We start from the raw sequence: 72,089 nt of genomic DNA on the forward strand, positions 1-72,089 counted from the left end.
GAAGAAGCCACTTAGGAGGATTATCAGTTCCTCAAAGCTAAATTTCCAGACTTCGACTCTAATCCCTGAGGACAAGGATCCTTTGAAGAGGTGGGGTATGTAATGATCCAATATTAATCACAATATTAGTGTTATCAGCTAGACTCGATGATAGGAAGCTTAGGTTAAGGAGTAACAAGAGTAACAGAATCAGTGAAGAGGAATAATAGAAATTTAAATTAACGGCTAGGATTAGTTTCGAATAAATGAGCTACAAGGGGTAGGATTTTGCCATGTTAGCTGAGGTTTTTATAACTAACACTCAATAGAAATTGGAAGGCGACGGATCCAGGGTCATTTTTCACTCTTATCTCACCTTCTCGCTTGATCCCTATTTCTTCTCTTTCCTTCAAACTCTGATCATTTTCTCTCTTCATTTCTGCAGATCTCAGTCAACTATGGAGCTTACTAGTAGTAGTTAGTTGTTTCATTTTGTTATTTGTATTCCGTTCTTTTCCAGTTATAGATAAAATAAAAAATTATCCCAAAATCTTTCTTTAATTCACAATATAGTTGATTAAATTCTCAGATCCTTAGCGAGATAACTACATGAAAGTGCCTGACCTTCTCTCTTAATTCATTCCAATGAGCTACTAAGATTGTTCCAAGCTCATTCATTAGGCTATTGAGAATAATCTATTCGCCTACTTTGTGACCACTCCAAAGAAGTTTAATAACCTTAGGGGTTGTTTGATTACCGTGATAAGAAGTACTAATTCGAAAATATAGTATGAGATTGTATTTATCTCATGTTTGATTATATATATTAGTGATGGTATAAATTTTATACTAATATGATAAAATTAGCTATCTGTTATAAAATAAAAGCAATGCAGTAAAATGTAAATAAAAAGATATCGAAAGAAGGAAGAAGTGTTTTCTTCTTTCACTTTGGTGTATCTTTCCATTGCAATTACATGGCCTTTTATAGGCATAAAAAGTAAGATGATGGACATAAAGTTGGAGATTTAATCTTTAAGTTATTCACAACATGGACATTCAATGTAGCATCCAATGTACAAACTATTCATAACACTCCCCCTTGGATGTCCATGTAAGATAATATGCCTCATTAAGAACTTACAAAAAAAAATTTGGATGTACATAGTTATTTATAATATGCATTGCTTGCTGCCTCATTAAAAACCTTACCAGGAAAATCCGGTGGGACAAAACCTTGGTTAAGGAAAAGAGTCCAGCGTGTAGTTACTCCCCCTGATGAAAAATCACTTAATGTCTCGAAGACGATGCATTCCAATCTTATATATCAGTTTTTCAAATATTGAGGTTGGTAATGCCTTAGTGAATAGATCAGCCAAATTATCACTTGAACGAACTTGTTGTACATCTATTTCACCATTCTTCTGAAGATCATGAGTGAAAAGAAATTTCGGTGAAATGTGTTTTATTCTATCTCCTTTGATATATCCTCCTTTCAATTGAGCTATGCATGCATCATTGTCTTCGTACAATATTGTTGGAATATTCTCTTTCGAAGAAAGACCACATGTTTGATGAATGTGTTGAGTTATAGATCTGAACCAAATACATTCTCGACTTGCTTCGTGAATGGCTATTATCTCTGCATGATTTGAAGAAGTAGCAACCATAGTTTGTTTTGTCAAACGCCATGATATGGTTGTACCTCCACTTGTAAATAAATAGTCTGTCTGAGATTGACCTTTGTGTGGAACAGACAAATATCATGCATCTGCATAACCAATATGATGGCTTGGATTCATTTGAATAAAATAAACCCATATCAATGGTCCCTTGGAGGTATCTGAATATATGTTTAATACCATTCCAGTGTCTTTGTGTTGGTGAAGAACTAAATCTTGTCAATAAGCTTACTGAGAAAGCTATATCTGGTCGGGAATTATTAGCAAGATTTGCACTAAGATATGGTACTTTGGAACCAAGAAGCTCTTCATCATTTTCATGAGGTCGGAATGGATCTTTCTTTATATCAAGTGATCTCACAACCATCGGGGTACTCAATGGATGTGTTTTATCCATATAAAATCACTTTAAAATCTTTTTGGTGTATGTTGATTGATGGACAAATATTCCATCTTTCATATACTCAATTTGTAGACCAAGACAAAATTTTGTCTTTCCAAGATCTTTCATTTCAAATTCTTTCTTCAAACAGTCTACTGTTTTTGGAAGCTCCCCAGGAGTTCAAATGATATTTAAATCATCAACATACACGACAATTATAACAAATTCAGATCCAGACCTTTTTATAAAGACACAAGGACAAATTGGATCATTCTTGTACCCTTCTTTCAACAGGTATTTACTCAAGTGATTGTACCACATACGACCTGATTGTTTCAATCCGTATAAAGATTTCTGAAGCATTATTGAACAAGTTTCTCGAAAACTTTTATATGCTTCAGGCACTTTAAATATCTCAGGTACTTTCATAAAAATTTCGTTGTCTAATGATCCATACAAATAGGCTGTAACAACATCCATTAGATGCATATCAAGTTTTCTGGCACTGCCATATTTAAGAGATACCTGAAGGTGATAGCATCTACTACAGGAGAATATGTCTCCATATAATCAATTCCATGCTTTGGAAAAACCCTTGTGCTACAAGTCGCGCTTTATATCCAACGACTTCATTTTTATCATTTCGTTTTCGCACAAAAACCCATTTATACCCTACTGGTTTTATGCCTTCAGGTGTTCGAACTATGGGTCCGAAGACTTTACGCTTTCCAAGTGAAGTTAACTCTGCCTGGATAGCGTCTTTCCATTTTGGCCAATCATTTCTCTGTCTACATTCATTGATAGATTTTGTTTCAAGAACCTCATCTTATTTCATTATTTCAACAACAACATTATAAGCAAAAATGTTATCGATAACAATATTATTTCGGATCCATCTTTTCCCGGTTGAGACGTAACTTATTGATATCTCTTCATTCTCATTATTTTCAGGTACATGGACCTCCCCTAAGGTCTTATCATTTGTTACATCTTGGGGCTCTTCTTGAGCCACTACCTCTGTGTTATGTTCACTTTGATCACTTGCTCCTTTTCTTCTTCAGGATTTTTATCTTTAGAACCGATTGGTATACCACATTTCAAGCATGTCTTAGACTCATTTGCTTTAATTAATTGTCCTGCGGGGATATCAACTCGAATTGGAGCATTAGCAGCTGGAATATGTGACTTAGTCACCCTTGGTAGGTCAGTGAATGCATCTGGCAATTGATTTGCAATATTTTGTAAATGAATAATCTTTTGAACCTCTTGTTCACATTGATTTGTTCGAGGATCTAAATGAGACAGTGATAATGCATTCCAATCTATCTTCTTTTTCAGCTGCTTATTTTCTCCCCCTAATGTTGGATATACTGATTCATCAAAATGGCAATCAGAAAATCTTGCCGTAAATAAATCTCCAGTCATCGGCTCTAGATATTTTATAATAGAAGGAGATTCATATCCAACATATATCCCCAACCTTCTTTGAGGACCCATCTTTGTGCGTTGTGGTGGAGCAATTGGAACATATATCGCACAACCAAAGATCCTAAGATGGGAAATATTTGGCTCCTGACCAAAAGCCAATTGCAATGGGGAGACTTTATGATAACTTGTGGGCCTTATCCGCACAAGTGTTGCTGCGTGCAAAATAGCATGACCCTATATTGAAATGGGAAGTTTTGTTCTCATAAGCATTGGTCTAGCAATTAATTGGAGACATTTGATCAATGATTCTGGTAGACCATTTTGTGTATGAACATGAGTAACCGGATGCTCAATTGTTATCCTAGTTGATATACAATAATCATTAAAGGCTTGGGATGTAAACTCACCAGCATTATCAAGACGAATTGTCTTAATTGCATAATCTGAAAATTGTGCTCTTAGCTTTATTATTTGAGCCAACAATCTCGCAAATGCCATATTACGAGTTGATAATAAGCACACATGTGACCATCTTGTAGATGCATCTACCAAAACCATATAATATTTGAATGGTCCACATGGAGGGCGAATGGGCCCACATATATCACCCTGTATACGTTCCAGAAATGCAGGGGATTCCATCCTAACTTTAATAAGTGATGGTCTAATAATTAATTTTCCTTGAGAACATGCAGCACAAGAGAATTCCTTAAATTGAAGAATCTTTTGATTCTTCATTGCATGTCCATGTGAATTCTCAATTATTTTACGCATCATATCAGAACCAGGATGGCCCAACCGGTCATGCCAAATAATAAAATTATCTTGATTAGTAAATTTCTCATTTACTACGGCATGTGTTTTCAATCCTGCTAATACTTGTGTAGTATAAGCCGGAGGAAAGAGTAGGTAACATTTCAAGCACATATTTCTTACCGGACATTATTGTAGTAATATAAAAATATTCAATATTTTCATCATTTGTAGTCTTAATATGATAGCCATTTTGGCAAATATCTTTGAAACTTAATAAGTTTCTTTGAGATTTACTACAATATAGTGCTTCATCAATAGCCAAATTTGTTCCTCCTGGTAGTAATAAATCGGCTCTTCTAGAACCTTCAATTAATCTTGTACTACCGGATATTGTATTAACATTCGCTTCTTTCATTACCAAATAAGAGAAATATTTCTTATCTTTTAAAATAGTGTATGTTGTAGCACTATCCAGAAGACATATATTATCTTTATTAATCTTGAGTCCAATTGAAGTCTGGGGAATTTTCATATTCTTCATAAAAAAAAGACAAATAATACATCATAAAAAATATGAAAGACAAGCATTAAAAAAACATTAAGAAATACATTAGGAATGTAGAAACTAGCAACACGTGATGCATTAGGAAAATACACTCAAGAAAAATAAACTAGTTGCAAACATAAAAATAACAATTTTTATAGCTCTATTCCCCAGTAAGATGATTAGTTCTTCAGTCAATATCCTCAAAGGAGTCTCCAGCTTCTAAATGAGTAATATTTGTTAGGCCTTCAAAATCATCATCTTTATATGCAAGATGTGTCTTAAAATCATATTTGTTTGAGGGACCTGCTTCATCATCATTATTTTGAAAGGTCAAGTGTGCCTCCACCTTATTTTCTTTTTTTTCTGAGGGAGGCTTGATAAAGTTTGACAAAATGTTCTGGCGTACGATAAATGCGTGTCCAATGACCTCTCATACCACATCGATGAAACATACTAGTTTTACCCTTTGAATGATTAATTTGAGAAGCCTTATTGTTCTCCAATTTATTTTCACCATAATGACGATAATTGTTTCGTCCGCTGCCACGTCCACGTTTACGACCATGTCCACGACCACAGTAATTATTTTATTTTCTTTCAAACTTATCATATGCCTGCTACAACATTCACTTCCGGAAATGGAGCTGACCCAGTAGGACAGGCTTCATGATTTTTCATTAATAGAGTATTATTCTGCTCTGTCACAAGTAGGCATGTGATTAACTTAGAATATTTCTTAAAACCTTTTTCACGGTATTGTTGTTGTAGCACCACATTTGAAGCGTGAAAAGTAGAAAATATTTTTTCCAATAAGTCCTCATCTGTGATAGTGTCTCCACATAATTTTAATAGAGAACTTACTTTAAAGATAGCAGAATTATACTCACTTACGGTTTTAAAGTCTTGCAACCTTAAATGTATCCACTCATACCGAGCTTTCGGTAATACCGTAAGTTTTAGGTGGTCATACCGATCCTTCAAATTAATCCATAATTCAAGTGGATCTTTTACGGTTAAATATTCAGTTTTTAACCCTTCATGTAGATGATGACGAAGGAAAATCATGGCATTCGCTTTATCCTGATTTGATGCTTCATTTCCTTGTATAATAGTATTTCCAAGACCTTTAGCGTCAAGGTGAATTTCAGCATCAAGAACCCATGATAAATAGTTCCTCCCGGTGATGTCAAGTGCCACAAATTCAAGTTTTGATAAATTTGACATAGTGAAAACTATCATAAAAGATGAATAAGTTAGAGAAATAATTATAATAATAAACAATTAATGAAAACAAAACGATTAAAGTAAAAGAAATGAAAATAGAGTTATATCATGTTAACAATCTACTATTTCATTTTATTCTTGCCATAAAGTAGAAATTACATGCTTGTTTCATTTCACTTTATATTATTGAGATATATGTGTTAATAGAATTGATCGTGACTAACATTATTTATATGTTCCAATAAATATAAAGTAATTAAACTATAAAATTATTGCTTGTCAATTCATTTCTCACAGTTCTTCAAAATGCATTAAAGATATGTTTTGATCCAGGGAGTCCAGAAATATTATAAGTATGACATTAGTGCATAGCTAGTTTGATGACTTTGAGGTCCTCTAAGAGTTGAGCACGGAAGGAAATAGTTATTTTATTACTGCAATGTACTTAAACTATTTAAGATGCCCAAGAGCACAAGTAATCTGCAAACAGTGAGCATATGATATGTACTGACATAAATAAAATGATTATAATGTTACATACCTTAATAAAATATGGCTCAACTTAGCGGGAGTTAAGAATAAAATTAGAGCTTCGTGCTGATAACGTGTTATAAAATAAAAGCAATGCAGTAAAATGTAAATAAGAAGAGATAGAAAGAAGGGAGAAGTGTTTTCTTCTTTCACGTTGGTGTATCTTTTCATTGCAATTACATGGCCTTTTATAGGCATAAAAAGTAAAGATGATAGACATAAAGTATGAAATTTAATCTTTAAGTTATTCACAATATGGACATCTAATATAGCATCCAATGTAGTATCCAATATAACATCCAATGTACAAACTATTCATAATACTATCACATATAAAATATGAGATAACTAATTGCATGAGATATTCCTGCTCATAAGATATCTTTGTCAATCTCACCTAGTAACCAAATGATCCTTTAATATTTTGCTAATTCCAATGTCTCGTTAAGTTGATTAACGTACGGTAGAATGCAGCAAAGTTGTACCTTGAAGTTGTTGATTATTTCAAAGTGCAAACTTTGGAAGGCAATGGTTTTGACACGTCGTTGTGCATAAACAGCAGAAGCCGGGGTATTATCACTTCTAATCCGCGTCAGAAACTATTTATATTTAGTAGATTAAAAAATACATAAAATTTGTATAATTTTTATATATAACATACAGATATATATATATATATATATATATATATATATAAAATATACAAAAGAAATATTTTTTTTAAAATATTATTTTAAGAGCGGCTATATAGCGTTACTTTCCCAAGAAGCAACATGCCAGTTTCGAGACAATGCATAGATTCTCAGTTAAAATAGCACGGTATAGCCAGTTTTCGAACTGATCATTCAAAAATAACCAGTGTTTATCAAGTCAATGAAAAATAACTACTATTTTGCTGCAACAGAGACCGGTCCAACATAATATACTAGAGTTCGGTGCACCTATGTATGAACTACAACATATTACGCTGGACCGGTATACTTTGCTGGCTCCAGTATAATATATTAGAGACTGGAGCACCGGTGCTCCAAACTCCAGTATATTATGCTGGATAGATATACTTGCTGGAACTCCAGTATATTATGTTGGAGTTCTAGTGTACTTATGTTTGAACTTCATCATATTATGCTGGAGTTTCAGCATACTTATCCTGGAACTCCAGTATAATATGTTGGAGTTCAAATATACTTATGCTGGAACTCCAACACAATATTCTGGCGTATTTTCCGAGTTTTGAACAGTATTTTCGCTCAGATTTATCTTTACAAAAGTGGCTAAATTGCGATTACTTTTGAAATTAAGTTGTGATTATAAATCTGGCTATTTTTGAATTATTCCCAGATTCTCATTTAGATAACACTGTTAAACAGTGGAGTACAAAATTTTTAAAAGGAGCTTATTCAATGACGAGAATTTTTTTTGCCCAACTTATATGTATATTCTAAAATCTCTTACCTACAATATCAAGTTATTTAAACTAATATAAAAATTAGCTGTAGGCACTCTGCCTAGTAAATTTACTCCCCCGCCCCCCAAAAAAAATGTAAAACAATTATAGAAAGGTTCTCAGGTAACACTATTTCCCTCTCCCATTCAAATTCAAGGTTTAGGCAGATTCATCAAGAAAATTATTTAATAGCATTAATATAAGAGTTTTAATTGAGTTATACTTTATATCTTCTCAAATTACATTTTCTATACCTCATTTTTTTTTAGATTGTTTATTGGATTAAAGATAGATTTGAAAAAAAACTAACTAATGCTTTCTTGGTTTCTCAAAGAAACTTACAATATATTGATATAGCTTCTATAATACTAAACTAAATCGATTAAATTTAGTAAATGAGTTAAAACTAAAATGGACAATGTGGTCGAGGAAATGCAGGTAGGTCAAATTTTGCCCTATGTGTGGCTCTTCATTACTTACTCTATTTCGAATTAAATTCTCATTAATCAAGTATACTTGATTATATATATACCTACCTCTGTTTTAAAAGGTAAAATTGGGACTCGCTCGGGGTTCGCCCCAGGATGGAGCACTCGTAAATTGCCCCTGGACTTATGTGTGGGGCTTAGTTCCGTGAGACTTACACCTTGGCCATTGGGACTTACGCCCCGGACACACTCAACGCCCAGCATACTGGGCTCGCCTAATAGAATTTTATGCAATTGTATATAACTAACTTTGTAAATCCTCAAATTTTCTTAATAAATCATTGACTATTCAAAATTACTTTTTTCTTAATCATAAATCATTAAATTGAAAGTATTTTATGTCATAATTAAAATAAAAATTATTACACATTATCCACTAAGACTACTATGATGGTTAATTTTAAATAAATCTTTCATTTAAAAAATATTTATTTATTAACTTTTGTTATGTCTTTACTATATAATAGTTCATAATTATTTTTATAATTATTTTTCTAAATATTATTTTTTTCACGTTTACGAGATACAATACTTATTAATTTAATATCTCAGTATTAGCTAGTAAGTATTTACAAATAAGTAGTTGTCATGGTATTGCATGGTGAATTATGTGTCACTTTATTAACTTAATGAAACTTAAAAATAAATTATGCTAGAGAATCATATTTAAATTGTGAATTATGTTTTTATATAAATTCTCTTTCAAATAAAAGCATATTAAATAAAAGGAGTATTTTAAGAAAAATATCAAGTTATAATATCGAAATTCTTTCAAGATTCATTACTCCTTAAGAGATACATATAAGATTTCGTACTGAATACATTATTTTTGATGTTTGAGTTGTAACAGCGTTGCAGCTAATTTGCATATTATGATATATGTCATACTTTTCATATTATTCATAGTTGAATTATAATTTATAAATATTTTAAATAAATTATTTGTTATAATTTTGTGATTTTAATGTAATTTTAATAATTATGTTTTATTTTATACTATTTAAAATTTTTGAAATTAGTAAAATTTAAAAATCCGTGGAACTTACGCTCCATGTCCTAGGGCTTACGTCTTGCCTCGTCAGAGGTAAAACGCCTCGCGTCATGCCCCCGCAGGTGTCTGATTATACTCTAATTTCAAGTAAGCATACTTGATTGATCTCTTTATTTCAACTATATCTGTTTATCGGGCCGGGCTGACCCGTTTTCAGCCCGCTTCATCCCGAGTCAGCCCGCTACTGTTCACGTTGGGACGGGGGCTGGGTTGTGTACGTTCACGTTTAGACTAACGGTGCCCCGAACCCGTTAAGCCCGACTTTCCTTAACGGGCTGAACACGGGCTGCAGCCCGTTAACAGCCCGGTTTCCGTTTGAATTTTTTTTTTTAAATTAAATTGGACCGTTCCCAACGGACAAATTCAGAAATGACCGTTGGGGAACGGCCAGAAATTGCAGAAATGGCCAATTTCGGCCCCCTCATTAATAATATAGCCCTCCCACCCCCAAAATCTATAAATAGCCCCCATTCTTCTTCATTTTTTCTCACAAATTCACTCTCTTACTACTCTAATTCTCTCTCAAGTATCAAACTCTCAATTCTCTCTTGATATTATAGTTCTTAAATTCTCAAATCTCAAATTCTCAATTATTTATTATTTCAAGTTTCATCAATTATTTAGTTTAGCCATTACAAAATTATTATTATCAAATATCAATTATTCAAGTGAAGTGTGGTATCAATTATCAAGTATTCAAGTATTATCAACTATCAAGTTTCGGTCTATCAATTGAAGTTTGAATTTTGATATCAAAAATTCAAAATTAGTGCGGCATAAGGAATCCTGGTACACTCGTTCCATCTCTTTCTCTTATTTGGTGTACACTTATTTTATTAATTAGTTTCTTAATTTAGTTTCTTAATTTAATTTCTTACTTGAATTTCTTAATTTAATTTCTTAATTTAATTTCTTACTTTAATTTGTTACTTTAATTTATATAATGGATTTACTTAGAGCGGCCAAAAAAGCGTGCACTAGAGGTGGTAGTAAGAAAACTTCAAAAAGAACAAGAGGTGGTGTTGGTTCTTCTAGTAGCTTTACACATATTTCTTAAAGTTCACCTGAAAATTTAAATGTAGATTATGAGCGAATGCAAGAAAATTATGGTGTAGATGATGATTTAGATGCTTTGTTAGATGATATTCAATCACACGATAATCTTGACACACCACCACCTACACCTGGTAATGCTAGTCAAACTCAAAATGTTAGGGGTGCAGGTGCAACAAGTAGGTCTCCTCTCCCTATTAAGAAGAATCGACGATTAAGAAGTAAGTGTTGGATGTTTTTTGAAAGACTAGAAGATCAAAAAAAATATGTAAAATGTAAAATTTGTAGTGAACATTATAAACATGAGCCCGGTAAAGGAGGGGGAACGGGTCAACTTCGTAGGCATATGGAAGAGAAACACCCTCTTGAATGGGGAGTAGATGAGTTATCTGGGCAACAAAGACTTAACCCGAGTACTGGTGGGTTATTTGGGAAATACGATATTAAGAAAGATCGGGAAGAATTAGCTAAAATGATTGTTTTAGGTTGTTTACCTTTTAGTTTTGCTTCTTCACCGTATCTTGTTACTTATATTCAAAGAATTTATAACCCTATGTTTAAAGGTATTCCTAGAAGTACTTGTAGAGCTGATATCTTTAGGCTTTTTGGACAATATCAGACATATATACGTTATTTGTTCGCAAGTCTTCCTTGTAAAGTTTCTCTTACTTCTGATATTGGTCGTGCTGTGAATGGAAATGATTATTTGACTGTTACATGCCATTGGATAGATGATAATTTTTGTATGCAAAAACGTATTATTGCTTTTAAATATGATGAAGATCAAAGTCATACTGGTGCATTTATAAGTAATACTATACATGAAGTTGCTATATTTTATAATCTTGCAGAAAAAGTTTTGTGTATGTCATTTGATAATGCTTCTAACAACACTGCTGCTATTACAATATTAAAATTGCATCTACACCCACCAATTCCTGAAATATTTCATGTTAGATGTGCATGTCATATTTATAACTTGATTGTGAAGAGTGGCCTTGAATTATTTAGAGATGAAATTACTTTAATTAGGAGAGCTGTTGGTGTAATTCAAGGAAATAATAGAAGTGCTAGATTAAATGCATTTAAAGAAAAATGTGTACACTATGGACTAAAACCAAGACTCATGCCTAGAAATAGTTACTAGGTGGAATTATACTTATTTGTTTTTAAGATGTTGTTATAAATATAAAATGCCTATAACTGAAGTTGCTAATTCTCATTGTACCGATCCTAACCGTTTGTTAACATCTAGAACTTGGGAAGTCATTCATGATGTTATACAATTTTTACAAAAATTTTATGTGGCTACACTTGAGTTTTCTGGAGCTTATTATCCTACCATTTCAAATGGTTTAGTTCATATTGCTGAAATTTCTCTTTTACTACATAATTTGAAGCAGAAAGAAGGATATGCTACTGTTGTTGAATCTATGCTAGATAGGTTTAAAAGGCATTTCTACCCAATTCCCTATATTTACCTAATTGGTGCTATTTTAAATCCTACTGTCAAAATGATAAAGTGTCGCCAATTAATTAGAGCTTTATATACTTATATGGATGTTGGCCCAACTGAAACTCCTGATATTGACACTTGTATTTCTGAGCTACACACACATTTACAAACTTTATATAATTATTATGCTAACATTGTTGATGCTTCTTCGGTTGTAGATGCAAATATTCCTTCAACTAATCCTTCAACATCTGGAACAACTATGGATGATGATGATTGTGTTCAAGATTATCAGATTTGGTCTACACTAGGAGAGCATCAACAAACCAGTAGCAGAAATATTGATGAACTACAATTCTACTTGCAAAAGTCACCAGAGCCCCTCACAAAGGATTTTCTACCGCTGAGTTGGTGGAGGAGCAACTCAAATCAATTTCCTATTCTTTCGGCCATGGCTCGAGACGTGCTAAATGTGCCGATTTCAACAGTCGCATCAGAGAGCGCATTTAGCCAAGCAAGGCAGCAGCTAGGAGATACCCGTCATTCATTGGGCAGCAACGCTTTGGAAATTCTAGTGTGCTTCAGAGATTGGATAAGATCAGAATGGCGAAATCAAGGGCGTGACGAGGTAGACGAAGAGGAGGACCAAGAAATTGGAAATATAATGGTTTATGGTTCCCATTCAACCAATCCCGAAAACCAAGAACCTCATGTTGACATGGAAGAACTTACAAAAATGATGCAAAGCATGTAATGTACTATTTCTTATTTTTTATAATTATTGTAAACTTTTAAGTTTTAATTTGCAAGTTCAAAAATAAAAAAATAAAAAAGAACTTGCAAATTAATTTGAAATATTAAAAATATAAATGAAAGCCTTCGGAGTTTGTTCCTTACATTTGCCTATTGGTCTTATACTCTTATTAAATAATTTTTTGTAGCCACTTACTTTCCAATTTAAATTTTATAATTAAAAAAATACAAATTTCAAATTTAAAACTTTAAACTTTAAACTTCAAAGTTTAATTCTAACTCTTAAAAGTTTGCAAATACTTAACTATCAATAACATTGAATAAGAAAAATAAAATTTAAATTAAAAAATAAAAAATAAATTGAGCCCGGCCCGCCCGAGCCCGTGTGAGCCCTAACCCGTACAGGCCCACAAAAACCCGAAAAATTCCATCCCTATAACAGCCAGTTAACCCCAGCCCGCTAACAACCCGCCCGCTAACTGAACGGGCTGGGATTTTTCCCGTTCAGCCCGTCCCAGCCCGCCCGATAAACACCCTTAATTTCAACCCCAACTTTCATAACAAATGCATTATCGCGCATTAATATTTACTTGATTTGAGCTCTGCAACTTTGAAGTTAGCAACTGTTAGAAATTAAATATGTGATGAAAATATGTTAGTTAGTTTGATGGCTGGGAAGAATTTAATTCTATCTTGTTAAAGTTTAGAGTTTGAAAAGTCTCCAACTTTCCCAGCACTTTAGTTACTCACTCCGGTCCACTTTATTTGATTTTTTTGGTTGTGTGTAAAAAATTCATCTTTTAATATTAATTAATAATAAAATTAACTATATTAGTCTTAATTTATTTATTAGAAATACAAATATATATTTCTAAGTTCTTCCATTAAAGGGCAAATTTAGAAGAAAAAAATTTAATTCTTTTTTGATATCTTAAAAATTAAATATTGCGAACAAAAAAACAAAAAGTCAGTTAAAGTGAAATGGAGGGAGTAGTTTGTTATTTTTAAAACGTAAAATATTAGCGTAAAAGACAAAAGCAAGAAGAGAGATATGAAAACACGTGTTTCAAGGATTTCCTCTGAAAGCTATGTGTGTAGTTACTAAAGAGAGAAAAATTGGACATTGAGAGAGGACCACGTTTCGCCCACAGTAGCTCATAACTGAGCAGTCATGCCAAAATTAGCCAATGAAATGACAAAAGCACCCTCAATTTACATTATAATTTCATGAAACACACATATAACATATTTGACTTTGAGATGCCTGTAGAGTAATTCGTGCACTTTGTACACCTAGCCAGGTTTTTCTCCTACTTTCAATCAATTTGTAATTACTCTTTTATTTGTGGATATATATTGTTCTACAAATAATCTAAATATAAAATATCTTCTTTGTAAAGGGACCAAAAACAGGCATTTTACTTAATTCAAGCTCAAATATACTTAACGAAATATCACAAGGGGATAAAAATCAAATTTGATCAATAAATGAGAGCGACCTAAGAAGTATTTGGGAGAGGTGATCAGACAGGACATGACGCGACTTAGGATTACTGAAGACATGACCCTTGACAGAGAATTATGGAGGTCGAGCATTAAGGTTTTAGGTTAGGGGAAAGTTGCGAATATTTCTACAGCACAATAGAGTGAGACTAGCTAGTTAGGAGTTAGACTAAGAATGTCATTGGTCGTCTATTGATGCAGGGCTTTACCTGCTAGTTTTTACTATACCAACCATTTATTTCGTATTTCGTATTCTGTATTTCATATCTCTTACATTGCTGTTATTGTATTATGCATTTTTTATGGTACTAATATATCGGCTCCTGTTGCTTTTTTTTGAGCCGAGGGTCTCCTGGAAACAACCTCTCTACCCTTCGCAGTAGGGGTAAGGTCTGCGTACATATTACCCTCCCCAAATCCCACTCGTGGGATTATACTAGATCGTTGTTGTTGTTGTTGTTGATCAATAAATGAGAGATCAAAAGTGCAATTATAAGAGAATATATATTTTCAGAATCTATTGCTATGTAATCATTTTGACCCTCTACTCAAGAAAGTGAAATGGAAAAGGGCAAAAATCATCACTTTGTGCTAGTTCATGGAGCTTGTCACGGTGCATGGTGTTGGTATAAAGTGGTGACAATTCTTAGAGCTGAAGGTCAAAGTTAGTGTTCTTGACATGGCTGCTTCTGGAATTCATCCAAAACATATTGAAGAGCTCAATTCCATGGCTGAGTACAACGAGCCTTTGATAGAATTCATGGCTAATTTGCCACAAGAAGAAAGAGTTGTCTTAGTAGGTCATAGTATGGGTGGCATCAACATTTCTCTTGCCATGGAAATGTTCCCTCAGAAGATTTGTGTTGCTGTTTTTGTCACTGCTTTCATGCCTGGTCCTAACCTTGACATTGTTGCCGTTAGCCAACAGGTTTGACAACGAAATTAACTTCTATACAGTTGACAACTCAAATTTTTTTATGCTATCAGTGTATTTAACCTGTTATAGTAGATAAATTACTTTATTTTTTCCACGTTACTAATATTTTCTAAAGACATTTATATGTAATTATTTTCTTATATGACATGATATTTTTTTGTTCCACCTATTATAGCAGATAACCTATCTAATATTTTAGGTTACTAATATATAATTCATTTCTGTAGAAAATTATATATAGTACTAATATTACCATAGTGTAAACTTATTAGTATCTTTATGCTATCAGATCGCACAAAAAAAAAACTATTAAAATGCATAGAAAGTAAATTAGTAACCTGATAAAGTAAAGTAGTTTATCTATAGAACACTACATATTGATTATACTTAGGGATGATAATTTGAGCTCAAGTCCATTTGACTAGTCCAACCCATCCAAAATTGGGCTGGTTATTGACCCGTTCGTTCGTTAAACTCAATCCATATTGACCCAACTCATTTCAACCTATTTAAAGTTGGGATATTTTTTAGCCCAAATTGATTCATGAGTAATTTAGCTAAAATATATTTAAAATAACTTTTTTTTTTAATTTGATATGTTATATATGACCATAACAATAGGAAAAAAAGTCTTAATTGATAATTAAACAATTCATAAGAAAACAATACACATAATTAAAGTTTGGAAAGAGTTGGCGGGTTGAGCTATGACCCAAATTTTAGCCTAACTTGACCCAACTGATCTCAGCCCAAGTTACTATTGGCCGAGTCACTTGACCGCCCATTTATTAACTTAGTCCATTTTAACCCACCCAAAATTAGCAACCCACCCACTTGACACCCCTAATTATACGTAATAGTGTTATAATCTTTTACACTATCAAGATGTCTGTGTTATATTCTTGTTCAATTGGTCCGAACCGAGTCCTTGTATTCAGGGGCGGCTCAACAGTATGTGGGACCTAAAGCCAAACTTTAATAAAGGCCCCTAAGTTTTTTCATATTTAAAAACTCATTTAATAAAATTTTATTTTGAAGTTTATTTTTCTAGCTTTTTGAGATGTAAGTTTTTTAATAATTTATTTATAATCGATTTCTTAACTATGATTATATATATCTACTTTCTAAAGTTATTATTGAATTCTTTTAGGATTTCCAGCTTTTCTAAAACGTCTTTGTTAAACTCTCACCAACTTCTTCTTCTTCTTGGATTTCATTCTCTTCTATCTCAATTATATTAGTAATTTGTTTATCTACTATAAATTCTTCCTATTTTTGGGGATTGTATTAAAGTTTCAATTCTTCTCTCTTTTTTGGTATTTTTAATATGCGAATTCATATTTCTTTGTTGACATATTAAAATTCTAATAAATTAAAAAAGATAATACATATACTTACAAAAAAAGATATTTAAAAAAATTTAGATCAAAGTAATAAAAAAAGTATAGAACAATTGAACCCAGTTTAACAAATATTCATAGATAACTTGATATTACTTTTGCTTTTTCAATATTTTTGGTGCAATGCTGAGAAAGCTTGACAAAAAAAGAGTTCAAAATTTCATTTTGCTATCATATTTGGCAGAATATTTTATGAGACAGTGGACTTATAAATCTAGAAAGGCTAAAGGAATATAAAAGATTAAGTAAAAACTAGTTTAAAGAGAAAGTAATAAAAGTAACGCGTCCCAAATTATTTTTATCGGTCCCATAATTTCCTTATTTATGAAAGATATACTTTTTTTTATATATACACTAAATAATTTTAAAAAAGATCATCAAATACAAATACAACTATTTAATACAGTACCAGAAAAGTTTGGGCCCCTCTAGATATGGGGCCTCAAGCAATTACTTGAGTGGCTTTACCCTTGAGCCGCCCTTGCTTGTATTTCTGCATTACTTGTAGGTAGTATGTACTACTATTATCTTGCTGATACTAAGTTATAATTAAGCATTATTTTTGTTTGCAAATTGCCAGTATAATCAACAAATGGAATCACATATGGATACTGAATTTGTGTACAACAATGGACAGGAGAAAGGTCCAACCTCCTCCTCTTTGGCCCTGAAGCTTTAGCAACCAACTTTTATCAATTGTCCCCTGCTGAGGTGAGCATGTATCAATTATAGACTGATTTTTCCTAATTTTCACAATTTTTAGTTTTACATATGATCACCAAATGTTACCCACTATAACAATAAAATTATGCAAACTTTTCTTTTTTTGTATTAGAGAAACTAAATTTTAGTCATGACCTTTTTAAACACATTAAATAATTGCACTATATGTGAACTTTTCAGAAAATACAAATGACTGAAACGTCAAATTGTGACCCTGAGTAACTGTTTTTTTCTTGGTGGGCATAGCCAAATAGTTGACTTTTTGACATTTTTTTTGAGCCAGAAAATTGATATTTTGATCATTGTATTTATTTTCTGAACACATCGCACCATATTCATCTACTTTAATGTGACATAAAATAATTTTATAATTTTATTGTTACAGTAAGTAAAGTAATTCTATGACTTTAATGTTATAGTGAAGTTAACCTTTTTTTTTGGCTATGACACTATTGATGATGCAATTGAAACAGAATCTTACTCTTGCAACTTATTTGGTGAGACCAGCACCATTGTTTGACGAGTCAAGCTTATTGAAGAACTCCACACTCACAAATGAGAAATATGGTTTGGTTCGTCGTGTGTACGTTGTATGCGACAAGGATAACGTGCTTAAGAAAGAACAACTACAGAGGTGGTTGATCAAGAATAATCCACCGGATGCTGTAGAGTTGATTCGTGATACAGATCACATGGCGATGTTCTCCAAACCTCGGGAGTTATGTTCTTGTCTACTTATGATTTCACAAAAATATCATTGATTTTCTTGCCTTGCTACTATTAGACGGGAAACATGAGGAATATTTAAACAAAAGGAATAGATTTTCCTTTGTTTTTAAGGCATGTCTTTGTTTATGTATGTATCGTGGTAAAAAACTGCACAATCAGCAATTAAATATATTTTTTCCCCAATTTATATGATATTTTTCTTTTCTAAATTTATCTCAAAATAATATATATATTTTATATTTAAAAATAATTTAACTTTAAACTTCTGATCAGACTTATTTTGGACCATATATTCAAATTCATGTCCAGAATACCCTCACATAAATGAGACAAATACACAATAATCTATATATAATTATAAAGCAGAGCTTTTAACAGCTTACGTGGCATATCTTATTGAACAGGAAATACATTTATCTAATTTCTGAATTTTTTGAGCTTTTCTCCTTGCTTTAAGTCTTATTTAGGGTTCAGTTACACGGAAAGACGGCTTTTAAAATTTTTCGAAACATTTCAAACAAAAAGGTTCACCGCTTCAATTCCGAGATACCAAAAGCAGAGAATGAAACAACAAAACAGATTTAATTCGATTGGCGCTTCATTGTTTTGGAACCTTCTTAATTAGCAACTCTAACTCTTTTTTTTTGAAATCTTTCTCTCTCTCTAAAAGTTTTCTCTCCCTTCTCTCTATATGTCAAACACCAAGACAAACCCCACCCGTCCACCTGAACCACCTGACCAAACAAAGGAGACATCGACAACTCAGCTAACTACCCCCCCCCCCAAAAAAAACTCCCTCTAACCAGGTAACGGCTAGCCCAACGCTAATAACCCCAAGGCCACCGTCGGAACCACCACCGGAATCCCAACTACAGTTATAACACCACCAGAAAACACCCAACATAATTCTTCTGATACCAACTAAACACCCAATTCCTCTGATAACATCACCCAGATTACTAACCACTCTGTTTACCCAAAAATCTCTACTAATTTCGATCAACCCCAACCCAAAATCAGTCACACAAACGACCTTACTAAAGGAGCCCAACAAATCATGCAAATACAAAATAGCAAACAAATACCTAATCCCATCCTTCCTAAACAACAAACTGAGGGATTTCAAGGGAGTATTTCCACCAAAAGTAAACAATTGGTTTCTAAACCAACTTTTGCAGCCACTTCCAAACCAACCTCAAATCTACTGACAATGACACCATGGTTGAGATTCAACATGGCACACATCTTGGTAAACCGGCGATTTTCTTCAAGGCGGAGGATTACTTTGTTAATTTAGCAAAAGAATGCAGATTCACCATCATTGGTAAGTTCTATTGAGGTAAACCATCCATGGAGGAAATTAGGAAGACTTTCATTAGGCAATTCTAACTCTCTGCCTCGATCAAGATAGCATATTTCGACCCTATGCATGTTTACCTTAATTTTGCTAATGAAGTTGATTAAAATCATGTCTTTTCTAAGGACTATATAGACATTGGCGATGCCCCTATGAAAATTCTCAAGTGGACTTCGGATTTCAAATCAAAGGAGGAAACGCCCATTGTTCCTGTTTGGATCCTAATTCACAAACTCCCCTGACACCTATTTAAATGGAATATTGTTTCTAGACTAGTGCAAGATGTTGGTGTGGAAGTGGCTCTGGACCTGGCACCCTATTCTAAATCTAGAGGCAATGTTGCAAAGGTTAAAGTCGAGATTGATCTTTTAAAGCCTAGACTTGATAAAATATGGCTAGGCTATAAAAGATTAGATGGAACTGATGATGGAAAGTGGCTTGATATTGAATATGAAAAGGTTCCAAGCTATTGTATGTATTGCAAAATGCAAGGTCACTATGAGAGCTAATGCAGAAACAAGATCCGTGATGAAAGAATAAAATCTCAAAAGGAAGCTCAACTCAACAAGGAAAACGATCAAAAAAGAGATAAGCCAAAAGAAGATGAATTTCAAACGGTTTCTAAGAAGAAGAGTGCCAAAGTGAGGTTTTAGAACAATAGTTATATGAAGATGGCCAACAAACCTAATGAGCATAACAGGAAGATCAAAGATCGAATGAAAGGCAAAGAGAGAATCATCAATCAGTGAACCAAGATGTGAGAGGTAAGGCAAAAAATGGAATTGTTATCAATGAGCCTACCGCGATGCAGAAGCCTCCCATGAAGGAAGATGTACTTGGTAAAGGTAAAAACAAAATGGAGGAAAAAACAAACAAAACAACATTTAGAGGAGTGAGCAAAATATTAACAAAAAGAAGAGGGTCGGAGTGAAAAAGAAGAACCAAATCATCAATAGCAATGAAGCTCAACTCCAAAACACAACATTGGAAAAAGGCCAACCAAGCAGCAAGAAAACTGATACAACAACCAAACCATCAGAGCATAATACTAGCAACAAAGAAGACAACAACAATCCCATTGACAATGATCAAAACAGTAGACATTTGTTCCAGGAGAATAATACCAATGGTGAGAACAACACCAATCTCATTGAGGAGGAAGGCAACAATAAACGCGGACCAGAACAAAACAACAACAAAAACAACCATGTAATTGATCTAGGAGATGCCCATAACACATATCTTAAACTTATTAGTGGTACCATCTTAGAAGAGGATAAAGAGAGTGAAAATATGTACATCTCCAATAATACTCAAATGGCAGAATCATCCTTTGAGGATGATGGGGAAGAGGACAACGAAGAAGATGGTGACTATGAGGATGATATGAGCATTGAAGAAACTGATGATTTTGAAAGTGTTGACAGTGAAAGCTTTCAGAATGAGGATCAACCTGTGAACCATACAACTGATGATCATGCGGCATAACTAATTGAAACTTCAATTCCAATGCTTTAGTGGAGATAAATGTAAGCTCTGAAATTGATAAGATTGTTGAAAGAGCTCACCTATCACCTAGAGGTAGAGGAAGAGGCAGAAATAACATCAAGAGAGGCAGCCACAAACCAAGAGGAAGAGGAGGAAGATTCACCTATCAACAAGTTGTTGTTATACCATAGGAACAAAACCTCTTCAACTGATTCATGATGTTTAAATACTTATATTGGAATATTAGAAGCATCAACTCTAGTGGTGCTTTTGATAGACTAAAGCAAATTATCCGACTTCAAATTCTTCCTTTCATTGCTATTAGTGAACCTTTTCACAAGGTAGATCATCTTGATAAGTTCAGATCTATGCTAGGTTATGATAATGCTCGTACCAATATCAATAGTCAAATATGGATCTTCTGGAATAATGATCTGAACTACAATGTGGTGGAGAAATTAGATCAACAGGTTACTTGTATAATTGAATGGATAGGAACAAACATCCTTGTTACTTCTGTTTATGCAAAATGTGATGCTGGTTTGAGAGAACATCTCTGGAATAACCTAAGGGATATCTCCCATAATTATAAGCTCCCTTGGTACACTGCACAAGATTTCAATTGTATTATTGATCCAAGTGAGAAATAGGGTGGTAACCTCCACAGAATATCCAAAAGCATGCCTTATTGACCCAGGCTTCTCAGGTTCACAATTTCCTGGTGCAATGGGTGGTCTCCTAACAGAAGAGTATGGAAAAGGCTAGATAGGGTGCTGGTTAACCAAGAATGGATGAATAAATATGACTCTACTAATGTCAATCATTTAGTTAGAACATGCTCTGATCACTCACCCGTCCTCACTATTGCTAAGAATACTTCACAGCCTACTATCAAATATTTCAGATTCTTAGATTTCTGGACTAATGAAAATGGTTTCAAAGAGGTGGTGAAACAGGCTTGGGATATATAGGTTCATGGTTCCCCTATGTGGAAATTCCACTTGAAACTAAAAAACACATGCAGATGCCTATCCCATTGGTCTAAGACATCTATTGGTAATATTTTTGACAATGTCAAGGATCTGGAAAAGAAGATGGATGATCTTGAATAAAAGACCATTACAAACAACATTGATATCAACAGAGCTGAGCTTAACTGCATAAATGCTCTTCTTATCAGGGCCTATAAAACTGAAGAATATATATGGAAGCAAAAATCTGGGATCAAGTGGTTTGTGGAGGGGAAGTGAATATTAAATTCTTCCACTCCATTGTCAAGGGTATAAGAAAGAGGTTAGCTCTTAAAAAGATCAAGCTAAGTGATGGCACCTAGATTGAAGGAGATGGGCGTATTGCAAATGAAGCTATATCCTTCTTTCAAAAGCAATTCACTAGAGAACATACAGACTCCAATTTTTCCATCCTTAATTGTATTCCTAAAGTTATCAATGAAATGGATAATGCTGGCCTTACAGCCATACCTTCAATGGAGGAACTGAAAACTGTCGTTTTTTCCATGAGCCCATCCAGTGCACCTGGACCAGATGGTCTTTCTGGAAAATTTTATCATTCCTGTTGGGATATTATTAAGGATGATCTTTTACTAATGATCAATGATTTCTTTGCAGGTAACCAAATTTCAAAGTTCATGACCCACACCTGCCTAATCCTCATCCCTAAAGAGGATAATCCTCAAGCCTTCAATGAACTAAGGCCTATCAGCCTTGGCAATTTCTCCTGCAAAATCATATCGAGTCTAATGAACCAGAGATTAAGACCCCTTATGGACAAACTTATTTCTCCTTACCAAACAGGCTTTATCAAAGGAAGCTACATAACTGAAAATATCATGATGACTCAGAATATGGTCCATAATATTACAAAACCTTCCACCAATGGGAATGTAGTATTAAAAGTGGACATGCCTAAAGCATATGATCGAGTCCCATGGGAATATCTCTGTAATATTATGAGGCATTTTGGTTTTAATGAAACTTGGATTGCTATGATTTGGAGACTTATGTCTAATATTTGGTATTCTGTAAATGTCAATGGGAATAGACAGGGGTTTTTCAATTCCTCTAGGTGATTAAGATAAGGGGATCTTTTATCTCCCTCTATAGATAGTAATGGTCCTGTTATATCTCATTTATGTTATGCTGACGATACAATTTTGTTTTCTTCAGCTGAACCTGAATCCTTGAAGATCATGATGGAAAAGATGGAGACTTATGAGAAAACCTCAGGACAACTAGTGAACAAAGCCAAATCTGGTTTTTATGTCAACTTCCAAGATGATGATATAAGAATCAACCGAATCAAACAGATTACTAGATACAATCACTGCCACTTTTCAGTGCAATATCTTGGATGTCCTATCTATATAGGAAGGAAAAAAGTTGTTTATTTAACAACATGGTGGCTAACATAGCCAAAAAACTCCAAGGATGGCAAGGTAAATTTCTAACCTATGGTGGCAAAGTTGTTCTTGTTAAATCTATTTTGCAGGCTATTCCACTTCACACTCTATCAGTGTTACATCCTCCCAAGGCAACTTTCTCTCAGATTAAAAAGATCATCTCTAACTTCTTTTGGGGAATGGATGACAACAAAAATAAGAAGCACTGGATGGTTTGGAAAGACATGTGCTTCCCAATCGAGGAAGGGGGAGCTGGCTTCAGATCTCTTAAAGACACATGTAATGCCTTCTCTGCTAAAATATGGTGGAAATTTAGAACTAAAAAATCCCTTATCAAAGATTTTCTCGAAGCTAAGTATTGTAAAAGGTTTCATCCTGTTGCAATAAGAAAAGCTCAATGCCAATCTCAGTTTTGGAGAAGAATGATGGACATCAAAGAAAAGGTGGAACCTTATATCTCATGGAGTCTTGTAAGAGGGGAGATCTCCTTCTAGTGGGATTCTTGGACAGAACTTGGGCCCTTGGCTCACCTGGCAATTAACACCAAGACTCCTAAAAGAACTATGGTGAGGGATTTCTATCATCAAAATACTTGGAATCAAAGTAAATTGAGGAGAATCCTCCCTTTGCATGTGGTCAACTATATCAAAGACATCACCTTCAATATTGATAAAGAAGATAGACCCATATGGACCCCGGATCCTTCAAGGGATTTCTCTTACAAATCTGCATGGCACATTCCGAGATCAAAGAAAGGAACTACTCTAACAGGTATGACTATTTGGCATAAAAAGCTTCATTTTAAAATTTCCGTTTTTATGATGAGAGTGTTAATGGATAAAGTAGCAACTGATGTTGCTATTAAAAGATTTGGGGTGAATATTGCTTCTATATGTAACTGCTGCTTTAATAACCATTCTGAGGAATCTACTAACCATCTACTCAGTGATAGTCATATTGCCAATCTAGTATGGTCCTTCTCTTGTAACTCCTGTGATATCATATTGGTCAAAGGCCAGGTAAGACACAGAATTATGAGGTGGTGGTTGACTAAATCCAAAAATGAAGTTCAGAAGACAGTTCTTCAGTGCCTGCCCTCAATCATTTGCTGGCAAATTTGGAAGAATAGATGCTCTGCTAGGTTTGATGAAAAGTGCATGTCCCATCATTTCATCATCCAACAAGTGATAAAAATGACAAATATGCTTATCTAGACGAGGTTCACAGATCTTCAGCTCCAGCACCTATGGCAGGACACGTACAGTAGAATTGAGAAGCTTTCCCCTGCTATTCATTGTCAGATTGTTTATTGGCAAAAACCTCATGTGGGCTGGGTTAAACTTAATGTTGATGGCTGTAGCAAAGGTAACCCTAGTCCGGCAGGTGGTGGTGGTCTTATCAGAGATCACCATGGCATTTTAATTGAAGCTTTTGCAGAATTCTATAGAGATTGTAGCTGTAATATTGCGGAAGCTAAAGCCATGATGCGAGGCATCAAAATGTGTATTTCAAAGGGCTTTACAAATGTTATAGTTGAATCGGACTCGTTGATTCTTCTTAACTTGATCAAAAGGATAAGGAATCCTCCCTGGAGATTCACAGATACTATTGAATAAATCCACAACATGACCAAGGATGCTAACTTTCTATTTTGTCACACCTTGAGAGAAGGAAACAACTCTGCTGACAAGCTTGCTAACCTGGGCGAAGAATCCAAAATTGATTCTATCTTCAATAAGGCTGTATCATTACCTTCGAGTGTTAGAGCTTCAATGAAGTTAGAAGTTGACGGGGTCCCTAACATCAGATTCAGACAGAAGAAAAACAAGTTTGTTATCAATGACAATACCTAGCAGCAAGTTTCTTTCTCACACCTTTTTGTACATAGCATCCTTGAGTGTTACTACAAATTACCCTAGGATGCACAACTTCCTTCCCATACAAGCAAAATACTTTTGTTCAACTGTGTATCATAGGATGAATGTTGTCACCTATCACACTCAGGGGCGGAGCTAGAGTGTAGCCAGTGGGTTCGGCCGAACCCAGTTGCTTTGGTTCAAACCCTGTATTTGTCTTAAAAATTCATTGAATATGTATAAATTATTAATTTAGAATTCAGTAACTTAAAACGATTAGAATTCCGAACCCATAAGCTTGAAATCATGATTCCGCCTCTGATCACACTGTCTTGGAGGCCAAGGCCTATGCTTTCCTCCGTATAATTATTATTTCTGATATATATACAAGTTGGAGTCACGCCTTAACTCCTCCATCAGGATGATGGAACTATAATTTTTTTTTAAAAAAGTCTGATTTTTGATAAAGCCCATATATCTCAAGCTCGAGCACACATCGACATCAATGTGCTTCGGGGAGGGGGGGTAATTTTTCCCGTACCTAATACTAATCCCCTCTAATTTTGTTTTCTATTTTATATCTTTGGTTTATATTGACAATGATCCTTGAAATTCATGAATTAAGTGTTCTTAGCTACTCTTTAGATTGTGGAGTATCGCAATTACATCCGCTTACAGCATCCAAGAAATTTTTTGGATTTTCTTCTCTCATTTTGCATTGGTAAAGGAATCATGGAAAAAAAGAAATTGAGAACAGAATTATTTAATTTGGTGGGAGCAATTTTCGAACATTTCTAGTATTTCAAAAAAAGAACAGATATTATTATAATTGAGTTTGTTTTGCATATATCATTTGAATGGTAGAAGCCTATTCTGATATTATTCTCTTCAGACGCTTATGGTGTTGCTAAGCGGAGTAGTCTCTTTCATTATTCCAATTATTAATGCAGAAGATGGTCCTGCACAACATCAAAATCAGGCTTGTACCTCCTGGAAAATATATTGGTTGTCCCTATTTTTGTGTTACAGTAGGATTCCATGAAACTTTTTTTTCCTTCATTTTTCTTCCGTTCGACATCCTTCACATTGTTTATTTTGAGAGTTGGTTAGTGTTTGTAATTGGTATTTGCAGCATTAGTAGGTTCTATTATTATATTGAAAGTATCCTTAGTTTTGATATAACTTTTCAGCTTATATGCATTTTCACGTTCAACGGAGACTGAAAATATATATAGTCAGCCTGTATTACAAAACATAACACATGTGAATTTTTCTGTTTATTATTTTTAATTACATTTGAGGGGTTTAGAGCTTGTATCTTGGTAATATAGATTTACCTTGATTTTTACAAGCTATTTGTTATATATATTCCACGGAGAGTTGGAGACTAATTGCCAGCCTTGATTAGTTTTTGTGTTAGTGCTTAATCCTGATAAATAAAGAATGCAATAGATATTGTTTTGTGAAATGGACATAATTGTTATATTTCATATTGGTGTATGCCTCCACTTTGGTCCATACAATAGGAACGAAAGCAGGTTTAGAAAAAGGTGACCAACTATATTTTGATGAATTGATAATACAAATAATATTTTCTTGCATCACTGATTGCATGCTAATTTAGAATTTAATCTTCCCGGATTATGGTTCAATTTAATTAAATGAAGATAATAAGGAGTCATATTTGTTATTTTTAACATACGGCAATATAATTAAGAAAATCATGACTGCTCAGACCAAACTATAGGAGTATCCAATAAGAAGATGGAGTTTAAAAAAAAAATGAGTTGCCCGTGAAAATTTATAGACCTATTTGAACATATTACTTGCTTTTCTTTTGTGTGGTACAATCAAGTTATTCATCACAAAGATTATTTTTGTTGCATATATGGATGAAACAATCCTATTTATCTTTTTTTCCATCTCATTTCCCCCCCTTATTATTTATCATGATCCAAAAACTACCCGGTCGTGATGGGCCTAACGTGGTACTAGGCAAGCCGATAAATTACCAAAACAAATCGATATTCTCATTTCAAAAATAATTCCAAAGCTATTTAATATAAAATATTCATAAATGAGTTTAAATTAAATCAAAACAAAAGTGCGGAAAAGAAAGCTCGACATTGGGGTGTCACTAATCATGAGCATCTACTACAACCGTCTGACAATATCAAGACTAACATAGTCTGGAAACAACTAAATACAACTAAGGGAAGATAAAGAGGGAGGAAAGGAGGGTTGCGATCACCAGACAGCTACCTTGCTAACTCTGATGGATCTACAACTGAATAATCAACACCTGCTACCGTATTCAGAAATGCCTGGATCTGCACATAAGGTGCAGGGAGTAACGTGAGTATGCCAACTCAGTAAGTAACAACAGTAAATAAAGACTGAGAAGTAGTGACGAGCAATAATGCAAGTAAAGTTCATATCAGAGAAACTAAGTAAAATATGACACGCTTTTAAAATCATAGTTTGAATCAAATCAGCTTGTTAAAAATCCAGTTCCAGTAAAATTATTTAAAAACATCTTCCAATAATTTTCAAACAAAGGCTCAATGCAAAGGTGAGCAAAAATGATGAAATCATAAATAGCCCATCGGGCAAACATCACTCGTATACAGTCCCTCGGGCAAACATCACTCATATATAGCCCCTCGGGCAAACCTCACCATCACTCATATACATCCCCTCGGGCAAACCTCACCAACACTCATGCCTCCTAGTCATTCAGCACTCGTACTCAGTAGGTACCTGCGCTCACTAGGGGTGTGTACAGACTCCGGAGGGGCTCCTTCAGTCCAAGCACTATATCAAGCCAATCATGGCATAAATAAATGAGGCCCTCAGCCTATATCAAACATACTGCAGCGTGCAGCCCGATCCCATAAATATCCTCACAAAACAGTACCTCGGCCTCACTAAGTCATAAACCTCTCCAGCCTCTCGGGTTCTCAGAAAAACAAAGTATCCAACCCAAACAATATTTATATGATGCGTCAAAATAGAGCAATAGAGACTGAGTTATGTAGTAGATAAATATAAACATGATTGAGTATAGATTTCCAATCGAAAACAATAAGAAGATAGCAAGAAAGGACCTTTAAGGGTCCAAACAATACTAGAATAAGGCCTAAACATGTCATCCTGCCTGATTTGCAGAAATTCTTTCTAAAACACATAAGAAGTATGTAGTTTCAACAAAATATTCAACTTTACAATTGATATGGGATGGACCAAGTTAAAATCCCCAACGGTGCACGCCCAAACGCCCGTCACCTAGCATGTGCGCCACCTCTAATTAGTCAAATAATACAAAAATCCGGGGTTTCATACCCTCAGGACCAAATTTACAATCGTCACTTACCTCAAACCGATCAAAATCCTACTATGTAATGCCTTTGCCTCTCGAATCGGCCTCCAAATGCTCCGAATCTATTCACAACCAGTACAATACCATCAATATATCTAAAGGAATGAATTCCACAAGAAAACTACTAAATTAGACCAAGAACCTGAAATTGGTTCAAACCCGCCCCCAGGCCCATGTCACGAAATTCGACAAAAGTCACAAAACTAGAAAACTCATTCACTCACGAGTCCATATATACGATATTTATAAAAATTCGACTCAATTTGGTCCCTTAAATCTTCAAATCAAACTCTCCAAAATCCCAAGACCTAACCCCTCATTTTTATCCTTAATTTCCACTAATTAATTGATAAAACAACGGGAAAACACCATAGATAGGAGTATTAGAGCTCAAGCAACTTAACTAACTGAAAATCCTTAAATCTCCCTTCAAAATCACTCCTAAAGCTCCAAAAACCGACTTGAAAATGGTGGAAATGACCCAAACTTCGCGAAGTGTTCTATTTATACTTTCTGCCAAGGCCTTTCGCATCTGCTGCTAAATATGCGCACCTGCGGTGCGGCATCTGCACAAGAACCTCTGCACCTGCACTCCATATCCGTATCTGCGACTATGCAAGTGTGTAAAAGACCTCGCACCTGTGGCCACTGCCTGACCTCCTCACTTCAGCTTTTGGGGGCACCTATCCGCATTTGCGGGCTCGCAGATGCGATCTCTCCTACGCACCTGCAGACCCAGCCTATCTCAACTCCGTTCGCACATTCGGACTCCCTATGCACGCCTGCGACCACGCACCTGCGGCTCCCCTTCCGCAGGTGCGGAAAGCACCAGCAACTTTAGAAACCAGCAAAACCACCTATCTCCCAACACCAATAATTGATCCGTTAACCACCCGAAAGACACTCGAGGCCCTCGAGGCCTCAACCAATCATACCAACAAGTCATGTATCAACATACTAGTTTAGTCGAACCTTCAGACCACTCAAAACAACATCAAAATACCAATTTACCCTCGAATTCAAGCCTAAGAACTTCTAAACTTCCAAATTCTGCATACGACGCCGAAACCTACCAAACCACATCCGAATGACCTCAAATTTTACACACACGTCATAGATTACACTACAAACCCACTCCAACTTCCGGAATTCCATTCCGACCCCGGTATCGAATTTTCCACTACCGACCAAAATCGCCAAATTTCCAATTTTTTCCAATTCAAGCCTAATTCTACCATGGACCTTCAAATCACATTCTTGACATGCTCCTAAGTCCAAAATCACTCAACGGAGCCAACAGAACTTTCAGGAATCCAATTCGAGGGCAAATACTAAAAAGTCAAACTTGGTCAACCCTTTCAAATTTAAAACTTCTAGCTGAGAATCATTCTTTTAACTTGAATTCCGAATAACCTGAAAATTAAAACTGATGATCCACATAAGTCATACTACTTCATACATTGCTACTTATGCCCACAAACAACCGAGTGAAGTGAAAATGCTCAAAATGACCAGTCGGGTTGTTACATCCTCCCCTACTTAAATACACGTTCGTCCTCGAATGTGCTAAGAGTTGTTCCAAAAGCCATCAAATCGCAGTGTAACCTCATTATGCACATACCTAGGGGTGATCCCACGTCACCCTATTCCATATAGGTCTGGTAACATAACATGACTGAAATTTCTTAATCCAACCTAGCCCATAAATCTTAGAGCCCAATTTCCAACATCCGAAATTTTTCTATAAGATCAGAATCTCGCATCTACACATTGTATAAATCTAAACAAACTGTATCAAACCATATCCGTAACCCAAGATGTAATCACATGATATACCACATAACTCAAACACTCATAGCGATAACTTATAATCACAATAAATGCTCAAAATAACCCAATATCGGTAATAGACCTCTTATCAAACAAAGCCTCATTCTAACACTTTCATACACTGCCGATGATGAAAGTAACACGCAGAAACTCACAACCATTCGCCAAATCATCAAGACTTGGAGCTCCCTCTTCTTCGATAGGAATGATAGCCGATTTCTAAGCCGACTTCCGATATTATCCTTCCAACCATCATGTTGCCAATTATGATAGTATTCATTCTAGATCTATTGACCTCATCTTATCCAACACGACTACTCTCACAATATATAATCCAAAGCCATAACCTATGTAATTCGTGCACCCAATAGCAACATCTCAAATGTACTCAAATCATAGAAAATGATTCAAATGAGAGGACTGTCCCGCCAGCTCAACAAGCACCATCACAACACCATGCTAAGAGCCTAGCACAAATCGTAGAACCAAAACACACAAATTTGACACCAAGGATCATACCTCTACATAACTCCGCTACAATGCGTGACCCCATCCAAACACTGGTCTGCATTATATACCTCGAGCCACCCTGCTCAAAATCCATAACCATTCAAAATTCGACATTAAGAACCCAAAGTGCATTACCACAACAACGGAGAGCAAATAACACAATGCCCCCATCCGAAAAGAACATAGCCAACCACAATCAATCACGAAATACCCGAATACTCATCTTGCTCAAATTCCCACTATAAGTCCAAATAGAATCGCACCATGTGTGCATATAAACAATGATTCACAAATCCTCGTAACATATCACAGATCATTTCTGAACACGAATAAGCTAAACAACTACTGAATGGCACCTCCCTCAACATTAGCTGTTCGGAGTCAACAAATTCGACTGGATTTAGAACACACATCCATATTGGGCATACTAATAAACCCCAAATCAGCTCTGGTCCCCCACAATAGATAAATAACCCTCTGAAAGTCCACAATGACTGAATCACAATACATACTAACCTCTAAATAACCTTGGCTACATTTTTACAGTCCACAACCACAAAATAATCTACTCACGAGAACTCCCAGTCTCCAAATCCATAGAACATACGAATCACCATCTCTTATCTTAACTCCACCGCCTGAATGTCCACGCTTCTCCAATTACACGGTCATCCTCCGAGGAATACTTCTAAAATTCTACTTTGCCATAAAGAAAAATTTGAACTCCAACAGTCAATCAAACAAGAGAGTGCTGACCAATAAAGTAAACACCAACTCATCGCCCTTTCTGAAATGTATACTCTCATCAAGCCATATCAATTAGTAATATCATTTACCTAATCATCTGAAACTGCCCATGCTACCTAAGGATACACTGTGACCTTGCTCATGCAAATCTCAATCCCACACAACACATCGCATGTACCACGCCATCTTATAAAAAGTATAAAAATCTCATAATCCACTTTGAGTCACAATAAACTACATACTCAACTAGTTAGAAACCTTCCATTTGATCTCATCCAGGAGAAAATTCCTATTCCAACATGTTCCACACACCGGTAGGAAATATACACCTCGAACCATGGTAGAAACCATTGAGAAATCTCTGAATCTCATTTGCACAAAACCCAACCGTCAGGATTGAATCCATCTAACTCAACCAAGCTACGCAGGTCACCAAAACCCAAGAGCATTGCCACGAAACATATGTAGAAACTCACTGCCTCATAAGAACCCAAGGAACTAATCATACCTATTATCATGCCGATCCAACCTACTACCAAGATGTCCTATTTATCCGAGTTCCTTCTGAATTGCCTTCACATTGATACTTCTTCTCGCCATAATACCATAGTCCTCAACCCAGACTCACCACACAAGACCCTAACATAAAACCAGAGCGCCCTAAGGCTCATAAGCCGCTGAATGCTCTCCTAAGCACCCTAAAAGTACAAAACCGAGATACCAACTCTAAAGAGACCTTCTGTAAATATCAAGTTGTTCATCTTACCTTCTTGATACTGAAATTTAGAATCCACCACGATGTAGAAATGCTGCGAGCCTCGACACATCCAATGTAGCTCTCAGCTTCTAGCCACATACAGTTCCGCAAAAATTCTCAATTGCCACATATAAATCTTGAATTCATTAGAACCAATCTCGAGAGTTATCCACTCTGCTCAAATCTTAATTAGATTGATCAAACGGGCCGATCGACCTGTACCCCATCAGCACTCCAACACCCAAGGAAGTAATCCCACCTTAATGCAACCAGATAAGTTTCTGTTTCACGCACTTTACATCCTTCACCAATACTCATATCCAAAAATCCCCTTTACTCTAGTCATCCTTGATCTCAACCTCTGCAAGTCATAACTGATTCGCCAGTATACCTCAAACTGAAACTAATACGATACTTAGCTGTGCAATCAAATTATCAATAGCAGACTCCCCCACTTGTCTCAAAGACATGGATCAAAATACACAAAAACTCATAATGCCCATAATTTATTACTTCCATAATACTATAATGAGATTCAACTATATCCTTTATAATATCATGCAACACAAACCATCTAGTAATTCAAATCATCTAGAAATCTCGCATTCACCCTCGTAACAGTCAAGCCACTCTCATAAGCGATACAAACTCAAATTGCAATACATATATTTCACTGGTAAAAGAGGACTCCCAACAAAAAACATGGGGACCACACAAACCCCAAAACACCCCGCAGGAGATAACCCACCTGCTTTTCCCCAAGCCAACCTCTCTTAATACCCTTCCACAGTCATAAATATTACGCAATCACTTAATCTTCATGAGTCTAAACTCATATCACAACATGAAAAGTCTACTTCACTCCTAAACTAAACAAAATGAAAAGATCCTTCAACACACCCATACCTCGAGACTATACGTCAAATCAAGATGGAAATCAAGCACCAAATAGTTCTTTATACACCTTAAGCAGACCCTTCTCACCACATTCAAATCATATGAACACATCTCGCAATCACATCATACTCATCACGTAGCCATCCTGTTCATCGCAAATGCGAAAGGTCCATCGCAAATGCGAAGTAGACCAGATTTCCTTCAGTGTCGCAAATGCGACAAAATCTTCGCATTTGCGAAGTTAGCAGGTTCATTGCGAATCCTGGTCGCAATTGCGACATCTACGACCTGCAAATTCATGACTTAGCCAAAAATCTTTCATTTTTCAAACTCTTTCAAAACATAAACTCTCTTCGGCGATTTTCCAAAGAAATTTCTTCTCCAAATCGAATGTAAGTCATCTCTAACTTGTTTTCTTCAATCTTTAACATCTTTTCACATGATTTCAACTCAAAATCAAGGGTTTTCATGGGGGATTGGGTGTTTTGGGTAGAACCTAGGTTTTTCAAACTTTGGGGATTTGAACCTCGATTCGAGGTCCAATTTCAAAACAAATTATATTTTTTGGGTTCTTAGGGGAATGGGTAAACGAGTTTTTGTTCAAAACTCAGGTTTTGACTGTGTGAGCCCGGGGTCGATTTTTCACTTTTTGGGAAAAACTTTAGAAAACCTATTTTCATGCATTGGAATGGATTCATTTAGCATTTATTGATTTAGTTAAGTAACTTGTGGATAGATACGAGCAAATTGGTGGTGGAATCAAGAGGTTAAGCGATAGTTGAGGCTTGAATTGTGTTCGCGGCATCGAGATAAGTGTTTGGTCTAACCTTAACTTGAGGGATTAGGAGTTGTGTCCTATTTGCTATGTGGTAGTTATTGAGTACGACGTATAGGCATGGTGACAAGTATCTATATGTTGGTGTCAAGCATGCCCGTGAGTCTTATGTTATGATTAATGTGACACTGTCTGTATTGTTCATGCTTTATGTGATGATTTCTATTGTTGAGCAAGGCTTGTGGAAGTAATATTTGTATTTGAACATTGAAGAGAATTGGCTCAAGTTTTAAAGTGAATTGTGGACGTATAATTGGCAATTGAACCTTATAGAGTATTGGCTCAAATTGTGAATTGAGTTGTGAAGTAAATGTGAAAAAGAAAAGAGGATTATAATATTGTCTCCCTTGCCGGGATATTGTTGTTTAATCTTGTCTCCCTGCCAGGATGTTATTGTTGATATTGTTTCACTTGCCGGAATATGACTATTGTACTATTGTTCCCTTGCCGGAATTTAATTATAAATTTGTTGATTTCCTTGCCCTTATTGCTTTGTGATTGTTGTTTGGGTGAGGAAGAGTGTTAAAGCATGAAGGGTGATACCGTGCATTGTTTTGGTGAGAGAGTGTTAAAGCACGAAAGGTGATGCCGTGTATGATATTTATGAGAGATTGTTAAAGCACGAAGGGTGGTGCCGTGCATGTTATTTGTGAGAGAGTGTTAAAGTACGGAGGATGATGCCGTGCACTTGTATTTGATTTCCTGATTTTTATTGATAACTGAGTTATGGTTTCTCTACATTTAATTGTTCGTTTTCTGTTGATACTTGTTGTACCCACCAACATGATCCCCCCTTCGTATGTTGAATTGAACTGTGGTGATCCTTATATTTACTTGTTATTCTTCTGTTATTATTCGATGTCCCCGCAGCATGTTTCTCCCTCCCATCCTTAATTGTAGATTTTTGCTTTTATTTTTTGTTGTATATGATTTAATTGCACAGGTTTATTTGGTAGTCTGGTCCTAGCCTCGTCACTACTTCACCGAGGTTATGCTAGGCACCTACCAGCATATGGGTTCGGTTGTGCTGATACTACACTCTGCACTATATGCAGATCCCAATGTTGTAGCTTTTGGACCGCTATGAGATTGTTGCCTTCAGTCCAACTAGCAACTCGAGGTAGTCCTGCAGGCGTCCGCAGGCCTTAGCGTCTCCTTCTATCCTTTAATTCTGTTTCTTTTATGTATTTCAGAGACAGTGTTGTAATAAATCTTTCGGACCTTTATTTGTAGCATTGCTAGACAGTCTGTGAAATTATGACACCAGTTTTGGATAGTTTGTGTATGGATTGGTATTGGCATCTTTATTAAAATATTATATTTTAGTCTTCCGCTTATTAAATTCCGTTGTTTATCTAATGTTGGTTATTATTGGTTAAAGAATTAAAATGGGAAAAAGGTAAATGATGTAGATGGTCGGCTTTCCTAGCTTTCACTAGTAGGCGCTATCACGATCGAGGCTGGGGAAAATCTGGGTCGTGACAAGTTGGTATCAGAGCCTTAGGTTACTTAGGTCTCACAATTCACGGAAAAGCTTAGTAGAGTTTGAGGAATTGGTATGGAGACGACTGTATTTATCTCTAGAGGATATAGAGTTAGGAAAAGTTTCACTTCTATTCTTCTTCGTCGTGCGATTTGTTCTATCACTGCTAAATTGAAACCTCTACTCTTGTCCTTTCACGAATGGTGATGTCACGTACCGCTTCTTTAGCTGAGCAGTAGAATAGACCGTTGATAGGTCAACTACTTCTTCGAAGGCTTTGTAGAGGTTGGATAGGTTTCACCAAGCTATTCACTACCATATTTAGCGGTGCATCTTCTGAGGAACCCCAGGATTATTAAGATGGCTATCATGAGGTTCTCAGGAATATGAGGATAGTGGAGACCAATGGGGTTGACTTTGCTGCTCTTCATTTGTCTGGATCCACCAAGACTTGGTGGAGAGATTATTGTTTGGCTAGATCAACTGGGTCACCAGCTTTGACTTGGGATCAGTTTCTTCAGCTATTTCTGGAGAAGTTTCTTCCTATCCCTCAAAGGGAGATCTATCAGAGGCAGTTTGAGCGTCTCCAGCAGGGTTCCATGACTGTTACTCAGTCTTAGACCAGTTTTATTGATTTGGCCCGTCATGCTCTTCTTATACTTCCCACTGAGAGAGAGAGAGAGTGAGGAGGTTCATTGAGGGACTCGTTCCACCCGCTCAGCCAGCTAGAGGTAGAGGTATTAGAGGCGGAGGTCAGGCTGCTAGAGGTGGAGGCCAGCCAGCAGTAGGCCATCCCAAAAATATAGTTCAGAGTGGTGGGGCCCAGCCCCGATGTTATGCTCTTCCAGCTAGGCCTAAAGCTAAGGCTTCCGATGCAGTTATCACAGGTACTGTTCTGGTTTGTAGTAGAGATGCTCCAGTTTTATTTGATCCAGGATCTACATACTCCTATGTGTAGTCTTATTTTGCACCGTATCTGGTCATGCTTAGTGATTCCTTGTGTGCTTCTGTATATGTATCTACACCGTTTGGTGATTCTATTATTGTAGATCGTGTCCATCGTTCATGTATAGTTGTGATTGGAGGTCTTGCGACTCGTATAGATTTGTTACCTTTGGACATGGTTGATTTTGATATCATATTGGGGATGGACTGGTTATCACCTTACCATGCTATCTTGGAGTGTCATGCCAAAACTGTGACCTTAGCCTTGTCGGAGTTGCCTCGTTTAGAGTGGAGAGGGACTCCTGGTCATTCTACACATAGTGTTATCTCATATATGAAGGCTCGGCGTATGGTCGAGAAGGGGTGTTTGGCCTATTTGGCATATGTTCATGATTCTAGTGCTGAGGTTCCTTCTATGGATTCTGTGCCTGTTGTTCGTGAGTTTCCTAAGGTTTTTCCTTCAGACCTGTCGGGTATGCCACCCGATAGGGATATAGACTTTTGCATTGACTTGACTTCGGGAACTCAGCGCATTTCTATTCCGCCTTATCGTATGGCCCCACATAAGTTGAAAGAGTTGAAGGAGCAGTTCCAAGAATTGCTTGATAAAGGCTTCATTAGACCTCGTGTCTCACATTGGTATGCGTCGGTGTTGTTTGTTAAGAAGAAGGACAGATCGATGAGGATGTGTATAGATTACCGATAGTTGAACAAGGTTACAATCAAGAATAAGTATCCATTGCCAAAGATTGATGATTTGTTTGATCAGCTTTAGGGTGCCAAGATATTTTCGAAGATTGACTTGAGATCTGGCTACTATCAGTTGAGGATTAGGGCATTCGATGTCCCTAAGACAACTTTCCGCACTCGGTACGGGCATTATGAGTTCTTGGTGTTGTCATTTGAGTTGACCAATACCCCAGCAGCTTTCATGGATCCGATGAACCGAGTGTTCAAGCCTTACTTGGATTCATTCGTGATAGTCTTCATTGATGATATTTTGATATTTTCCCGCATCCTGGAGGAACATGAGCAACATCTGAGAGTGGTTCTTCAGACTTTGAGAGATAGTCAGTTGTATGCTAAGTTTTGAAGTGTGAGTTCTGGTTGAGTTCGGTTGCATTCTTGGGTCATGTTGTATCAGCAGAGGGTATTCAGGTAGATTCCAAGAAGAGGGAGGTAGTCAAAAACTGGCCTAGACCCGTATCAGCTACAGAGATCCAGAGTTTCTTGGGTTTGGCAGGCTATTACCGTCGGTTTGTGGAGGGGTTTTTATCTATTGCGGTCCCGATGACCAGGGTGACCCAGAAGGGTGCCCAGTTCAGGTGTTCAGACGAGTGTGAGGTGAGCTTTCAGAAGCTCAAGACAGCTTTGACTACGACACCGGTGTTGGTTTTGCCCACAGGTTCAGGGACATATACAGTTTATTGTGATGCATCTCGTATTGGACTCGGTAAGATGTTGATGCAGGATGGCAAGGTTATTACATATGCTTCGCATGAGTTGAAAATTCATGAGAAGAATTATCCAGTTCATGATTTGGATTTAGCAACCATTGTTCACGCGTTGAAGATTTGGAGGCATTATCTATATGGCGTGTCATGTGAGGTGTTCACGGATCACAAGAGTCTGCAGTATTTGTTCAAGAAGAAGGAGCTAAATTTGAGGCAGAGAAGGTGATTGGAGCTATCAAAGGACTATATATCACCATCTTATATCATCCGAAAAGGCCAATGGTGGCCGATGCTTTGAGTAGGAAGTCAGCCAGTATGGGCAGTCTTGCTTATATTCCGGTCGGTGAGAGACCGCTTGCTTTGGATGTTCAGGCTTTGGCCAATCAGTTCGTGATGTTGGACGTTTCAGAGCCTATCCGTATGTTAGCTTGCACAGTTGCTCGTTCTTCTTTATTGGAGCATGATAAAGCCAAACTATGCCTTATACAAAGACATACACGGACGTAGCAAATATAATCTGAGTAATTCTGCCCAGAGTCGAACCACAGAGAATTAACCTATCAATTACTTTTGACGGATTTACTAAATTCACAGAATCAATTTCCCCAAACTTGTAATTCACAATTGATGATATTTCTAACAACTAAAGTCTGAAAATAATTAACAGCTGAAAATTAACTATGCTTAATGTGTAAACAGTTGGAATAAGGTCTAAGGTAATGGTTTCCCCCGTTGGTGATTTCCTTGGTTGTACATTTTTTATAGCGATGCCTTAGTTGTCTTTATCAATCAAGAACTCTCCAGCTATCATAAATCTCTCTCAAGCAACTATGATAATTTACTAGACACACTCTCTCAAGCCACGCTAGCTAGATTCACATTACCATTCTTTTAGATTGCATCCGAGGTATCGTTATCTCTAATCCAATCTCTAAACCCTCGGTTATGACTCTCGTCTATACTCTGGGAGTGATGTTGTTCAAACAACTACCTAAATATGCACTCTCTCTCAAGAAGATACATAATAAATAGGAACGGATAATTGAGGGCCCTTTCAACTAACCACAATCAAAACGTAGATGAACAAATAAAGATTAACAACCAATTCAAACTCTATTAATATAACAGCCAAATCATCCCCAACGGGTTTTACCAAAACCTTAGCTTAAAGTATTTAGCTACTCATGACAACGTAAGAATAAACTACGAAAATATTCATAATGAAAAATTGCAAGATAAATAGAAGAGAATAAGAACTATGATATTTTGGGTGATCTCTCACACTTGTTCTTCTTGCAAAAGTAATCTCAAAATAAGCCTCCTTTTTTCTTGGGCGAGTTTCCTACATCTTATAAGGGTTTTACAAAAGCTTTCCTGAATTGACACTTTGGCCCCTTAAATTTCTGGACTGTTAATATGCCGCCGCGGCCGTGGCGTCGACCGCGGCACTGACCGCAGAGAACACTGACTCCAAGCGCAGTGCGGACCGCGGTGGCAACCGCGGTGAGTATGCTGGGCCTTTTTGTCTCCGCGTTCCTTATCTTTTTGCTCTTTTGTGTTTGGGTACTTCTTGAGTGGGTGTTTTCTTCACGTTATTGCCTCTAAACACTTCATGTTGCTTCCTCATATCTTATATTCCCTGCAAAACCAAATAGCATTAATTGAAGCATTTTATTGGCAACTTACATTATAAAACAACAATAAATCATGGACAATTATGGTGTAAATAACAACTATATAGCCTATTATCAACACCCCACACTTAAATCATTGCTAGTCCTCGAGCAATTCACCACACTCCATAAAAATTCATTCCCTATGTTTTTCCCTCAACGACTCATGCCATGATCATTTCACAAGAGTTACACCTAGTAGTGAACAACTTTTACCTCAAGAATCAAGTTTTTCGTACCCTGTAACATTTGCACTTACTCAAACCACTCTACACAATAGTCAAGATGCACCTTTCCTTTGTGAATCACATGCCCTCACATCACACAAGAGAGTAGTTCTATATATATAATGATAGTTATAACAATTAGGAACTCAAATAGACAGAATTTGCTCACTCTCCAAAAAGAACATTCACATGCCACAAAGATGCACCATAGGCTTGCCCCTAGTGTAGTACTCGACTAATCGAGCCCCACTCAGTCTAAGATCAATAGGACTTTATTTGGTTGTAATGTAGGCTAAGGGATGGGTAGGATACATTTGGATATAGTGACTAACCTCCCTAAGCACTTTTAATACAATTACGTTGAATTTAAAAATTATCATTTTGTAAGCCAACACTCCACCACATTTAATTAAACATCCCCATACATTAGGTGCAATTTGTACAAGCTACGACTTATTTATCACTACAAGATATATGAACTTTTTTTTTTCGTGGTGCTTTTCTTTTTACGCTTCACATTCTGCACCTTTTCTCTATTTCCATGGTTCCACTTCAAAAACCAAACCACCACCCCACACTTTTGTTTTTTACATAATCTCAATACCAATCTAGTCCTTAGTGAGAGGGAGGAAAATTGGTTCAAACAGCAGGCTATTCAAACAAGTGGTTAAGGTTCACATTGTGGTTGCCAAAGAAACAGACTTATAGGTTTAACGGGGTTAACTAAGATGTAATGCATTCAGGTGGGTTCACTTTATATGTCTGGCTCAACAAAGAAATGCCTATATCACTTCTAAAATCGAATGAAGCTACTATTTCGCTTTGCAAACACACAGCGCAAGTTCTAGGCATCAAATGTACAGAATGGAATACAATGATACTCACACCCACATGGCACATGACTCACTCCGGATTAGTTTATCAAAACATTCTCTTTTGAGTGTTCAAGTTAGGTACAAACATACAATTTTTAAGGCACTTAAACAAGATTCAACCCTTGAAGCTAAGCGCTACACTCTAGCATCTATCGTGTTCGGGTGTAAGAACGCTAAGGGTTTTTCTTCTTCAATTTTAAGCTCGTCACCCATTAATCCTAACCTAAAACAAAAAAATCTACCTATACCCGGTTCAAGCTAAACCCTTGGAAAAGAACCATGGCCCAAAGAAAAACCAAGGGGGAGTTACTACATTACCTAAGAAATAAAAAAATCTTTTTGGTATTTTCTATAGACTAGCTTCCCTCAAGAAAATTGTCTAAAGAATCCGTCATTAGGAAGAGTCTTTATATTTCAAATTTTTTTTTCACTTAGTCCCTTAAGAACCCCGCCGAAAGAGATCCATCGTCGGGATAAGTCGCTTCTATTTTCACTTCCTAAAAAAAAACTATTACTCTATTTCTAAAGTCACTAATGCAAAGCAAAACCAAGAACAACAAATATATAATATTCACAAGTACAACATACAACGAAGTCCCCTACCCCACACTTAAAATTAAGACATGTCCCCATGGCTTGACAATATAAAAAGCAGTGAGGTAAAGAAACTTCCCTGAAGGGTCACTCTTGATCTGAAACTGTGTCTGGGTTCACGTTGCAGGCGCGACCCAGTGCTCTCAACCAACCCATGAATTTCTTTTCCGACGTCACCTGTCGGTCAGATACAGCATCCATGCGGGACCCCAAGTCAGTGATGGAGGTCCGCTGTCCAGTCATTTCCCGCTCCAAAGCATCCATCCGAGTGCTCCGGCGTGGCTGTGACGATCCTGCCTTGTCCCCTCTAGGAGGGGCTATGATCTCAGTAGCTTCAGCAGCATCAGAATCATCCTCAGACTCAGACTCATCAGACGATTCATCATTGCGTCGTACTGGCTCTCGTCCCTCTTGCCCAATTTTTCTCGCCCGGAAAGGGGTTTTTATAGGTAATTTCCCATAATCTAGGGAGTTCTCAGGAACATTAGCAAGGCGGCATATACGGGTGACAAGCGAAGGGAAGTAGTGGCCTTTGCTTAGTTCGGGCGATCGGATGAACATTTCTTCAGAGAGGACTCGGGCGACATCAAACCCTTGGTGAGTCATGAAGCAGTAGATCATAGCGGCCCGTGGCCCATTTACATCGGTGGTATTGCTGGATGGTAGCAACCGAGTGGTGATGACAGTGATCCAACATTTGGCCTCCTAAGTAAGAGACTTGGAATGCAGAGTCGTCGGTTGTGCTACCCATTTGGGCTGTCTGCCAGGTATACATATGACCTCCAGAATTATGTCCCAGTCAACCATCGGGAGACTAGACATGCTGTAATGATCATCACCCGTGAATGCGGGGAGGTGATACACTCTGCAGATGACCTCTATAGCAGCATTAGCCGGGGTGTTGCACACAGCCACAACCTTGTCCTTGTGTTCTGGCAGGTTTGCATAGAACTCCCTCACTAGCTGAATATTGGCTTCCTCGGGAGCCTCAAAGAAGATGACCAGCTGACACCTCCGTAGCTCATCACACATATTGGGGCATTCCTTCACTAAAGCCTTCCTGTCGATATGGACCTCATGGAGTAACTTCTTGGCAAGTTTCTGATTGTACTGTGCCTCTGCTTCTGCGGAGGCGAACCGAGTGCTATCAAACCATGGTGCACTGGTTTGGCCCCTAGCTCGTGAGGAGCCGCCTGGGCCACTAGCAGAGGACCCAGTGTTTCGTCTCTTACGGGCTGAACTCATAATACCTGTCAAAATAGAGAAACGCGTATTAGGATGAGCCTAAAATGTGTGACTATGTGTGGTTACTCAGACTTCACCACAACCATGTCACAACATCTCCTTATATCACCATTGAGGCAAATTCTCAAACACATTGTGGGCAAGGCATTTTCTTCATGTTCATGGCCCCAAGGGAATCAAAAAAACTTCCCCAATTCAACTATCTACTACACCCACACATTCCACACTTTTTGTTAACCATCACCCACCAACAACCCCATTCCAAACATTCAAAACACATCCCCTTCACCAAACATATGCTAAAAACGAAATTACACTAAAAAGAAGAAGAAGAACTAAGCAAAACAAAATCCTATCACTAACACTACATTAGAACAATATTAACTAGCATAATGCAACAAAAACAAGGAAAAAATAGAAATAAAAGAGAAGGGGGTCGGAATCATACCTTAGGGAAAAAAATGGGAGTGATTGTGAAGGAGGAAGAAGAAGAAGAGAGTATGGAGGCGAGGGTTAGGGTTTAGAGAGAGAGAGGGATTAGGGGACTTTAGGGGGGGGGGAAATTACGTTTGATTTAGGGGAAGAGGGGTGGGGGTGTGTTTTTATTTTCAATTTGAAGGGAAGAAGAAAAAAAAATATTGAAGAAAAACTAAAAGAAAAAAAAAATATATAAATACCGTCTGGTACCCGACCGCGGTCGTGTCTGCGGTGCGCGCCACGGTTTGGGACAGAGTCTCCCGTGGTTGACACCGTGGTCGCGGAGGAACTGCAATGCTTCAGTGATTTCCGCGATCAGCACCGCGGTCGACGCCGCGGCCGATGCCGCGGCAACTTTACGTCGCCAGGCAGTGTCTCCCGCGGTTCTGAAAACTTTTTTTTTTAAAAACAAAGTTACATACAACACTTACAACACATTCGTGGGTTGCCTCCCACGCAACGCTTGGTTTAACGTCGCGGCACGATGCAAGTAGTTGAGCCTTCACTCCTCATTCGCGTACTGTGGTTCTTTCAAATTGATCACCACTGTATTCCCTTTTTCTTCAGCTATTCAAGGTAATGTTTCAACCTTTGCCCATTTACTGAGAACTTGTTTGTCCCATCTTCTGACTCAATCTCAACAACTCCACTTGCAAACATTTGCACCACTCTAAATGGTCCTGACCATCGGGACTTTAACTTACTCGGAAACAATCTCAGCCTTGAATTATACAATAATACCTTGTCACCGGGTTTGAAATTTCTGTCCACAATGTGCTTATTATGCTTCTTCTTCATTCTTTCCTTGTAGAGCGTCATGATTTTAAAGTCTTGATATCTAAATTCTTCTAGCTCATGCAACTCTGTCAGTCGATTTTGTCAAGCTGCTTCGGGATCCATGTTCAATTGTTTCAGTGCCCACCAAGCTCGATGTTCTAGCTCCACAGGCAGGTGACAGGCCTTCCCAAATACCAACTTGTACCGTGACATACCTATTGGTGTTTTAAACGTAGTCCTATCGGCCCAGAGTGCATCATCAAGCTTCTTTGCCCAATCAGTTCGTGTGGCATTCACCGTCTTGGTTAGTACACTTTTTATCTCCCTGTTGGACACTTCAACCTGCCCACTGGTTTGCGGATGGTAAGAGGTAGCCACCTAGTGGCATACATCATACTTTGCAAGCAATTTCTCGAAGGCTCTGTTACAGAAGTGAGTGCTTCCATCACCGATGATCGCTCTTGGTATCCCAAATCGGGTGAATATATTCTTTTTCACAAAACCTATCACCACTCTTGCATCATTAGTTGGCAACGCTGCAACTTCCACCCATTTAGACACGTAATCCACAGCAACAAGTATGTATTTAATGCCAAATAAGCTGACGAAGGGGCCCATGAAGTCAATCCCCCAAACATCAAACACCTTTACCTCTTGAATCGGGTTCATGGGCATCTCATGGAGATGGGAAATGTTCCCAGTTCGCTGGCATTCGTCATAGCCCTTCACCCATAGGTGTGCATCTCTAAACACTGTTGGCCAAAAGAACCCGGCCTCTAGCACTTTCGCAACTGTCCTGGCTCCTCCAAAATGTCCTCCATATGCTGATATGTGACAAGCCTGCAAAACAGAAGATTATTCTATCTCGGGGACACACCTCCGAATCATATTATCAACATAGATTCTAAATAAATAAGGCTCGTCCCAATAATACATGCGGCAATCACGATAAAACGTTTTCTTTTGGACAGATGAAAGGTCATAGGGAACAATACCACATGCCAGGTAGTTTGCAAAATCTGCATACCATGGCACATCCTCAAGACTGGCTACGAGTAGCTACTCGTCTGGAAAGGTTTCCAGGATCTCTTCGACCTCGACTGATTTTTTAGCTCCTTCAAGTCGCGATAGATGATCAGCGACTTGATTTTTTGTGCCCTTACGGTCACGAATTTCGAGGTCGAATTCTTGCAACAATAGCACCCAACAAATCAGGCACGACTTAGACTCCTTTTTCTCAATTAGGTACTTGAGTGCTGCATGGTCAGTGTATACAATTACCTTGGAACCAATCAGATATGATCGGAACTTGTCAAACGCAAACACCACCACCAACATCTCCTTCTCCATCACTGTGTAATTGAGCTGTGCACCGCTTAGCGTTCTGCTTGCATAGTAAATCGGGTGCATCAACTTATCTTTTCGCTGCCCCAAGACTGCTCCTATAGCATAGTCGCTGGCATCACACATGAGCTCAAATGGTTGCTCCCAGTTGGGTTCAACAATGATGGCTGCAGTGATCAACCTCTTCTTCAGTTCCTCAAATACCAACCTGCAATCATTAGAAAACACAAAGGACTGATCCTTTTCAAGGAGTTTGCATAATGGGTTAGCAATTTTGAAAAAATCTTTTATGAAACGCTGGTAGAACCCAGCGTGTCCAAGAAAACTTCTCACCGCCTTGACTGAAGTGGGCATTAGTAGCTTCTCAATCACGTCAACCTTAGCATGGTTGACCTCAATTCCTTTACTGGACACTCGATGCCCCAAGACTGTACCTTCTTGTACCATAAAATGGCACTTCTCCCAGTTTAGCACTAAGTTTGTCTCCACACATCATTTAAGCACTCTCCTTAAGTTGTGAAGACAGTTTTCGAATGAATCTCCCACCACGGAGAAATCATCCATAAAAACCTCCATAATATCCTCCACCATGTCTGTAAAGATGGCTAACATGCACCGTTGAAAAGTCGCGGGTGCATTGCAAAGCCCAAAAATCATTCTCCGAAAGGAAAAGATGCCATACAAACATGTGAAGGACATTTTCTCTCTATCTTTGGGGGCTATTAATATCTGATTGTACCCCGAATATACATCCAAGAAATAGAAGTGCAATTGCCCAGCCAGCCTGTCCAACATTTGGTCAATGAAAGGTAATGGGAAATGGTCCTTCTGGGTGGCTGTGTTCAATTTCCTGTAATCCATGCAGATATGCCACCTTGTGACCGTACGAGTTGATATCAACTCATTGTTCTCATTTTTTACAACAGTCATTCCCCCCTTGTTCGACACACATTGGACAAGGCTGACCCAATTACTATCAGAGATGGGGAAGATGATTCCCGCATCTAACCATTTGATTACTTATTTCTTTACAACCTCTTTCATGTTTGGGTTCAGCCTTCGCTGGTGTTCCCTGGAAGGTCTATACCCCTCTTCCAGGAGAATCTTATGCATACAGAAGGCTGGGCTGATACCCTTTATGTCTGCCATGGTCCAGCCAATGGCAGTCTTGTTTTCCTACAGTACCTGTATGAGCCGTTCTACCTGCACATCTAACAAACCGGATGATATGATAACAGACAAGGTCGAATCAGGGCCAAAGAACACATACCTGAGGTGATCTGGGAGTGGCTTCAGTTCCAACTTGGGTGGTTCCTCTATTGATGGCTTTGCTGGAGGACTGGCCCTTTTTTCTAGCTCAAGGGACTCGAACTGAGGTTCCCTTGACCAAAATCTTTGGCCTTCTAGTGCTATGACCCATTCATCTAACCCTTCACCATCCATTTCTTCTAAATTCGTCAAACATGCCTCCAATGGATCTTTTACAGTTAGGGTCAAATCATCTTCTTGCAGGATTACATCCACTGCTTCCACTAGAGAGCAATTAGCATATTCACTAGGTCTCCTCATAGATTGCTGAACATTGAATATGACTTCTTCATCGTTCAATCTCATTTTTAATTCCCTAGTTTCACAGTCGATCAGTACTCTCCCCGTGGCTAAAAATGGTCTCCCTAAAATAAGGGGTATCTCCTCATCCACCTGACAATCAAAGATAACAAAGTCTATAGGGAACATGAATTTCCCCACTTGTACCAACACATCATCAAGAATACCAGTGGACCTCTTCACTGTGCGGTCAGCCAGCTGTAGCAGCATCGAAGTTGTCCTAGCTCTACCAATGCCCAGTTTGGTGTACACAGCCAGCTACATCAGATTTATGCTGGCTCCCAAATTACACAACGCCTTTGCAAAGGCATAATTTCCAATTGTGCATGGAATAGTGAAGCTACCTGGGTCTAACATCTTTTGAGCTATCGGTTTTGCCACCACTGCGCTGCAGGTTTGTGTCAAAGTTATAGTGGATAGATCCTGAAAATCAAACTTCCGTGACATTAGATATTTCATCATCTTAGCATAACCGGTCATCTCCTTCAAGGCATCCATCAAAGGAATATTCAACTAAATTTGACGCAGCATCTCCATGAACTTCTTATATTGGTTTGCCTTCTTTTGTTTGACCAGTATCTGAGGGAAGGGTGTAGGTATCACCCTTTGTGCATTGCTTGCTGGCTTCTCTCTATTAGAATTTTCTGGCACAAGAGGTGCCACCTGTTCTGCAACTTGCTCATTCATCTTTTCTTTGCCTTTTTCCTCCTGATTCTGCTCAACCACCACTTTAGTAAGTTCTGTTGGTTCCTCTACCTCTAATTGAACTGGAGTGGCTGGTGTAGTGTCCTTGCTGGCTTGTGCAATTTCCTGCTCTCTGTCTAAATCTCCCCCATTCCGGAGACTTACTACCATCAGCTGATTCGGGTTTTGGTCCTTGGGGTTTATGTTTGTGTCTGTAGGCAAAGTTCCCTGAGGACAGTTGTTAAAAGCCATGGACAGCTGACCCAGCTGCGTTTCAATATTCTTTGTGGCTGAATCATGCACTACCAATTTTTCCTGCACTTTATTATTTGTTCCAATGAGTTGCTGAAGCATACCCCTAATTTCCACCATGTTGTTATCTTGCTGCTGAGGGGGTGGTTGGTATGTCAATTGTTGCTGATTTTGCTGTGGATAGCCATGTGGTTTCTGATATGGTGCTGGCACCAATTGGTTTTGAGGGTGCATACCCCCAGGCTGCTGCATATTGTTACACCCTATGTTTTCATATGTTAGAGTATCCGTAAGTCAATTGATGTAAGCTCAGAAATGAGATCAACTTTGAAAGTACGTAAAGTAAGTTAATCCTTTTATAAGAGAGGTTACAAATCTTTATGATCATTAATAACGAGTACCAAAAGGGTTGGAAAGCTTAGGCGCTAAATGAATTAAAGAAAATAAGTTTCGTCGAATGTCAACAAGTTTGGAATGTTATAACCTATACTTTTGGGGTGAGACAAGGGTGATTAACATGATGATGAGGTTATTTTATGAGTTAGTTTAGTCGTATGATAGTCGTGTATTATGTTTTTAAGTCAAGCAAGTTGTGGAACAAAAGTTGGAAAAGGTCATCACAAGTTACATTCAAAAATGAGCTGAAACCTAGGTTAAATGTAGCTGAGCTTTTCTCCCAACATACTTTGAATCAAGGGATGATCTACATATGAAGTTTAACATCTATGCGTCTAGTTTTCAACTCATGAAACCGTTTATCAATACGATCTCGGAGTATATAGATATTCACATTTTCGCGAGACCGCACAGCTAGTAGGTGACAAGTAGGAGCATCACCTACTTGCCAAAAAGAGAGTCCTCAACTAAATCGGTCAAGAGGGGACTTTTAAGGGATTATAAACTCCGTTATTTCACCTATATTTGGGACCAAGAAAACCTAATTGAACCCCTGCAACTCCTCCCCAAAAATCCCACACAAACCCTAGGGTATTCCGAGTGTTACGACGCGATTCTAGTGCTGAAAAGTCCGGACAGCTTGCTAGTTTCTCTTTCTCCTTCTTGTAGCCGTGTTGAGGAACTTATTTTTGATGAAAAAGGACCAGGTTTCATGGGTTATACTCAGTACAAGGTAAGTTTATGCTTCTCCTTCCATTATCTATGTGTTTGCGAGTTGTAACTCGATCGTAAAGAATAGGCCTAGCTAGTTTCGAAAGAATGGTATGTTGTTTGTTCTTGTGTAATGGTTGGCTGGTTGTAAACTTATTTTTAAGTTGAATTCATGGCTGGTTTATTGGATAAGAGGTATAATGATGTACTTTTGGTTGTATTTCCCAATTTGAAAGAAAAGACAAGTCGAAACGTGTTTAAGTAAACTGAAAAATTATTTTTGAGTTGATGAACTTGTGGGAATATTTTTGGGCTGTTTCGTGTTGGTATTGGGTTGTCTCTTTTACTACTATTTTTATGGAGTTGAGAGGAGGAAGGTTGTGGAGAAACTCCACATAATGGCAAGGTTGTTTGTTGGTCGTTCGTCGTAACATTTTCGGGTTGGTTGACACTATTATGGTTGTTGTGTTGTGTATGAAGTGATAGGGGTATGTTGGGATGTTTGTGATTGTTTTGACTAGTGTGAAGTCATATATATAGGGGAGGTTATGTCCGTTTCATTGTAAAATAGGTTGTGGTCGATACATAATAGTTACGACGCTTAAACGATAACGAGAGTGTCATTTCTCTTATTGTAGACCAAGGAGCCATGAAATTGCATAGCTTGAGGTTGGGAAGAATATACAAGGTATGTTAAGGAACTTACTTCTTTCTTTTGGCATGATCTAAAGTGACATGAACATAAACGGTACGCTAATTCATAACGGATCTACTCCTAGAAACTAAGGTTGTCCATGTTGTTCTTTCCTTATAAAGTTATTCTAAACAAGTGTGTATGATCCTTAAATCCCACTAAGGTTCATATTGATGGTAGGGATGTCCATAATGTAAATCGAAGGTGCAATGACCTTACATCACTCCGAAAGGGTTAGAACGTGATTCCATGAGTCGAGCATGCGTTATATATATGTATCTATTTTACTCTACCGAGCCACGCTATAGTCGGCCGGGTATGGCACCTATTGTGCAACCGCTGATCAGTTGGGTTTACCGAGCTCCACGTGGCCGGGTACGATTCTACCGAGCCTTATGATGGTCGGGTACGTTTTTACCGAGTCCTCTTTGAGTCCGGGTACGATATGATGATGATGATGGCCACAGAGGCGAATGTTTTTAAAAAGTTCATGTATATATATGTATTATGCATTTCATGTTAGTAGCCCCCAGAGGCACTCAGATGTTACAGGTTGTATCTCCTCTATCTTTCTTTACATTACTGTTCTTGTTTATGCTTTCCTGCCTTACATACTCGATACTTTATTTGTACTGACATCCCTTTTGCCTGGGGATGCTGCATGTCATGCCCGCAGGTCCCGATTGATAGGTTGACAGTCCTCCTAGTAGGCTTTCAGCTTAGCGAAGGTGTTGGTGCACTCCACTTGCTCCGGAGTTGCGTAGTTGGTCAGTATGCTTTGGATATGTATTGATTGGTATGGCGGGGCCCTGTCCCGATCTTTATGATTTTATGTACTCTTAGAGGCTTGTAGACAGATGTCAGGTGTAGGGACACTTGTATGGCCTTGTCGGCCTATGTTTTGAGTTTACAAATGGTCATGTCGGCCTTATAGGCCCGTATGTCACATATATAAGTTTGTATATCATTTTGGGTCTTCATACGTTGAGTATTCCCTTATGTTTTATTCTTGTTATCTCATGACCGGTTTTTTGGCTCATTTACTCATGATAGTATGATAAGAAAGATATGTTATGTTGGTACTCGGTTGAGTAAAGCACCGGGTGCCCATCACGTCCCTCTGATTCGGGTCGTAACACATATTAGGCCTATACTACTGATTTTGCTGCTGTCTCCACTACTGTTCTCCTTGCCTCTGACCCCCATAGTTGTTGACACAATTCATATCTTCCCTTGCCCCTTGATTTTCACCTTCTCCGCTCCATGAACACACATAAGACTGATTAATACAAGGTGTACACAGTCCCCATTTGTTGAATCAGCAATGTGAACCTGTTTTGTACCCATCTTATCAATCTTCTTTGTCAATATGCTCATCTGGGTCATGAGTGTGGCCATTTTCTCTGCACGCGAATTATTTGGGTCAAGAGGAACTGAATGCACTATGGGTGCCGGTGTTGTACCTCTAGTCATCCACCACGAATTTTATGACATCTTATCGAGAAGGATTTTGCACTCAATGAATGTTTAACTTAAAAATGCACCTCCAGTTGACGCATCCACATTTGCTTTCAAATTGTCAGCTAGCCCCATGTAGAATCTCTAGCCGAGCATCTAGTCTGGAATGCCATGGTGAGGACACTTCACTAACATCCCTTTAAATCTTTCCCAAGTTTCTTGCAAGGACTTAGAGGGCTGCTGCCTATACTGCAATATATCATCAATCTGTTTTGCAGTCTTGTTAGGCGGATAGAACTTGTTCAAGAACTGCTTGACTAATTCCTCCCAGGTGGTAATAGAGTTGATAGGGAGAGAATTTAGCCAAGGCTGAGCTTCCCCAGTTACCGAGAATGGAAACAGTAGCATCTTGATAGCTTTCAGAGTTGCATTTGGGTCATACAAATTGACAGAAAATTCTTCAAGTGTTGTTGCGGGTTTTCAATGTGTGACCCGGAGAACAGTCCTTTATTCTGCAGCAGATGCAGCATGTTGTTAGTGATCTGGAATGTCTCCGCTTGAATTGCGGGCACAACTATGGCAGTGGCCAGATTATCAATTTGGGTTGTGCCCAATCATAAAGTGCAGCTTCGGGCACAAGCGGTGCCACCCTTCTGACATTTAAGTCAGCTGGCTCATTCCTGACATTTTCGTTGACGTTATCTACGTCACCCATGTCAAATTCGAGTTGGTGTGATTGTTGAGATTGTTGAAGTCTTTTGTTGGCACGGTTCAATGCCCTGAATGTTTTCTCGGGGTCTGAGAGTCCTTCTAGCAGTTCTCCAGTCCTCGAAGAACTTCTAGGCATACACCTGCTTTCCACAAGAGTTCAAACGTTAGAATTTCAGTGAAAAGATTGGGTATAGAGAAAACTGACTACACTTAGAATTTTTGTACTTCTCATAATTGTAATTGATAACACCGTTAATTCCCCGGCAACGGCGCTAAAATTTGATAACGCCAAACTATGCCTTATACAAAGACACACACGGACGTAGCAAATATAATCTAAGTAATTCTGCCCAGAGTCGAACCACAGAGAATTAACTTATCAATTACTTTTGACGGATTTACTAAATTCACAGAATCAATTTCCCCAAACTTGTAATTCACAATTGATGATATTTCTAACAACTAAAGTGTGAAAATAATTAACAGCTGAAAATTAACTATGCTTGATGTGTAAACAGTTGGAATAAGGTCTAAGGTAATGGTTTCCCACGTTGGTGATTTCCTTGGTTGTACGTTTCTTATAGCAATGCCTTAGTTGTCTCTATCAATCAAGAACTCTCGGGCTATCATAAATCTCTCTCAAGCAATTATGATAATTTACTAGACGCACTCTCTCAAGCTACGCTAGCTAGATTCATATTACCGTTCTTTTAGATTGCACCCGAGGTATCGTTATCTCTAATCCAATCTCTAAAACCTCAGTTATGACTACTTCGGGAGTGATGTTGTTCAAACAACTACCTAAATATGCACTCTCTCTCAAGAAGATACATAATAAATAGGAACGGATAATTGAGGGTCCTTTCAACTAACCACAATCAAAACGTAGATGAACAAATAGAGATTAACAACCAATTCAAACTATATTAATATAACAACCAAATCATCCCCAACGGGTTTCACCAAACCTTAGCTTAAAGTATTTAGCTACTCATGACAACGTAAGAATAAAGTACGAAAATATTCATAATGAAAAATTGCAAGAAAAATAGAAGTGAATAAGAACTATGATGTTTTGGGTTATCTCTCACACTTGTTCTTCTTGCAAAAGTAATCTCAAAATAAGCCTCCTTTTTTCTTGGGCGAGTTTCCTACATCTTATAAGGGTTTTACAAAAGCTTTCCCGAATTGACACTTTGGTCCCTTAAATTTCTGGACTGTGAATATGCCGCCGCGGCGTCGACCGCGGCGCTGACCGCGGAGAATACTGACTCCAACCGCGGCGCGGACCGCGGTGACAACTGCGGTGAGTATGCTGGGCCTTTTTGTCTTCGCGTTCCTTCTCTTTTTGCTCTTTTGTGTTTGGGTACTTCTTGAGTGGGTGTTTTCTTCACGTTATTGTCTCTAAACACTTCGTGTTGCTTCCTCACATCTTATATTCCCTGCGAAACCAAATAGCATTAATTGAAGCATTTTATTGGTAACTTACATTATAAAACAACAACAAAGCATGGGCAATTATGGTGTAAATAACAACTATATATCCTATTATCAGAGCGTATCCAAGATCGGCAGTATGATGATCCTCATTTGTGTGTCCTTAGGGAGGTGCTGTACGGTGGTGCCAAGCAGGTTACATTAGGTGATGATGGAGTTTTAAGGCTGCAGGGTCGAGTTTGTATGCCTAATATGGATGGACTTCGAGAGTTGATTTTAGAGAAGGCCTATAGTTCCCAGTACTCTATTCATCCAGGCGCCGCTAAGATGTATTAGGACTTGCGCCAGCATTATTGGTGGAGGAGGATAAAGAAGGATATTGTCGCGTATGTGGCTTGGTGTTTGAGTTGTCAGCAGGATAAGTACAAGCATCAGAGGCCTAGTGGTTTGTTCTAGAAGATTGAGATTTCTGAGTGGAAGTGGGAGTGTATCACTATGGACTTCGTTGTTGGACTCCCATGGACTCAGAGGAAGTTCGATGCATGTGGGTTATTGTTGATAGGCTGACCAAGTCAGCACATTTCATTCCTGTGGCACTCTCCTATTCTTCTGAGAAGCTAGCTGAGATCTATATCCGGGAGATTGTTCGTCTTTATGGGGTGCCTGTGTCTATCATTTCGGACCGAGGTACGCATTTTAAATCACATTTCTAGAGAGCAGTTCAGCCGGAGTCGGGCACACGGGTCGAGTTGAGCACAACATTTCATCCTCAGACGGACGGGCAGTCCGAGTACTATTCAGATTTTGGAGGGTAAGCTCTGAGCTTGTGTCATTGACTTTGGAGGCTCGTGTGATAAGTTTTTGCCTTTAGCAGAGTTTTCCTACAACAACAACTACTCGAGCATCCAGATGGCTCCTTATGAGGCTTTATATGGTAGGCGGTGTCGGTCGATGGTTAGATGGTTTGAGCGAGGAGAGGCTTGGTTGTTGGGTACAGATCTAGTACAGGATGCCTTGGACAAGGTCAGGATCATTCATAATACGCTCCGTACAGCTCAGTCCAGGAAAAAGTGTTATGCTGACCATAAGGTTCGTGATTTGGCATTCATCGTCGGTGAGTGGGTGTTACTTCGGGTGTCGCCTATGAAGGGCGTAATGAGATTTGGGAAGAGGGGCAAGCTTAGCCCTAGATTCATTGGCCCAATTGAGATTCTTAATAGAGTGGGAGAGGTGGCTTACAAACTTGCGTTGCCGCCATGTTTATCAGCTGTGCATCCAGTGTTTCATGTGCCCATGCTTCGGAAGTATCACGGCAATCCATCCCATATGTTAGATTTCACCATTGTCCAGTTGGACGAGGACTTGTCATATGAGGAGGAGCCGGTAGCTATTTTAGACCGGCAGGTTTGTCAGTTGAGATTGAAGAGTTTCCCTTCTGTTCATGTTCAATGGAGAGGTCAGCCTGCTGAGGCATCGACCTGGGAGTCCGAGTCCAATATGCGGAGCCGTTATCCCCATCTTTTCTCTGACTCAGGTACTTTCTTCTTATGTCCGTTCGAGGACGAATGGTTGTTTTAGAGGTGGAGAATATGATGACCCAAAAGGTCATCACTTGTTTTAGAAATAAATTCTTTGTTCTGAGGCCTTAAAACCTTTTTCTATCTTACCTTGATTTGTGTGCGCAGTCTGAGCATATATCCAGAAAGCCATTATGTGAAAATCTGTGAAAAATGATAAATGTTGCTTTTAAAATGAATTTAAGTTGACTTCGGTCAATATTTTGGGTAAACGGACCTGGACCCATGATTTGACGGCCTTGGAGGGTCCGTAGGAAAATATGGGACTTGGGCGTATGCCCGGAATCAAATTCCGAGGTCCCAAGCCCGAGAAATAATTTTCTTTAAAGAAAATTATTTTTTGGAATATATATGAGTTTTTGGAAATGAAATATATTTGGAATTTGAGGGTATCGAGCCCGTATTTTGGTTTTAGAGCTCGATACACGTCTCACATGTGATTTAAGTCGAGCCTGTAAAATTTGGTAAAAAACTTAGGTCATATGACGTGATTCGGAACCTTAGTTGTAAAATTTGAAACTTTGAAAGTTCTTGATATTTTCTTTTATTTTTGTGTTAAATTCATAGTTGTTGATGTTATTTTGGTGATTTGATTGCACGAGCAAGTCCGTATAATGTTTTTGGGTTAGTGTGCATGTTTGGTTTGGAACCCCGAGGGTTCGGGTGAGTTTTGGATAGGCCACAAAGTGAAATTTGGACTTAGAAAGTTGCAAGTTTTTAGCTGGTACATTGCATGTCTGCAGGCTTCGCAAATGTGAACCCGCAAATGCGAACATTTATCGCAAATGCGAAGAAGACCTGGGCTGCCTTGGTCGCAAATGCGACCTGTTCATCACAAATGCGATATCACAAATGCGAAAGGTCCATCGCAAATGCGAAGTGGACCAAATTTCCTTCAGTGTCGCAAATGCGACAAAATCTTCGCATTTGCGAAGTTAGCAGGTTCTGAAAGGTTCGCAATTGCGAACCCTGGTCGCAATTGCGACATCTCCGACCTGCAAATTCATGACTTAGCCGAAAATCTTTCATTTTTCAAACTCTTTCAAAACATAAACTCTCTTGGGCAATTTTCCAAAGAAAAGTTCTTCTCCAAATCGATTGTAAGTAATTTCTAACTCATTTTCTTCAATCTTTAACATCTTTTCACATGATTTCAACTCAAAATCAAGGGTTTTTATGGGGGCAATTGGGTGTTTTGGGTAGAACCTAGATTTTTCAAATTTAGGGTATTTGGACCTCGATTTGAGATTCGATTTCAAAAGAAATAATGTATTTGGGTTCATGAGGGAATGGAAAATCGATTTTTGGTTCAAACCTCGAGTTTTGACCATGTGGGCCCGGGGTCAATTTTTCACTTTTTCGGAAAATCTTTAGAAAACCTATTTTCATGCATTGGAATGTATTCATTTAGCATTTATTGATATATTTAAGTAACTTGTGGCTAGATACGAGCGAATTGGTGGTGGAATCAAGAGTTAAAGCGATAGTTGAGGCTTGAATTGTGTTCGCGGCATCGAGGTAAGTGTTTGGTCTAACCTTAGCTTGAGGGATTAGGAGTTGTGTCTTATTTGCTATGTACTAGTTGTTGAGTACGACGTATAGGCATGGTGACGAGTATCTATACATTGGTGTCAAGCATGCCCGTTAGTTTTATATTATGATTAATCTGACTCCGTCTGTATTGTTCATGCTTTATGTGATGATTTCTATTGTTAAGCAAGGCTTGTGGAAGTAATATTTGTGTTTGAACATTGAACAACATTGACTCAAGTTGTAAAGTGAATTGTGGAAGTATAATTGGCAATTGAACCTTATAGAGCATTGGCTCAAATTGTGAATTGAGTTGTGAAGTAAAGGTGAAAAAGAAAAGGGGATTATGATATTGTCTCCCTTGCCGGGATGTTGTTGTTCAATGTTGTCTCCCTGCTGGGATATTATTGTTGATATTGTTTCCCTTGCCAGGATATGACTGTTGTACTATTGTTCCCTTGTCGTGATTTAATTGTAAATTTGTTGATTTCCTTGCCCTTATTGCTTTGTGATTGTTGTTTTGGTGAGGAAGAGTGTTAAAGTACGAAGGGTGATGCCGTGCATTGTTTTGTTGAGAGAGTGTTAAAGCACGAAGGGTGATTCCGTGTATGATATTTGTGAGAAAGTGTTAAAGCACAAAGGGTGATGTCGTGCCGCATGATGTACCATTCCGTGCCTTTATATGAGTGATAATGCACGAAGGATCATTTAGTATCATAAATATGTGAGGTAAAAGCATGAGGGGTGATGCCGTGCCATTTATATTGATTTTATGGTGAGGACGAGAGTAAAAGCACGAAGGGTGATGCCGTGCGCTTGTCCTTGATTTTCCTGATTCTTACCGATAATTGAGATGGTGTTCTTTACGTTTATTTACCAATTTTCTGTTGTTACTTGATTTTATTGTGATGTTATTGATTCCCTTGCCCATATTGCTTTGTGATTGTTTCTTGGGTGAGGAAGAGTGTAAAGCACGAAGGGTGATGTCGTTCATTATTTTGGTGAGAGAGTGTTAAAGCACGAAGGGTGATATCGTGCATGTTATTTGTGAGAGACTGTTAAAGCATGAAGGGTGATGCCCTGCACTTGTCTTTGATTTCCTAATTTTTATTGATAACTAATTATGGTTTCTCTACATTTAATTGTTGGTTTTCTGTTGATACTTGTTGTACCCCGCAACATGATTCCCCCTTCCTATCTTCGATTGAACTATGGTGATGCTTATATTTACTTGTTGTTCTTATGTTATTATTCGATGTCCCCGCAGCATGTTTCCCCCTCCCATCCTTAACTGTATATTTCTGCTTTTATTTTCCGTTGTATATGATTTAACTGCACATGTTTATTTGGTAGTCTGGTCCTAGCCTCGTCACTACTTCGCCGAGGTTAGGCTAGGCACTTACCAGCACATGAGATCAGTTGTGCTGATACTACACTCTGCACGGTGTGTAGATCCCAGTGCTGTAGCTTTTGGACCGCAGTGAGATTGTTGCCTTCAGTCCAACAAGCGACCCGAGGTAGTCCTGCAGGCGTCCGCGGGCTTTGGCGTCTCCTTCCATCCTTTCATTCTGTTTATTTTATGTATTTCAAAGACAATGTTGTAATAAATCTTTTAGATCTTTATTTGTAGCATTCTTAGACAGTCTGCGAAATTGTGATACCAGTTCTTGGTAGTTTATGTATGGATTGACATTTGCATCTTTATTAAAATATTATATTTCGGTCTTCCGCTTATTAAATTCTGTTATTTATCTAATGTTGGTTATTAATGGTTAAAGAATTAAAATGGGAAAAAAATAAATGATGCAAATGGTCGGTTTTCCTAGCTTTCACTAGCGGAAGATTAAGCCTTAGGATTTTAGCCGTAGTCGGAATTGTTTGAAGACGACTCCGGACTGGAGTTTCGTTGGTTCCATTAGCTACATTGGGTGATTTTGGTTTGTGTTTTGGAGGTCTGTAGTTGATTTAGACTTGAAATGGTGAAGGTCAAATTTTTGGAGATTTTGACCGGTAGTGGACCTTTTGAGATCGGGGTTGGATTCTGATTCTAGAATTTGGAGTAGGTCCGTAATGTTGAATATGACGTGTGCAAAATTTGAAGTCAATCGGACGTGGATTGATAGGTTTCGGCATCGGTTGTAAAAATTTGAAGTTTCAAGTTCATTAAGTTTGAATTGGAGGGTGATTCGTGTTTTTATCGGTGTTTGATGTGATTTGAAGGTTCGACTAAGTTCGTATGGTGTTTTAGGACTGGTAGTTATGTTTGGTTGAGGTCCGGGGGTCCTCGAATTTATTTCAGGTGGTTAACTGATCATTTTGGACTTGTGAAAGATGGCAGATTTTCTGGTGTTGGTTGTTGGTTTCCTTCATCGTATTCCCGAGAGAGGTCTCGCGTTCGCGTAAGCTATTTGGGAGGCCAGGTGGGTTTGTTCTTCGCGTTTGCGACGTAGTTCCCGTGTTCGCGAAGACATGGAACATTAAGATTATGCGTTCGCGTAGAGAAACAGTTAGATGGAGCTCTAGGCAAATTAGCCTACGCGTTCGTGATGAGTGACCCGCTGGCTATATAAGCTCCGCATTCGCGATTGGGCTATTACGTTCGCGAAGGTGATTTTTGGACTGAAACATTTCTTATGCTTCGCGAACGCGAAGATGTGGCCGCGTTCGCGAAGAAGGATTTACCTGGGCAGAAGATTTATATCTCAAAAACTAGGGTTGGCAATTTTATCAAAACATGAGTTTTGCGGCTTGGTCTAGGATGAGATTTTGAGGGTTTTTTAGAGACATCAATTGGGTAATGATTTTTCACTTGTTTTTAGTTATATCTCACTAATCTATCATTAATTTTACCTTTAATTTCGAATTTGAGTTGAAAAATTGGGGAAAAATGGGAAGAAGTTCTTCAGCTAAAATTTTGGGTTTTGATTGAGATTTAGATCAAATTTGGATAATTTTGATATGAGTGAAATCGTGAGTGAATGGGATTCCATATTTTGTGACCTTTACCCGATTCCGAGATGTGGGCCCGAGGAGACTTTTTGGGGCGATTTTCTAAATTCTTGCATTAGCTTTGATTTCGTTAATTAGATTAGTTTCTTATAGTTATATTTATGGTATGTAATTGATGTTGGCTAGATTTGGGCCATTCGGAGTCGGATATTCATGGAAAAGGCATTGTTATCGATTGATTGAGCTTGGGTGGAGGTAACTTATTTGCCTAACCTTGTGTGGGGGAATTCCCCTTAGGATTTGGTACTTTTGTGATATGTGAGTGCCCTGTATGTGAGGTGATGAGTGCATATATGGGCTATTTGTTGTAAAAATCTGACTTTTGCTGAATAATAACTTGTTTTTCCTTAATTGAGTTGTACTATCATGTGTAGTTACCCTATTTAGCCTAGAATAACATATCTATGTATCTTAAATGCTTATCTGAAATCTGTGCAACATGCGTAGTGAATTTTCCTGTTTTTCCTTGACTTGTACTTAATCTAAACTGTAGGATTTCTGTTGCACATTTTCCTGCTTTAATTATTATATCAGTGGGCCTGACCTGACCTCGTCACCACTCGACCGAGGTACAACAGTATAAAGAACAAAGTAAAAGACTCCAAGAAAGCAAACTAAATTATAGATACGAAAGTTTCCCTACAAAGGGGTTGGCTTCAACAACCCATAAGGGACGGCTTGCCAAGCTACACAGACAGTTAATTTATTTATAATCGCAAAAGTTTTCCTACAAAGGGCCTGACTTCAACAACCTATAAGGGATAGTTTGCCAAGCTACACAACTCAGAAAACTTTTGTACTATAACCAACGTTAGCTGTTTATAACTTAGAAAACTTTCGTACTACAATAAACTAATTTCAAAGAGTATTCTTACTCTATTTTCATACATGGACTGGCCTTTCCATCCATTCGAAAGAAAGAACAAGAGGGAAATTTAGAAAGCACTCATATGTAATATATCACAAAAGATTTACAAAGGTTACAAGATGATCTTCCAACTACTACAAGGTCACCTATATATAGGAATAGAATGTTATTACAAGTCAAACATACATGATAAAATAAACCTATCTTATATGGCAAACTTATCTACATGTGGGTCCTTCTTGGCATGTGAAGGACTTTAGGCCAAACAACTAAAAAACACCTGAAAACATGTGAAAGGGGTGAAATATACATGCTGTAGCATGTGAAAGTATAACGGAGCATGTGACACCATGTGAAAGTATTGTTTTGCATGTGACGAAGCATGTGGAAGTATGTGAAAACTAGTGGAACTGGGGCCTAGATAGTATGGAAAGATGTGAGAATTTGTCTTGGCATGGGTAGGATATTTTTGAGGGTTTTTTGGGTAGGAAATGTAGGATGATGGTGGGATTAGCAGAGATTTAGATAATTATCCTTCATTGATTCTAGGGTTTTCTTTTAGGCATCTTTTCAAAGACCTTGTGTAGTAATGCCTGGAACTTGACGGTCCTTCTCCGATGTGTTCTTTCTACTTTGGATTGAGAGATGTAATCTACAACTTTAATCTAGAAATGTCGTGAGTGATTTTTTCTCGGATGACTTCGTAAGGGGTTTGATACTCTTTTGCTGCTTCCCGGACTCTTTCCCAGTAAGGATAAGTATTGGTATAATTCTATCTTGCCCAATCTTTTGGCCATATCTCTCTCGGGATGCATCTATTTTGCTGGAAAAGGATTCTTTGTGCGTTGCTATATTCTTCCTCCATTGATAAAATGGACACGGGAAATTTCCACTAGAATGATGCCTCTACTTGCACCTGGACCTTTCCATTAATAATCTTCACTGGCCTGTGGAACATGAATACCTTTGCTGTGTAGGAATCGTTGAAATATTTTATCCAATATCTTCTAAGTTTGAACCATAGCAAAAATACTTTAAGGGCTGGTACAATGTTATCAAAATCCTTGAAGACGTTGCATTTGAATTCCATGAAAATATGATACTGATGGAATAGGTACCAGAAAAACCATAATAGTTCTTGTGGAAAATCCTTGGCTTGAGCTATGAATATATGGCAAAACAGATATTTTGGATTGACCCCATATGGCTTGAGAATGGATCCTCCATGTTGCCGAAAATATTGGAGCTCATAATGAGTTCTTCTTTCCACAATAATTGACGGATCAAAGGGATCCATGAGGTTGAACAACTCCGGTGGATGGTTTGTTGGCTTTGATGAACTTGTTCCTGGTATACTTGAGAGCATGAAGATGTGGCTAATCAGCTTTTGCTTTGACTTCAGTTTTGCTGGGGAAAATCTCTTTGAGAATTCTTCCGGTCGAGATAGAAAATCTACGAGAATATTATGCTTTCCTTTCAGGTGTCTGACTTGAAGTTTGTATGGAGAAAACCATTGAGCCCACCTGAGAATCTGAGGATTGGGAATAATTTTTGCATTTAGCTGAATCATCGTTGGGAAGGTCTTCATATCCATCTCTATTAGAAATTCCGTATGAATAAGGAAGAAATTAAATTTTTTGATTCCATTCTTTACTGCAAGAATTTCCTTGAAAGTGGAGTGATAATGTTGCTCGGTATCTTTGAACTTTCTACTGGCGTATCCGCATATTTTCCTCTTTCCATCTTTTTCTTCAAATAGAACAGCACTCCAATATTCATTGCTGGCATCAGTTTGCAATATCTTCTTACCATCTGAAGGGATATAGAAGGACTTGACATTTTTATAAATCTTCTTTATTTCCTTGACTGCTTCATCTTGTGTCTTTTCCCATGGTGGAGCATTTTTCTTGAGCATCTCTGTGAGTGGAGAAATGTATGTAGAGATATTTGGGATGAAATCTCTCACATAATTTACTATGCCCAAGAATTGTTAGATCTGCTTTGTTGTGAGGTTGGTATCCGGAAATTTGAGTAATTCCTGACATATACGTGGTCCTGGACTGTATTCACCTTGGACAAAATGTATTCCGAGAAAATCGATCTCCTTTTGAGCAAGAATCATCTTTTTTGCCGAAAGCATGATCCCGTACTGTGTTACCAATGCCTCGAATTGACGAAGCAAATTGACATGTTCTTCCAATGTATCACTAAATAACATGATGTCATCAATGTAAACCAAAGAGGTATGGAGGATGGGTTGGAAGATTTTTATCATGGCTTTTTCGAACAAGGAGGGTGCAGTTTTCAACCCGAAGGGCATGACTTTCCATTGGAAGTGATGATCGGGGATGTAAAATCCCATTTTGGGTCTTTCTTTAGGTGGATTCCCAATTGCCAAAATCCGGATTTTAAATCAAACTTGGAAAATTATTTGGCCTTGGTTAAGTGGGAGAAAAGTGTGAGTTTATTTGGGATAGGAAACTTATCATCTTGGAGGAAATGGTTAAGTGGCTGGTAGTTGATGACTAACCTGAGTTTTTCTCTTGTCTGTTCAGCTCTTTTGTTGACATAAAATACTTCGCATGCCCATTGTGAATCTGATGGCTCTATCAGATCAAATTCCAAAAGTTCTTCACATTCTTTCTTTGCAAGCTGAAGATGGTCTGGATTCAACCCTGAATGGCTGGCTTTTGTTAGATTGATATTTTCATTCTTCTTGAAGAGAGCTTGATAAAAAACTCTTCGTTTTTCCATAATGGGTGTTTCCCTTTCTTCATGAAATCCTTGTGGGATTCAGCACATGAATGTTCAATAAGATTTTGCTCAATCTCTTTGATTTGTTCGTCATCGGTGATTTGGAATAGCCTTGGAATCTCAGAATAAGATTTGAACTGCTTTTTAAAAGCTATCCCATTATCCTTGATCTGGAGTTGATCTCTAAGTTGTCTGTAAATGTCGAATCCAATAATAAGTTCCTTACCTGGTACATCAGATCCTAGTAGCTTGGTTCTGTACTTCAACCTTGGTAAGAACTCAATTGTGACCCGGTGATTTGTAATGATAGTTGTGGTCAAGATTGCATTTGATGCAGTGTTGAAATCTTTAAAATGCGGCACCCATTGATCTTCAGGGAGAACAGCGGGATTTATGAGTGAAGAAGCAGCTCCGGTGTCGATGAAAGTAATAACTCGAGTTGGTTTATCCCATTTGGATGAATAGACTTTGAGTTCTACTTGAGGAATGATTGTGAGAGCGTTGATCTCCTCTAGGGCTTCGATCACTGGTTCTGAAATTTGGTAGTGATCATTGCCTTGATCTTCATAGATATCAAGAGAGAATAAAGTTTCTTCATTGGGTTCATCATCCAAAAAGAATATGGATTCAAGGTCCTCCTTTTTTCCAAGATGTATGCCAGTGTAATCTTCAATCTCTTCAAGGAGTTTGACAAATCTTCTAGACTGGGACAATTTTTTGCGAAATGTCCAATCTTATGGCAAATAAAGCATCTGTTCTTTTTGTGAAAATTCCCTGGCCTTCTGCGTCTGAAATATTTTGTGCATCTCTTGGACCTTGATTTTCCGTCTGGAATTCTTGGCCATCTGAATCTCCTGAATTCTCTCATTCGCCTAGATGTGTGGCAGGAATATCCTGATCCGGTGATTAGATCAGATTTGCGGCATGCTTTGTCAAGCGCTGGATTGTGTTGGATAATTTGTTTTAGGGTAGAGCGCTTCGTAAAAATGTCTCCAATGCGACGAAAATAGCTTGCCTGATATAACCAATTTGAGGGATTGTCATAGACCGAAACTTTTCTTCAATGATGGTCATGGTTCGGCTTGCCAACAACTTTGGAATGGAAAAGACAAAGGCTTGCTTTAGATTGATGTCTCCACCGGTCTCGAAGTATATCTTCGCCATTTGTTTGAAAATGCCTGTCAATGTCATTTACACACTTTATCTCAAAGAGTTGTCTTCGCATTTTCTCTTGTGTTTGGCCAGTATCTCCATAGAAAATTTCATGTAGGATTCTGATGTTGAAGGAAAAATCTTGGGAAGTAAGAAAAGTATTTTTGTCTTGAATTCCAAGTGAGTTCCACCAATCTCTGAGGATTCCTGAGAACCGTGAAGTGAGTTCTGACAGGATGATATACTTTTCCGGTTCCACCAAAATTTTGGTCACCATCCAAGTATAGAAGTCTTGGATCCTTTGAGTCCATCTTGAAACCTTGACGTCATCTAAGGTGAAAGTGTGGAAACCAGTTCCAACTGGTTTTGACGCCATGGGCTCATATCTTCTTTCTAAAATTGCTCATCTGTCATGCGTTCTTGTTCCTCATCTATTTCAGATACTTATGGGTCTCTTGGTTGGTTTACAAATATTGGGAGATTGTCGTTTTCGGAAGAGTTTGTTGTGGATTCATTGCTTGATTGAGAGCTATCTTCCATTGTTTCATCGTCTGATGAATTTAGAGATTCCGACCGTGGAGTATCTTCTTCTGATATGTATCTTGGCTGGGAGACATAGAGTTCTGGAGCCTTCTGGTCAGAAATCATCAGATTTTCGGGGTTGGACCCTTTTGAATTTTCTCCTTGGTCTCGCCTTTTCTTGGTTTGTTTCTGTTCTGCAAGGGCATCTTTCCTTTCCCAAACCATTTTTGCGATATCAAAATCATGTTCTTCTTTTAAGGGTTGCATGAAAGAGATTGGATTTTGTGAGGTAGATGGAAAAGTAGAAAAAGAGGAGTCTAATTTAGGTGGGGAATATGCTTGTGGAGACATAGGGAAGAAGGTAGGTTTCGAGGGGAAAGATGGATTTTTTTGTGGCTCAAAGTGGTCATGTCTCAGAAGTTGAATTTGTTCTTTGATGGAAATCGTCTCCTTTTGTTATTGTTGGAAGAACTGGAAAAGTGAAGTTCCTGGCGGACAAATCTCATATTGTAAATTTGCCAATCTTAGTTCCAAGGCTTTTGATTATTCCGGCATGGTGAGACGATGTCTGCTCCATCTTTTTCTCAATTGTTTCCACTTTGCTCATTATTTTGTTTTGTGTATGGGCCACGTTCTTTATGGTTTTGCCTATGTTGTTCAACACCTTGTTTTGACAGATGGAGTTTTCTGTTTGCCAGTTCATTGTTGCTTCGAAGTCACTTGTTGGAGGTTTTTCTCTAGTAGGTAGCACTATGTTTTTCTTGGAAATTTTTGGAGCATGGATTATACCCTCTTTTTCAAAAGGTTGAAGTGAAGGAAAATCTTGGGTATGATTGGAGCTTGAAGGACTTAGTATCTTCAGGTTCAGGTGGCTTTTTGGATTCTGGGGTATGAGCTGATGGTGATTTGGGTTTGGGTGTGGTTTTACTATCCTGCCAACTTGGAATGAATTTTTCTGGTAATTTTGGCCATTCCTGGGGTTTTGTAACTGACAAGAAATTCATATTTATCTGGACGGCTTAATGAGCCAATTGGAGGATCTTTATTCTCATATTTGGCTCGAAATTGTTTTTAGTGGTTTTCCCCTTTTTCTTGGATTTTCGTTTGGTTTTGTTGAGGCCGAACCTTTCCCAATGACGCTGATGGTGTTCATAATATTCTCCAATTGGATCTTCCAAACAGTCTTGGCAGTCGCAATCAACATCCCACGGGCAGTGTCCTGTAAAGGGGCATTTGAACCACTAAGCCCTTTTTCCTTCTCTGTCAAAATTTTGACACCAGTCATGTTCTTCCATGGTGATTTGTATATTCCAAAAGAACTCTCCATCAGGTTCAGTGTATGTATCTGTCGTATCTTTGGGTTGAATCATTTGGCAAGAAAAGATGGTTTTATTGGATTTCTTGAGATGGGAATGGTCATAGCTTATGCAGACGGTTTTGTCATTTCTTTTGGTAAAAGTTGGTTCACCAGATTGTAGAGATTCCTTCGGTTCTCTTAACTTTTCATAATGTGTGATCCAGGAATCAGGAAGAATTTTGATAAGTTCATCTCTGGAAATTTGTCTGGGTATTTGGGTGCACATGGTGTTTCCTTTGGTAGCATCAATATTTAGGAGTAAATTATTTTCTTCTCCGGGAATGCAAAGATCCATGGCATGATTTTGGACTCGCCACGCATTTGGTGATGAAGAGTGGCTTGGATGGAATCTTTACCTTGAAGGGCTCCTTGGATTTGGACTTGGATTTTTAGAGCTTCGGTTAAGTATGGATCATAAAGGGACATGTTGAAATTTGGAAAGATAGTTATGAAGACAGTCCCAGTATTCAGGGTAACTTCTGCAGTACCCAGATTTGCATGTAGGTGCTCCAAGTACCTTGTATCTAGAAGAGAAAGTCGAGATACAACAGGTTGAATTTTTCTTCCGTAATATATTAAAGCGATTCGGATAGCACCAAAATGGATATGGGTAAAACCATGATCTCTCCATTGTCTGGGAAAATCATTTGGGGATTTGAAGAGTGATAAATTGTTCCTCCGAAAGGATGGGCTGGCTCTGATACCACAGTATAAAAAACAAACTGTTCCTCCTTCCGAAAGGATGGGCTGGCTATGATACCATTGTGGTATACTCATGCTACTCTTCTGCACATGTTTTCGTGTGCAGATCCATGGACTTCTTACTAGTCACATCATCAGAGGGCAACGACAGTTGGAGACTTCAAGATATATCTGCCGCGTCTGCATACCTCGGAGTCCCCATCTACTCTCGCATATATCTATTATCTTATGTACTTCTTTTGTTAGACTCTGGTGTATAGAGATACTAGTTTCCTTCTACAGTTTGTGACTCGTGATGTTCCGGGTTTTGGAAAATTATGTACTATTGAAGAGTTGGTTATTATACATGTCGAGCAGTATGGCTATCAGTTATGCTAGTATTGTTTAGTTAGTTGTGAGTTTTTACTTCTATTCCTATTATTTCCATAATTGTTTAGGCTTACCTAGTCCTAGAGACTAGGTGCCATCACGACGTCTTACGGAGGGAAAAATCAGATCGTGACAAGTTAAAATAAGAGCTCTAGGTTCATAGGTGTCATGAGTCACAAGCCGATTTATTAGTGTCTCGCGTATCAGTACAGAGACGTCTATACTTATCTTGGGGAGGCTATGGAAATATTAGGAAGGTTACACTTCTTTAATCTTTTGTCGTGCTAAGATCTGTTGACTTCAAAATTCTAAACTTTTGTATTCTATTCTCTCACAGATGGTGAGGACTCGCACAGGAAGATCTGATGACCAGGCACCCGCACCCCCTACTAGAGCCGCCAGAGGCCGGGGTTGGGGTAGAGGTCGAGGACGTCCAAGCGGTGATGCCAAAGTACCCGCACGAGGTGCTATAGAGGAGCCCCCAGTTGCTCCAGCTAGAGGGCAGACACCTGAGGTACATGTTGCAACACCATCCCTCTAGGAGACTTTAGCCTAGTTTCTGAGCATGTTCAACACCTTAGCTCAGGTTGAATTGATATCACTTGCTCATGCCACATCTCAGGCCGGGGGAGGAGCACAGACTCCCGCCGCCAGAGCTGCGGGCTCCGGTGGATCACATTTTAGAGGTTATACCGATGCCACCTATTGCCCCAGTATAGCCCGAGGGTAGGGCAGCAGTTTATGAGAAGGAGCAGCGTAGGCTCAAGCGGTATAAGAAGTACCACCCTACTACCTTCATTGATTTGGCGGCAGAGGATGCTCAGGATTTTCTGTAGTTTCCACGTATCCTCTGCATTATGGGCATTACAGAGTCGAGTGGGGTTTCCTTCACTAGGTTTCAGCTTAGAGGAGCAGCCTATCACTGGTTGCGTGCTTATGATTTGGACAATCTGACCGAGGCAACTTCACTTACATTGACTAAGTTCTCGGATATGTTTTTGAGGGAATATGTTCCCAAAGCCTCAGAGATGCATAGTGCGCCGAGTTTGAGTAGTTACGCAAGGGTTATATGACTGTTGATACGCTCTACACTTTAATTAAATACTTAAGGCGGTCGGTGTCAAATATTATAAGACAACAAGGTTGGGGTCAAATCCCACATAGAATAGGTGTGAAAAGGTTACTCAAATAGTGTGTTACTTGACTAAAGTCATAATTCTATTCAGTTAATGGTAACAAGAGTATGAAATGATTTTGGTTTGAAGAAATAGTTAATTTTAATGTTGAGAATGTAAATAATTTGATTAAAGAAACCAAGGTTGTGTCCCATTCAATGAAGTGTAATGCTATCGGTGTTAATATGATATATTTCTAATGGAAGGTTCTTTTGATATGAAAATGATTTCTAAATGACTACCCAATATTTTCCAATAGTTGGGTAGCATTTCCTCTTTATGATTTTTCAAATATAAAAGAGTTACAATTAAGAACAACCAATATATGCCAAATAAAACCCACTTATTCCTAAGCGATTCTATTAAACAAGGATTAAAGTCTTGAGTTTTTGATATTTATTTCTACCAAATTCTTACCTACTTTCCCAAGCAAAGTAAGAATTTAATGGCACTTGTTAATATTTGCAACCACCAACAATAAATGAAGAATGAGAATAAATAAATATCAACCAACTATTATACATATATTCAATGTTAAACACCCATTAACATAAGACCTATTTAGGGTCCACAACCTTAGTATTTAAAGTTAGCTACACATACAAGAATACGAAAGGATGAGAATATTTAATGCCATAAAGCTTACAATGTGGAAAATTCTTGACCCAAAAGCTTCCAAAACAGAGGAATAATAAAGCCTTCTATTGTAGCTCCAAAATCAGATAAGCTGCCCCCACAAAATCCCAATAAATCTATTTATAGTGGGTCAAAACTCGGGACAAAAATCGGTCAAAGATACCCTTTCCGGTTAAATATGAGACCACATATCTATCGCCTAACAGACATGTAGTCCGCATTCTTGACATAGCCATGGTATCTTCGAACCCTAGTTTCCAGGCCTTCATCGCATTCACGTTCTGCGGCCCGCATTGCAAATATGAGATTGCATTTCGCATCGCATTTTTCACCTTCAACAACCTTCATGACGAGTTTGCGGTCCATTATGCGGCTCGCAAACAGGTTATGCGATTGCAAACTCGACCGCATTTCTTGCACTGGACTTTGCCCAACGATCTGTTGTGGTTTGCGATTCCCTTGAGCATTATGCGACCCACATGTTGGATTTACGGTTCGCATTTCCACATTTGCGATGCATTTTGCTCTTTTCTTGTCTTTTTTGTGGCTTTTTGATTCCATTTCCATGCTCTTAAGTCCTTAAACCTCATACACCACAAAAACACTAAAATTACATAAGTATAAAAGATAATTGCATCTAAAACAAGCTAAAATCTAAGCAATTTGTATTAAATGTGCCGAAATTCTCCAGCACATCAACACCCCCAACTTAAACTCTTGCTTGTCCTCAAGCAATTAAAACGACACTATACTATTCTAGACTCTATCTAAAAAATATGAAACAATGGTGATTGTGGACGGTGTTTGTTGTTAGTACTACAAACATGCATTATTCGATTATTTTACCCTTCCTGAACCATCAATATTTGCAAAGAAACTAATCATCTTGTGAAACTTTGAGCCTCGAACAATTTGACAAAATGTTACCCTCATCTGAGTGCACTTGCATTTGACTCAAAAACTCAACTTCTATCCAACCTCACAATTCAGGTGCTCTCACTAGAAAGAATGTCCCAAAATCACAATATTTACAATGACAACAAAAAGGGACGAATTCACAAATACACTCACTCTCAAAAAGAGTTTCAAGTGTTACAACATACCATACCATAGGCTTGCCCTTATTTTAATTCATTGCTTTATTCTAAGAACGCTCAGTTGGATATCCCATAAGGACTTTTTAAGCTTGTAATGTAGGTTTAGGGAAGGGTCGGATAGCATTTGGGTACAAGTGACTACACCCTCCTTGAACACTACTCACATTTTTCTTTATTGTTGCTCTTTACTTCTTTTCAAACCACATAGCCCTCATTAGCTTCTACTTTTCCAACATTTTAGCCACCTTGACTACTTCTTTAATTCTCTTCAAGACTCCATATGCATATATATTTACACATCTCTTTTGTTTTCGCTTGCAAAATTTGCTTTTTGGAGCTTGAGTAGTTTCACACATTGAGGTAAACTTTCCTACACTCATTGCACAACCATGCCAATTTCCGGTTTGACACCACACCCCCAACTTAGGCTTTTAACCTCATTCTCAATGTTCAAGGAGGGACAGGTTCAAAAGAGGGAATTATTTTACAAAAAAGGAAAGGTTTGTAATGAGGTAGCCAAAGAAAAGGTTAAAGGCTCAAGTGGGGTGACTAGTGATACTATTTGTACAATGGGTGGCTTGAAAGGCTAACTGGTTTTCCAGAAATCACAAAGACGGCCTAAGGTCATTTCTCCAACCAAATGTAATTATTATAAGCATCGAAAAACCAATCGGGCAAGTTCTAGATGGCAGAAGTAAACAGAAGAATTATTTACAAAAAGACTCACACACATGGAACACGAACTGTTTGGCTCACATAGTTTTAAGCCCTCGAGTCAAAATTTGGCACTCAAAAGTTTCATCATATTTACAATTATAACTCTAGGTAGACATGGAGTCAAAGAGCGAGCCTCAAGTTCACACAGTTGATCTCTTTTTTTTTCGGAAGGGTATAGGCTATATACAGGTGCACATGCTTGAAACTAAACAATTACACCAAACGGGTCAAAATGTTTCATTCTACTGCCTTGGTTCTACTATTACACCCTTGGGAAAGAACCCGACGAAGAAAAAGCCAACGGAAATTCATTGCTAATTACTAAAGATGGACATGCAACTATCTACTTCTTTTTGTTTTTTTATATACAAAGATAACTTATGTACTAAAACCACAAAACACCAATATATACAAAATCACAAAACACAAATAAATACAGAAGTTTGCTTATATAGCACGAAAACATAAACATGTACAACAATTGCCAATTTCACAAAAAATATATACAAGGCTACCACCCCCAACTAAAAAGCATGCATTGTCCCTAATGCATAAGAATGTAAAATAGAGTTTAGGGGCTCCCTGAGGCGCACTAAGCACTATGGGAGTCGGAAGCCGACTGAGTGATAGTGGTGTCACCCTCTGATGCTGAAGTTGGGACCGATAAGATCTCGACCTGAGGAGTGACCTCCACTGATGGAGGGGAATATCTGGCTGACCCAATACTGGAGCTGGGGCCTGTGAGCTGCTAGCCTCGCCCGCTGATAGCTGAGTGGTCAATGGATCTCCGGTGGCGACCATATCTACTAGCGAATGTGCTATTGCCACCTGAATTGCTGTTTCTTCTTCATCCTCAACTGTCGAGGCAGCAATCTGCTTGCCCTTCTCTTGAGGGCCATCATCCTCCTCGAACCATGAATCCTCCTCATCCTCTCCCTCATCTTCCTCCTCACCCCCGGACTTTGTAGAATGCTCGAAATCCTCCTCAGAAGGAATCTCTATATGTGCAGGGGGAGCTGGAGGCTAGGAAGCCCCGACAGTCGGAGGTGCAATATCTATCATCAGCGTGGAAAAGTCAAGATCTAGGCCAGGTGCTGCTGTGTCTACTCCCTGCTCACCTTCCTTGGGCAGGAAGGATGATAGATCAAACTCCAAAGTCTGCATTTTGTGGAGTTCAGTCTTCATAGTGGCAACTTCCTCTTGGAGCTTTGGCAAGTCACTAACCTCACCCCCCATCTTCTCAACCCTTACCTCAAGCTATTGCAAGTGATCCCCGTAAGATGTTTGTTGTTATTGGAGTGCTATCACTGAGGACTGTATATGAGTCAAAGCCTGTGTAATGAGCGTGGGCAAGTTCTTCAGAAGCTGGTCTACCTTAGCATTGGTGTGTTGAGCTATGACACTAAGCCTCGAAATGGCTGGCAGTGCAGCAGAA

At 38.1% G+C, this 72,089-nt stretch overlaps 3 protein-coding genes and 1 pseudogene across 3 annotated transcripts; all 4 read left to right on the forward strand.

Moving 5' to 3' along the window:
* Window positions 1–14,639: 14,639 nt before the first annotated feature.
* LOC104224242 (methyl jasmonate esterase 1-like) lies at window positions 14,640–18,240 on the forward strand (annotated as a pseudogene).
* A 1,047-nt stretch (window positions 18,241–19,287) lies between these two features.
* LOC138878470 (uncharacterized) lies at window positions 19,288–20,914 on the forward strand. The gene is made up of 4 exons (XM_070158152.1): window positions 19,288–19,393; window positions 19,703–19,884; window positions 20,127–20,271; window positions 20,421–20,914. The coding sequence occupies exons 1-4, from the start codon at window positions 19,288–19,290 to the stop codon at window positions 20,912–20,914; spliced, it is 927 nt and encodes a 308-aa protein (XP_070014253.1).
* Window positions 20,915–22,367: 1,453 nt separating this feature from the next.
* LOC138878471 (uncharacterized) lies at window positions 22,368–23,827 on the forward strand. Its single transcript, XM_070158153.1, has 3 exons — window positions 22,368–22,542; window positions 23,101–23,312; window positions 23,423–23,827. Exons 1-3 carry the CDS (start codon window positions 22,368–22,370, stop codon window positions 23,825–23,827), a joined length of 792 nt encoding a protein of 263 aa, XP_070014254.1.
* Window positions 23,828–24,166: 339 nt separating this feature from the next.
* Window positions 24,167–24,949, forward strand: LOC104224244 (uncharacterized). Its single transcript, XM_009775853.1, has 2 exons — window positions 24,167–24,352; window positions 24,548–24,949. The coding sequence occupies exons 1-2, from the start codon at window positions 24,167–24,169 to the stop codon at window positions 24,947–24,949; spliced, it is 588 nt and encodes a 195-aa protein (XP_009774155.1).
* Window positions 24,950–72,089: the final 47,140 nt, after the last annotated feature.

This window comes from Nicotiana sylvestris, chromosome 9, assembly GCF_000393655.2.
Source record: "Nicotiana sylvestris chromosome 9, ASM39365v2, whole genome shotgun sequence".
NCBI classification, from domain to species: Eukaryota; Viridiplantae; Streptophyta; class Magnoliopsida; order Solanales; family Solanaceae; genus Nicotiana; species Nicotiana sylvestris.

Coding starts and splice junctions, on each gene's coding strand:
- LOC104224244 (XM_009775853.1), top strand. CDS start 24,167: ATGGATAAAGTAGCAACTGATGTTGCTATTAAAAGATTTGGGGTGAAT. Junction 24,353..24,547: donor TCATATTGGTCAAAGGCCAG/GTAAGACACAGA, acceptor ATGCTTATCTAG/ACGAGGTTCACAGATCTTCA.
- LOC138878470 (XM_070158152.1), top strand. CDS start 19,288: ATGGTTGAGATTCAACATGGCACACATCTTGGTAAACCGGCGATTTTC. Junction 19,885..20,126: donor TTGATATTGAATATGAAAAG/GTTCCAAGCTAT, acceptor TGAGCATAACAG/GAAGATCAAAGATCGAATGA. Junction 20,272..20,420: donor GGAAGATGTACTTGGTAAAG/GTAAAAACAAAA, acceptor CATTGGAAAAAG/GCCAACCAAGCAGCAAGAAA.
- LOC138878471 (XM_070158153.1), top strand. CDS start 22,368: ATGGATAATGCTGGCCTTACAGCCATACCTTCAATGGAGGAACTGAAA. Junction 22,543..23,100: donor GATCAATGATTTCTTTGCAG/GTAACCAAATTT, acceptor TGTTTTCTTCAG/CTGAACCTGAATCCTTGAAG. Junction 23,313..23,422: donor TCTATATAGGAAGGAAAAAA/GTTGTTTATTTA, acceptor TCTATTTTGCAG/GCTATTCCACTTCACACTCT.